Source organism: Adiantum capillus-veneris, chromosome 27, assembly GCF_014529385.1.
Source record: "Adiantum capillus-veneris isolate H3 chromosome 27, ASM1452938v2, whole genome shotgun sequence".
Classification (NCBI taxonomy): domain Eukaryota; kingdom Viridiplantae; phylum Streptophyta; class Polypodiopsida; order Polypodiales; family Pteridaceae; genus Adiantum; species Adiantum capillus-veneris.
This window is the reverse complement of record NC_140957.1, coordinates 96,080,354-96,152,442: the sequence shown is the minus strand read 5'-3', so window position 1 is coordinate 96,152,442 and position 72,089 is coordinate 96,080,354. Positions and strand designations below refer to the sequence as shown.

At 42.2% G+C, this 72,089-nt stretch overlaps 1 protein-coding gene and 2 pseudogenes across 2 annotated transcripts; all 3 read left to right on the top strand.

Moving 5' to 3' along the window:
* Positions 1 to 17,218: 17,218 nt before the first annotated feature.
* LOC147422429 (uncharacterized) lies at positions 17,219 to 22,307 on the top strand. Of its 2 annotated transcripts, XM_086502884.1 has the most exons (3): positions 17,219 to 19,997; positions 20,077 to 20,152; positions 20,260 to 22,307. In XM_086502884.1, the coding sequence occupies exons 1-3, from the start codon at positions 19,692 to 19,694 to the stop codon at positions 20,316 to 20,318; spliced, it is 441 nt and encodes a 146-aa protein (XP_086359010.1). In that variant the 5' UTR covers positions 17,219 to 19,691; the 3' UTR covers positions 20,319 to 22,307. The 2 variants fall into 2 exon arrangements, with proteins under 2 accessions (XP_086359010.1, XP_086359009.1); XM_086502883.1 differs by having other exon boundaries at positions 20,077 to 20,345.
* Positions 22,308 to 22,492: 185 nt separating this feature from the next.
* Positions 22,493 to 35,286, top strand: LOC147422428 (uncharacterized; annotated as a pseudogene).
* Positions 35,287 to 68,404: 33,118 nt separating this feature from the next.
* The window catches only part of LOC147422427 (uncharacterized), a 7,795-nt pseudogene continuing 4,110 nt past the window's right edge, over positions 68,405 to 72,089 (top strand).

Here is a 72,089-nt window from a genome sequence, read left to right as displayed (position 1 = left end):
GTTAAAAGTCCTTAGACCTTAGGCAAGCTAGGGTTATGCTTGAGGTGAGAACCCAGCCCAAGCTTGAGGTGCTTGTCATGCTTGGTGACTAAGGTGCTTGAGGTGCTTGTCATGCTTGCTGAGTAAGGTGCTTGAGGTGCTTGTCGTGCTTGCTGACTAAGGTGCTTGAGGTTCTTGTCATGCTTGATTAGGAAGGTTCTTGAGAAGCTTCCCATGCATGGGGGGTAAGGTTCTTGAGTAAAAAAGAGACCCTACAAAGGAGGTGGAAAGCCCCAAAGTTAGGGAAATATTTGACTTAACCTCCCACTCACCCAAAGGGCACCCCCTTTTTCAAGGGGCACATGGACACATGTCAAGATCTCCCTATGCTTAGCCACATGGTGTGCTTGAATCCTATTATAGCTGGGCTAAAGAGGGGTCCAATGAGCTTCTAGTTCAATTCAATAAATATCTAGATATTTTCAAGCTCTCTCTCTCAAAGAGGTAAGGAGGACACTTTAGACTACCCATGTTGCTTGAAATGCATTGTGCATGTGACTGGCTAGCCTTAGAGTCCAATGAGCTTCAAGCTCGAACAAAAGGGAGGGGTCGACCAAAGAAAGCAAGGGATGTGCTTGGGGGTATACACCCTCTGACACACTCATTTTTCAAGCATTCTCACTTGGTGAAAGTGGAGGAACTCTATCTCCTTCTCCAAGCTTGTTGAGAAGTTGAGAGCCTACACCAACACTCTTGGCTATGGAATACAAATCCAACCAAGAGCCATGCTCCAATGCTTAAGCTTGCCATATTCTCCATCTTCATTACTATGCTATTATGTATGCTAGCAATAAGAGTGATGATAAGTGAGGAACTATTTATTTCTCCTATTAATGAGAGCGAGAGAGAGAGAGAGAGAGAGAGAGAGAGAGAGAGAGAGATTCATTATCGTCCTCGGAGGTCAGATATGACCTATGGGACCAAGAAAACATACATGGTTGGACCTCTTACTAGAGGAGTACATGGAGAATCATGGCTAATGTGGATACAACAAAATTTGTGACATATGTCACTTAGGGGAGGGAGAAGGGGAAGATGGCTTGGGGGTCTTTGGACCCCAAAATTCTTTGATAATGGCTTTGCCGCCTCGATAGATAGCCCATTTACCGGCTTCTCCTACCCCTCGAACCATTTGGAGTTCTTGTTTTTTGACTTTAAGTTGGGCCGGCGTCAAGGCCTTGCTTATCCATAATGTGGTGCCCTTGAGGAGCCGTGCTTGTTGTAGAAGTGTTATGCATGCCTCTTTAGTTTTGAAGATCAAATGCCTTGGTTGGTGCGGTTGTCATGGTGAACCTTCTCAATTGTGTTGGGGTCAAACTTGGTTGGGTGGATGGCTTGGTTGAGGTTCACTAGGTTTGAAGTGTAATCATCATTCTCGCCCCACAATGTAGAGGGCACGCCACCGATACGAACAGATAGTGCTAGTCCTTCCCATCGGCGACGTTCTTGCATGCACTCTTCTCCTTTGGAGGAGACCGCAATGGTTGCTTCTTGGCCTTGGGTGGCAAGTTTGGTCGTGCTTGCGGTGAAGGTGTTTTCAACTTTCTTGGATTTGGCGAGACGATGCTCACTATCATCTTGCTTTTCAGACTCCAAGGAGGAGAAACGTGCCTCAAGGGCTACAAAACACGCCTTGAGCTCTGCGTTCTCATCCTTGAGCTCTCGAATTTGAGAGTGGAGGTGGTCCATCAGATCCACCCATGGGGTGGGCACGAAGAGCGAGGTTGTCTTGATTGAGGAGAGAGAGCCTCCTCGTTGCATCGTACGTAGATTCCCTTGCACTCGAAGCACTGTATTTTTCTTTGTGGGAAGGGTCACTTAGGTTAGGTTAGGGTAATGAAATAGGGTAATGAAAAGGTGTTTTTTTGCAAGGGATCGTGGACGGTGTTTTTTCAACGGCTGTGGACGACAACTGGGCTAGGCTGGATGAGCGCGCATGAGGGATGGCGGTGCTAGACTGGATGAGTGCGCAGAGGGTGAAGCAGCACAAAGGGCTGGACTGGTTGGTGTAGTGGGTGAAGCACGCAAATTGAGTAACTCAAAGAAAGAGAGGTGAAAATCTTTGGCCTGGCGAAGGGTGGCAGGGGCAGAGGCTAAGGTTGTTGTGTGTGACCTCCTGTAGGGCTGCCCTTGCCCCAGGGAGGCCAGCGACATCGACTGCGACTAGGGTTTCTCTTGCGCGCGCACGAGAGAGAGAGAGAGAGAGAGAGAGAGAGAGAGAGAGAGAGAGAGAGAGAGAGAGAGAGAGAGAGGATGCCAATGGAAGATTAAATTTAGGTCCAGGTGTTATAAGGTTTCTACATTGATTACAAGTAGTGACGACAATGTGGGACCGTCCAAACACCTATCTCTTAACAAGGATCTTATGTCCTTGTAATCAATGCGAACATGCTCTGCGATGGAAAAGACACATTTCTTTGCAGCCTGTTCACAAATTTAGCGAGTTTGACCCATCTATTATAGATCGAGTTGTTGCCAATTACAACCCGTCAGACTCTGACGCTGGCCAACAGGTAGTAATCTTGCAACCCAATAGACGTGTTCGAAGGTGCTTTGGTCAAGAAACATACGTGAGGCCACAAGATGCAGCCTCTAAGAGCTCGAAGGGTGATCATGCAGACCATTGTCCCAATGAGGCTATGTTTGAGCCCGAGATCGATGAAATGATCGAGACGATCATGGATTCAGAAAGTCTTATCTATGATGACATGAAAAGTGAAGCCGATACGCCATTGTATGGTGGAGCACATGTGTCTAGATTGAAGGTGCTCTTGGTTCTTCTTCAACATGCAGGCAAAGTTTGGATGGAGTGACACTAGTGTCACAGCACTTTTCAAGTGATCTATTACAATGTGTTTACTTCAATAATAAATTGTAGATGTATAATGATCCGATAGATTACTTACACAAGTGTCTTGTATTTCTTCTTCTGTGTAGATTGCTCAAAGAGCACATACTGCCAGCTGATAATGTGATGCCAGATTCCAGAGAGGAATCAAGAAAGGTTTTTCAAAACTTGGGGATGGATTACAATTCGATTCACGCTTGTCCTAACGACTGCATGCTTTGTAGAGGGGAATACATAGACATGGAAAAGTGCCCGAAATGTGATTTCGAGAGATATCGAGTAGATCTCCACGGAGAAAAAATTCCACAAAATATTTTGCAACACTTTCCTCTGCTACCTCGCATCAAGCATTTCTTTGAATGTAAGTCCATGGCCGCCCTAGCATCATGGCATGAGGAGAATAGACTTTAGATTGTGTGCTGCAGATTCCTGCAGATTGTGCAACCTAGAAACATATGAATGACACATGGTCGGATTTTGCCAGGGAAGCTCAAAATTTGTGCATCGACCTGGCCATGGATGGATTAAATCCATTTGGTCAGAGGTCAACATCTTACGTGTATGGTTAGTTGTCATCGTCACACTACAACAATCCCTCGTTGGTTGACTACCAAGAAGGGGCACCTGTTTCTAAGCTTGATTGTGTCAAGGTGGTATAAACTGAAGAATATGGATGTGTATCTTTGTCCACTATTAGAAGAGCTACCACAATTGTGGGATTGGCATAGACGTGGTGGATATGAGCAGACACACAGGTCGACGCAATGCTTTGATCAGAGGCATTCTAATGTGGACCATGCATGACTATCTCGGACTAACAGAATTCTCAGGTGATATATACTCAAACTTAATCACTAAAAATGTTGGTTTTTCTCAAGCTTATTTATTCTCATGTGTATATATGCAGGGCTTCAAACAAGTGGATACAGAGCATGTGTCACATGTGGATCTAGACTTAATGCACGTCCGGCACTCTCACTGAAGAAGCGAATCTACGAAGGTCATCAAGTGCATCTTCTAGAGAATTATGAGTTACGCGATGGTTTTTTGGGCAGAGAGCCACCGAGGATGTCTGATCGAGCGTGGTTAGAGAAAAAGGAGATGTGTGATGACAGTTTGCCCCCAGGAATGAAGAGACTCTCTCTATGAGACAAACTACCATATTGGCCCAGACTCATGATAAATCACTTGCTCAATCCAATGCACATATTCAAGAATGTGGGTAATTTGTTGTGGGACCATCTCATCGGCAAGAAGGATAGTTTGGGGGCCAAATTGACCTTAGAAATGTGGATCGTATGGAGCAATATTGGCCATAGACAGCACCCGATGGATCATTAAAAATTCGTAAAGCACCATGGATTTTGACAGCAGGCCGAGAACGCAACGTAAAAGAGATCATTTGATCTGTGCAGATGCCCACTGGCATAATGCACTCGCTCCGAACATGTTTCACTAAAGAAGGGAAGCTTATTGGTTTGAAGTCACACGACTGGCATAAAATGTGTCAGGTATGCTTGAAGTGGAATATATCATATTGAAAATTGTGTAGCATATCCGTGTGTGGACTTTAATATCATTGCTAGACGTGTTTTGCAGTTTATTTTTAATGATGGCCATTGAGGGATGTTTGTCTCCTGACATCTGTACCACAATCTACAAACTTGTAAAGTTGGTGCAATGGATCTCACAAAAGGATATTCATGTAGATTCCATAGCATCTGCCACACTAAACATTGTGGAGGTTGTATGCATGTTTGAGAAACATTTTCCTACTACCATGCTAACCATTCAAGTGCATCTTCTTGTTCACATAGTTGATGAGGTGGAAATAGCTGGCACAATGTTTTCCGAGTGGATGTTCTTTTTAGAACGTTTCATGAAAATGCTCAAGGGATATGTGCATCAAAAGACATGTCCAGAGGGTAGCATGGCAAAAGGTTGGCTGGTATCAAAGTCCCTAGTCTACATTGAAGAGTGGCTAGAAGGATTTGATAAAGCTTAAGACATGTTATGGTGAACAATACACGATGAGCGCATATCTGGGATGGTCATGTGCAATCTCGGTGTTGAGAAAAAAATGACGGAAGATCTAGAGACTAAAATCAATCGATTTTTCATGCTTCACAAATCGAGTGATGCAAAAGTGGATTTCACAATACGAGGATGCAAAGCAAGAGCAACAAAGGTCACGAATCGAGTGGAGACGGGGAAGACGACCACCGATGCATTATGTGGCGGGTCTTGAGAGCCTACCAATATTCATGAGCTTAAGATGGTGGCACCACCAATTGATCAACACTTAACAGTGCTGCAAACATGTAATGGAATTGGCCTATTCAATTTGAGAATAGCGGAATTTAATGAGAGTACTTTCAAGAAATGATTTTGTGAGCATAGCGGGTAGACATAATTGAAGATAGAACCATAATCATAGCAATTAGTTAACTTGGCATAGTACACAATGAGAGTGCTTTTGAGTGTGTGTGGGTGAGTATACCCCCTAAGCACCCCCCTAGCTTGCTTGGGTCGACCCCCCCTTGTAGCTCATGCTTGAAGCTCATTGGACCCCTCTAGGCCTAGCCAATCACAAGCAGAGCCTATTACAAGCAACAGGGATAGCCTTGGGACAAGTGTCCCCCTTTCCTCTTTGAGAGAGAGGACTTGATAAATGCAAAAACAATTAGATAATTCAAGTAATTTACCATTGGACCCCTTTGAAACCTAGCCAATAGGCTTCAAGCAACACATGAAGGTAACATGGGTAGGGACCTGACATGTGTCCTTGCTGCCTCTTCAAGCTGGGGCTTCCCTTGCGAGTGTGAGTGTGTGTTCTCTCTCTAATCCCTAGGAAAAGGGCTCGCCCCCCCTCTTGTAGGGATGCTTTTGACTTTAGGAGCTCAAGCACCTTAGTCATCAAGCATGACAAAGCACTTGGACTAAGGGGTATTCCCACAAGCATCTCAGGCAAGCATGTCAAGGCACCTCAAGCACCTTAATCAAGCGGCAAGTCAAGCACCTCAAGCATGGAGTAATTCAAGCACCTCAAACACGTCAAGCATGACAAGCACCTCAAGCACGACAAGCACCTCAAGCACGACAAGCATCTCGAGCTTGGGCCGGGTTCCCAACTCAAGCTCAGCCCTAGCTTACCTAAGGTCAAAGGACTTTTACACACATTATTGGAGGTCTTCAATGAATCTAACCCTAAGGTCTTATGCTCCATTGGTTAGCCTTGCTCTTGATAGACCATCTCCCATTTGGGCCCCTTTACTATTGGCCCCGTGTTGAGATAGATCTATAAGCACATATCTATATCTTAACACTTGTTCCCGTTTATTCTCCCACATTAAGTGATCAATTTAATATGAGAAAATCATTTGGGTTGGTTAGATATTAGATTTTATGACATTACCTCTCTCTTGAAATCATAGTCGTCCTCGACTATGAGGTAGAAGAGATAAAGGCTTAGTCATTAGTCAATCGTACTTAGCGGGTAGAGGATACCTTTTTTACCCTACGACATCTTTCCAAGATGGATGACTAATCCATTTGGTCCTTGGGAGACATAGCTGCTGCAAGCATGTCTGCTCTTTAGTCCATTTCATTCTCCCAAAGTAGAGTGACAAATTCTACTTGGTATTTGAGAGACGTCGTCATCACAAACAGGATTCTAACCATGCATACTAGTTAAATTTGTGCACAATTAAGAAGAGGATTAGTCTTATAAGACAAAAACATGAGTCATTTAAAAGAGAGTTGTACATTTGCTTACTCTAATGTAGCATTGTAAGCATTGACAAGGTTCATACTATCCTTAAGTTGTACTCCTTGCATCCATTTAGCATCTTTAAAAGGATAATTTTTGAACTTAATAAGATACCGTCGGATTATCTTACCATGTCCTAGTACCTTGTCTTCATGCCGAAGGACAGCTTCGGGTTGTAGCACCTCTTCTTGGTCTTCAACTTCGGGAGGGTCTTCAATAATTGGTTCAGTTGGTGGCTCTCCTTTGTAGGGCTTAAGTAGGCTTACATGAAAGGAATTGTGTATCAGCCAATGGTTGGGCAACTTGAGTTGATAAGCCGTCTCATTAATGGGCTTCAAGATTTGGAAAGGACCATAGTATCTTTTTGCTAGTTTAGCATAATACTTTTGACCCGTAGGATTTTTGCCCGTCGTTTGCCTTAATCGAGGCTTAGGAAACTTGAGTAAGACCCAATCATTTTCTTTGAACATTAAGGCTCTTTTGTGCTTATCAGCAGCAGCTTTTTGCCTTTGTTGAGAGATGGCTATAGCCTCCCTAATCTTTTGAAAAGATTCTTGTAGGTCACGGCTATACTCATCGGCGGCGAAGATCTTCCCATGTACTTTGAGTAGCAAGGGACTTTTAGGTCTTCCCTCTATGATCTCGAAAGGTGCTTTCCCCGTAGAAGTATGTACAGTATTATTGTAGGCATACTCTACTAGAGGTAAATACTTTTCCCATTGTGAGCGTTGATCTACTTCGGTAACATAAGTCTTGAGTAGATCGAGTATCGTAAGATTGGCTATCTCACTTTGGCCATCTGTTTGTGGGTGATAGGCCGAAGAGAAATTCAATCTTGTTCCTAGATTTTCAAAGAGACCTTTCCAGAAATTATTGGTCATTCTAGGATCTCTATCTGACACGATGGATGTGGGTAATCCATGGTGCTTGAAAATCTGAGATATGAAGAGAGTTGCCATTTGATGTGCCTTAATAGTCTTTTTGACAGGAATAAAATGTGCTTGCTTGCTAAACGTGTCGACTATTGTCCATATTTCTGTATTCCCATGGATAGACTTGGGTAATCCAAAGATGAAATCCATGGATATACTCTCCCATGGTGAATTTGGAATAGGCAATGGCTGGAGTAATCCAGGTTGCTTCCCTCTATCATACTTGGTCTTTTGGCATACTACACATTTTTAAACATACTCTTGTATGTCCACTTTCATGGTAGGCCAATAGAAATACGTCTCTACTCCTCGGAGAGTAGGTTGAATACCTCTATGCCCTGCATATGGAGGAGCATGGGATTCATACATAACCTTCTCACGAAGGGAATGGGTAGCACATAGCCTATTGCCGTGGAGAAGATAACCATCCTGAAAGGTGAATGGTTCCTCTTTCTTCCCCAAATCAAGGGCTGACATTATGTCTCTAAAGTCAGGGTCAGTAGCATACTCATCTATCATAGAGGATAGATCATTGTGAGTAGCTATAGACACCGCATTAACTTTTGGTCGTCGTGAAAGTGCATCGGCAACTTGATTGTGCTTACCAACTATGTGAGCAATATGGAAATTAAATTGCCAAAGAAAATTTGCCCACCTCATTTGTTTGTCGGAAAGTTTGGTTTGCGTCATGAAATACTTGAGACTTTGGTGATCGGTTCGTAGGATAAATGGAGTCCCCAATAGGTAGTGCTTCCATGTATCTAGGGCATGTAGAGCAGCTAAAAGCTCTTTCTCATAAATGCCCAAGACTCATTCATCACTATTGAGCCTTCGGCTCTCATATGCTATGGCATGCCCTTCTTGAAGCAAAACCGCTCCAAGGCAATCACCACACGCATCACATTGGACCTCAAATAGCTTTGAGAGATCCGGAAGCACGAGGACTGGTTGGGAAGTAAGCTTCTCTTTGAGTTTTTCAAAAGCATTTTGCTCCTTAGCAGTCCATACAAACTTAACGTTCTTCTTTGTTAAGTCGTGAAGTGGTCCTGCTACTTGAGAGAATTTTGCTATGAAGCGTCTATAGTATGCACACATACCAATAAAGCTTCTTAGCTCATGTAGATTCCTTGGGTTAGGCCATGATTTTATTACCTCTAACTTTGATGGATCCATACGAATACCATCGTGAGAGATAATATGACCGAGATATTGAATCTCTTGAAGGAAGAATTCACTTTTCTTTTGGTTGAGAAAAAGTTTGTCTTCACTCAAGGCTTGAAAAATCACTTGGAGATGTTGCTTATGTTCCTCCAAAGATTTGGAGTAGATGATGGTATCATCAAAGAACACTCTAGTGAATTTACGATATGGTCTAAAAATTTTCTCCATGAGACGATTGAAAGTAGCTGGTGCATTAGTCAAGCCAAAAGGCATGACTAGATATTCATAAAGACCAAATGTTGTGCGAAACGCGGTCTTTAGGATATCTTCATCCACTATCCTTATTTGATGATAGCCACTCTTAAGGTCAATCCTGCTGAAGTAGGTAGAGCCTTGTAGCTTATCAAACAGATCTTCTACCCGAGGCACGGGAAATCTGTTTTTGATAGTGATGTGATTTAGTGCTCGATAGTCCACACACATACGGTATGTACCATCTTTCTTTTGCACTAAAAGGACTGGAGAACAAAAGGGAGAGGAACTAGGCCTCACCATCCCTTTGTCTACCAATTCCTGTACTTGCCTCATAATCTCCTCTTGTTGAGCTTGTGAGACTCGATAAGGAGGTTTGTTAGGCAGTGAGCTTCCTGGAAGGAGCTCAATACGATGGTCATCATCCCCTCGTTTTGGAGGTAGGTCCATAGGGATATCATCGATGAACACATCTTGGAATCCTTTTAGAAAAGTAGACAAGTCTAACTCTTCTTGATTCCTATCATTTTCATTTGATGAAACATTATTAGCTTTTAGAGACTCTTTAATTTACATAAATCATGTACGCAGAAACTGAGCTCTTCATTGATTTATCAAAAGAAAGAGGATTTACAAGTGGAATAGTGCGACCACGCTCACTAGCATCTATATACATGTTCTTTCCCCTGTAGGTGAAGTAAATTCTCCTTTCAGGGAACTTCATGTTGGCAGCCATGAGATCAAACCATGGTGCCCCTAGGATAACATCTTGATGTTGGAGAGGAGAGATGAAGAAATCTTCTTTGTCAACATAGCTTTGGACATGAAGCCTCAACTTCCCAATCAAGGGAGTAACGGAGGCTTGTTGTCCCTTGAAAGTTGCATCGGTTGTTACTATATCTCCCATCTCAAAAGCTTGAATGCCCAACTTGGTGGCCAACTCTATTGATATGAAGTTGAGAGTAGAGCCAGGGTCAAACAAGATGAAGGCATCATGCTCTCTTACCTTTCCCCAAGCATAGGAGAGTGATGATCCTTTGCAATGAGCATCCTCTTTTGGAGCTTTGATGATGGAAGCCCTAGGAGTCTCATTGCGAGTATTCTTCTTGGGGCAAGAACGATAACCATGTACTTGCTCCCCACACTTGAAACATTTATGGTCCTTGCGAAAAGATTCAAGCTCTTCAGGAGAGAGTTTGTTTTTACCTTTGTAAACTCCCTTCTCCTTGGACCGGTTGTTGTTGTTGTTGTTGGAAGTGCCTTGGGAATTATTTTGAGCATTGGATTTCCCCTTCACATCATTTTTATCTTTGTTTTCCATGGGCTTGACATTACATCTAGCCCCTTGATGGAAATTGATGCGTGAAGCAACCATGGTGTGATGGATTACTTCGGTAATAATACCAGGCCGTTGAGAGTTGATGTATTCGGCCATCTCTTCAGGTAATCCCGCACAAAATTGTTGTCTTTGCTCGGCAAAGTCTATCTTTTGAAAGACATTAGCTTTGAGATGTAAATCCCAAAACTTGTCTACATACTTGTTGATAGACTCATGAGAGAGAAGCTTCAAGCCGCGCCATTCGGTAAGAACTTTATCTTTAGTATCGCTTGGAAGAAATTGCTTCATGATGGAAACTCGTAGAGTTTTCCATGTCTTTGGGGCTTCTCCATTGCCACGAAGTCTAGCCCACCATTGACGAGATGATTTTTGGAAATGCATAGCTACATGGCGTAGCTTGGAGGACTCTATGAAGCCCTCGTCCCCAAAGGCCGCATCAAATTGCTGGATGAAGGCCAACACTTTGTCGGTAGCACCAAAGGTGCCATTGTAGGTGAGAAAAGAGATAATCTTTCCTCCCTCCTTGAACTTCTTTAGCTTTTGTGACCTTCGCCATGCAGGAAATGATTTTCGATGTCCTCCCCTCTTGTATTCTCTAGGAGAATAGCCATAACTTTCATCGGAAGAGGAGGAAGGTGAAGAAGAAGGAGAAGAGGGTGACCTCTTCCTAGCCCTTTTCTTCCTTTGTTTCCTCTCTTGCCTTTCAGAGTGATGAGGAGAAGGACTATAGGTTGCTCTTTTCCTCTTGGGAGGAGTAGGCGATCGTCTAGACCGCCGTCTTCGTGGAGCCACATCTTCAGAAGAACTTAGACTGTCATTGCTTTCTTTCTCTTTGGATTCCTCCTCTCGAATGGGAGAGAGTCTTCTTTTGGGGGTCTCTTCAAGAGGCCTCCTAAGCTCTCTCTCCTCTGGGAGAGGAAGGGAAATTCCATAAGCACGAAGTTGTTGAGTAACTTCGGCTTGCAAAACAGGGTTGCCCATAGCTTGTTGCAACCTAGTGACGAGATAATTCACAAACATGGGAGCATCATCATTAGCACCTTCATGTGCAAAATCAAAGTTATCAATGTTCATTCTACTCTCTTGATTATTGTCAGCCATGTTAACAAAATTTATGTTTATACTTAGTGTATGCTTTGGCAATACAAAACCTTAGTTTCCACTCCTCTTAGCCTTTGAAAATCGGCTCTTAAGTATCTACACCCACGGCTCAAAGTGGTTAATTATAGAGAGTAGAGGAGTAGGTCTAACATAGCAGAGTTGCCAAGGGCTAGCTGCTTTCGGAATTCTTATGGCTCAATAATGGTAAAGCTATAGGCAAGTCTAAAAAGACTCCATTATTAAGTCCAAAGCTCCCGAGGTGTGCACTATCCCCCACATAGTGGGCTTAACAAAAACGATATTAGATCCCAGTTCCACTTACTCAATTATAATTAACAACATCAACCATTTATAGGCTACTTAAGGACCTCTCTTCTTAAGCAAGAAAAGAGAAACCAAATGCTCTGATACCAATGTAATGGAATTTGCCTATTCAATTTGAGAATAACGGAATTTAATGAGAGTACTTTCAAGAAATGATTTTGTGAGCATAGCGGGTAGACATAATTGAAGATAGCAACATAATCATAGCAATTAGTTAACTTGGCAAAGTACACAATGAGAGTGCTTGTGAGTGTGTGTGGGTGAGTATACTCCCTAAGCACCCCCCTAGCTTGCTTGGGTCGACCCCCCCTTGTAGCTCATGCTTGAAGCTCATTGAACCCCTCCAGGCCTATCCAATCACAAGCAGAGCCTATTACAAGCAACAGGGATAGCCTTGGGACAAGTGTCCCCCTTTCCCCTTTGAGAGAGAGGACTTGATAAATGCAAAAACAATTAGATAATTTAAGTAATTTATCATTGGACCCCTTTGAAGCCTAGCCAATAGGCTTCAAGCAACACATGAAGGTAACATGGGTAGGGACCTGACATGTGTCCTTGCTGCCTCTTCAAGCTGGGGCTTCCCTTGTGAGTGTGAGTGTGTGTTCTCTCTCTAATCCCTAGGAAAAGGGCTCGCCCCCCCTCTTGTAGGGATGCTTTTGACTTTAGGAGCTGAAGCACCTTAGTCATCAAGCATGACAAAGCACTTGGACTAGGGGGTATTCCCACAAGCATCTCAGGCAAGCATGTCAAGGCACCTCAAGCACCTTAATCAAGAGGCAAGTCAAGCACCTCAATCATGGAGTAAGTCAAGCACCTCAAGCACCTCAAGGATGACAAGCACCTCAAGCACGACAAGCATCTCGAGCTTGGGCCGGGTTCCCACCTCAAGCTCAGCCCTAGCTTACCTAAGGTCAAAGGACTTTTACACACATTATTGGAGGTCTTCAATGAAGCTAACCCTAAGGTCTTATGCTCCATTGGTTAGACTTGCTCTTGATAGACCATCTCCCATTTGGGCCCCTTTACTATTGGCCTCGTGTTGAGATAGATCTATAAGCACATATCTATATCTTAACACTTGTTCCCGTTTATTCTCTCTCATTAAGTGATCAATTTAATATGAGAAAATCATTTGGGTTGGTTAGATATTAGATTTTATGACAAAAAAGTGACTGAGGAGGAGTGGGAGTACTCTCGAGGTTGCGCAACCAAGGTAAGTTTGCAATGTATGACTCAGGTCTTCTAGATGTTTGGACGGCCACTCATAATCTTTGTTGATTGTAGTATAAGTCATACATGGTAGCATGGTGTAAACGTCAAATTTTAGGGTGGAACGGATCAACAAAAAGTGTTTCACACAAGATTGTGAAATCATGGCAAAATTTAAAGAGTCTAGTCAACGACGGTGCTTTGATGCAATTCCTGTGGTGGTAGAACTCACTTACTTCGGCACGCTACAAGAGATTCTGAGGATCGATTATAAAGGATTTTTTGTGGATTTGTTCGACTTACAATGGCTCAAGATAAACCATGGAGGGTCGCAATGCTACAGTGCGCAGAGGAGAGTCAGGTTTCCTTTAGGTGGATTCAACTAAGAGATGGACCGACCTAAGAGACACTTTCGTACTACCCAAGCATTGTGAACAAGTAAGTCTATGAACATCCAAATTTAGAGGGCTGATGGTCTAGAAGCACTCATGTAAGTTATAAGATCAACGAGGATATTGCTAAGTCAGAAGCCTGGCGCTGCTACTCTCTATGGGATGCATGCAGAGGATCTACAAAATGAAACGGATGACATCTGCCTAAACAGAGAGCTCTATATAGACATAGGGAGTTATGCTGAGTCATGCGAGGATGAGAGAGAGAGATCTTAAATCCATAAACATTGTATTTAAGAAATTTTTCTTCCTTTTATAATGTATTCACGTAGAGTTTTGTCCATTCTTGTCTATATGTTGTACTTAAGAAATTTAAATTGTATTTAATCAAATCATAACTTGATCAGATTTTCTTTTCCATTCATCATTAAGATTTAATGTTTGTGTGTTTAATGTAGGTATGGATGATGATGAGTTTCTTTCTTCCTTGTCATCCTAGTAGAGGAGGTGGTAGGAGGAACATCATTGCTCTGGAGTACCGTCGCGTCGTTTCGCTCCTTCAATGTCTCCTTCTATTTTGGAGCATTCACTACACTCCGAGAGTTTGGTGTCGAAGAGATGATCTATACACTCTTCTAGGCACCGACGTTCTAGTGGTGGCAGAGGTGGTTGCTGTGGAGATGTCACCACTGATGCTTCGACACCGCCTTGTAGTCGATGGGGCTTCTTACCTTCCCCTTCTTTGCCCGCCCTCACACCAGCCACGACATCGCCATCTACTCCAAGTTTTGCATGGCTATCGGCTGTTCCTGGCTACACACCACTCGCTACTCCTTTAGGGGTCACCCCAGTTGACACTCCTCGCTTTGGGGCCCGGACTGTAGTGGAGACACCTGTCATCCGTACCCCCATCAAGAGGCCACTTGAGATGCCACTCGAGACCCCTGTCAAGACACCCAGGTTCACACGTCACAGACGAGAGGGCTTACCATACTCAGTCAACATCAGCGGCGGTATCATCTTGGATGACAACGGCAAGAAGGTGATCTCCGCATGCACGGCCTTTTCTCTCAAGTGTTGCAACACTACATGCTAAACACCTGGAGTGATGTGCCAAATGTATTAAAAGAAAGAGTCATCAGCATGTTGTATGATGAGTTTCTCGTGTCTAGTCGGGATGAGTGCTTCAGTGAAGACTTGATGAAGGTGCAGATGCGCAAATACTACAAGCACAAGCGTTTTGAAGTGCAAAAAACAATAAATCATGGGTGGAACAGGCCAGATTGGTTGGCCAAATAATATTGGAAGAATGCAAAGCGAGCAGCGCGCGAGAATCGTGAAAAGTGGAAGCAACAAAAGGAGGCAGCCAAAGCGCGCGAGTAGAGGCAAGGAGCTCGCACCACTTGGGGAGCGGCAGGTGGGCATCATTTGAGGCTAATTCTGTAAGTGTTTTTGCATTGCCCTTTAGGTTTGGTAGTTATGAATAATTGTACTTTTAAATTCTAAGATAACATATTCTTTGTATGTTTTGAACAGTGGTCGATGATAGGACGTGACCCCACACCGTACAAGCGCAAGTATGGGAGCAGAAAGGGCTTACACGCCCTTATGGAAATTCTCCGTTCTTGCACCGGCATGGTTAGTATTTCACTTTACTCTCTTACATTTGTTGTATTTTAATGATAACCTAAGAAAATAGATTGTTTTGTAATTATGTGGTGATACTTACAAAAAGTTTTATTCTTTTTTTTTGCAGAATCTGATAGATTGGCCGCTTGGATGCAATGAAACATCTAATTAGACGACATCAATCTAGCCATAGCCAGATAGCACTAGTTTTCTTTTGTCATAGCATGTATGTATGATGACGTGTGCACGTGATTTTTGTAACTATTGATCAACGATGTATTTTCTCAATAATGACAATTGTGTTGTAGCTATTACATCAAATGATATTTCCTATGATGTGTATAATTTCTTCATTGTATTACTTTTGTCAATTCACTTTCGTCTTTGTCTATCAGCTTTGCATCTTTATTTTGGAAATAATTTTCAATATGGTTGATGGGTGGCAGGGCATTCAGTGCCCTGCCACCCAAATTTTTGTATTCTCGAGCGTGGCTATAAGCATCTCTAGATGAGGTTCTGCAGCATCGCTATAATTGTCCCTAGAATGAAGACTGCTTCGTCACTATAGGCGTCTCTACAGGCGTCGCTATATAGTGACGCCTACAGCAAACTTATAAAGACATTTATAGCTACACCTATAGTGACGTTTCCATTTCAATGCTATTAGCGATGCCGGGGATAAAAAAACCAATTGTAGTTTCATCGCTATAGTCGTCCCAAGTGCTCATAACCTCTTGTAGTGGAAGAAAAAACACTTGTGATTTTGCTTGAGCCTTTGTGTGATGTCAAAAAAGACAATCAGGTTTGGGATGTAGAGAAAGCAATAGAGGATGAAAATTTCAATGAGGGCGGCTCTATGGACTTGGGATTGAAGGCAAGAGACACCCAGTCTATGTGCTAATGGGTTGATGGTTATGCTTTTAAGGGTTGCTTTTCAGCAAGTTGTATGCCAGATACTATGCTCTTTGCAAGGAGTTTCTGATATGAAGGCCTCTTTAGTGGATATTTATGTGGTTTCCTGGGACTCTGTAGGAGTCTCTTATATAGATGGGTATGCTTATCATGTGCAGTAGACCATTGCTCAATACAGTTTGAAGTAGAGGACTGGTATGGAGAGCTTTTATCATGCTCTATGTGCAGGTTTACAGATGCATTACAAGCACAGATTGCATATGTTTTATAGATGCATGGCCTTGGTGAACGATTTTTTTTTAATCTAGGTGGAGTGACAATCACAGATGGGAGAGCTTAAAGATTTCCTTCTGACCCTGGAGGGTGATGCAACCACTGCTTTGTCTTTCTCTATCTCTATACTACCTATATAGTTGCTATATGCTACCTTTTCCTTTGAAATATCATTATACAATTCATATTTTCCATTTGCTCTTATGAAGTACTATTATAACTAATAATTCTTTGGTTGAGCATAAATGCTCAGCTAGGGGGTGGGCAATGATGGTGCATCCAAACATTGTCAACCCAGGGACATGCAAGAATCACATACATGAGGCTTAGTAGGTGGATGACATAATGTTTGAGCAACTTCTTGATGGAGGATTCAACAAGTCCTAATTTGATGTGTATGTCAGATGCGGCATTTAGCAGGGCAAGGATGGCTTTCCATCCTACTGGTTTGGATGCTCAAAGGTATTGGAGATTGGTGGATAACTCTAGCATATCGTGCCATAGTGTATGCAAAATGATGGCTTCATTTTAACAAAGCTCCAAGATCTTTGGGTACTTGAGGGTTGATGGCTAGCAAGTCTCCACCTTGAATCTATGTCAAGCAATGGCAGCTTAAATCGATCGATGATCGTAGCGGTCATCGTCTCTCCTGGCTAAAAATTCATGACATTCAAGGGCCACTTTTATGAGGTCCGCAATGTCCATAGGTAGCTGTGGTGCCTTGGCATAGGTGTAAGTAGGTCTTGATATCGCCATGACATGCATGATTGGTTGCAGGCAGTCAACAAGGTGATGCCTTTCAAGGAACTGGCTCTGAGATAAACAACACGACTATCATACAAGCATCAAATGGGGTTCTAATAGTTATTTTCTGGCAGTGAGGAAAGGAGGCTATCTTTTAAGTGCAGGAGCTCTAAAGTTGGAGGAAGAAAAACAAGATTTTTTAGCAAACATGAGGTCGGCAATCGGGAACCTGGGACAGGTTGCCAAGCGAGAGCTTTTTTTAAGTGAAGCTAGAAATAGCTTTGAACTAAAAAAACAAAAACGGACGCTCTGCAATATGGAGGGCAATGCCACTACAATGGGCTAGAAGGGAGAGGTGAGAGGGGCTTCAGTTCTGCATGAAAAGGATCGGCCATGCATGCGTTGGTGGATGGAGCGGAGAAGCAAGGACGGCCAGGGGAATAGCATGGACTTTGAAGGCTGAGAAGGGCTGCCAGGAGGAGGTGGCAGTGGCTTGGAGTATTGCAAAGGGATGGTCAACAATTGCATGAAAAGAGGAGAAGGAGGGTCTGCTTGGGGCTGCAGTTGACCGAGTGCTGCAAATAGACGAGCCGCCATATCAGGTAAGCATGCAGAAGGAGGTGACGAGCTAGGGAGCAACTAGGCACAGGAGTTAAAGGTACCACAGGGAAGAAAGGAGGATTTCATGGCAGCATAGACTGCACCAAGGGAGCAGACCACGAACAACATTGGATTGGGGAGCCGAAAGCTGCAATATGAAAAAATCATCATGCAATCGAAGGGCAAGGCAACTTTTAGGGATGTGGGGTGGGTTACTTGAAGAGGGAACGTACAAAAAAGACTTGCAAGCCGGCTACATAGGAGGAAAGGGAGCTAGCGCTATTGGGGGGTGAGAAATTGGCATGCCCTGAGCAGTGCAAGGAAAAAAACTATATTGCTACCCGATACCGCTACAAGGTAGGCTGCTTACATGGGAAGGAACCGTGATTTTGTGGACGCTGCAGGCTTTGGAAGGTGCTACAAAGAGGAGGGGCTTGCTGTATGTTGAGAAAGTTCGAGGGATGTCAAGCACAACGAGCATTGGGAACTGTGAACAAAGGTTGTCTGTGGCGCATGAAAGAGGTGCATTACACAAGTGAAGGCTGCAAGGTATCACGCCAAGCAAGAGAGGAGGTTCACCACCATTCCATCATTGTATATGCTCCTTTGAAGGACTTTATTATGGTTTTTTGGTAGCTCTACTCTTAAATCTGTATCAACCTTCTCTTCCACTTTCATGTCAAATGGCGTGTTGTGAATATGAATGGTAGATGTACGAGCATCAGGTGTGCAAGAAAATATATACTAGCTTGTAGACAAACTTATCATATATGTGACCAACCTCAAGGTGTTTGAGGGCATCGAGATGCTTCCCTTTTCATGAGGGTATTTGCATGTTGGGTGATGCAGTGTGGTAAGCCGGAGATGTTTGAGTCTGAGTTTGGGCAATAGTCATTGGTAGATTGGGAGTCTCAGTATTTGATTATTAGGGGATCGGGGTGTTGTGGAATCACTGGGCTATAAAGAGGCAATCATATTATGTACTGGGTGTTTTGCGACTTATTCCTTTCCATCTTGTGGTGCCCCCACTGAGGATCACAATGATTGCTCAAGTGATGGCACGGTTCAATAACATGGTGGCAGATTGTGAGTTAGTGTTGTCAGGTGAGCAACACGGTGAAGATTGTATTTCAAATGTGGAGCTCTCGATATTGTCAATGCGGATGGTGATGGGCGAAGCCAAGTTAAGGGCTACGCGTCTCGTGATGTGAGGGAAGGCCAAAGCCTCGTTCGAAGGGTCAGAAATCATGGCAGATCGTTCGAGCTCAATTTATCCAAGATTTCAAGCAGAGGATTTTGCCTGGAGAAGTGGACGCAAAATTTAAGGTCTTGAAGCAAGATGTAAGTGGTGAGTTTTCAACCTCTTTAAATCAATTTGAAGATATTTGGCAGCAATTAGGGTAAAATTGAAGGTCTTGAAGCAGCATGTAAGTGGTAAGTTTTCAACATTTTTAAATCTATTTGAAGATATTTGGCAGCAATTAGAAGCTGCTACCCACTCCCAAGGCAATGATTACTTCAAATTAGAGAGATATTTGAAGTGCTTACATCCCAAGATTTGAGAAAAGGTGGAGTTTGCTGGTGCAAAGGCATATGAGGATGCACTATACGTCGCCAAAGTGAAGAGTAGAAAGATGAAGAAGAAGTTGGGACATGGGTTTGTTTAAACCTAGTGATTATATTTTTGTTCCGACGACATCGCAACATGAAGCGCAGGTAATAGCCATTCACGATTTTCAACATGCAATGGGTGCGAGTTCTCCATGGGTAAGCTCTATTCCATATTGTGTTTCATTCGTGCCCCCCTATGTGCTAGATATCCATGCCTACAAAGGAGTATATCATCAACGAGGATGAAGGGTGCATAAACGAGGATATGCATGCTGAGAAGAGAGAGAAGATGCCGTTGGATTTTAGGTATCAATAGAGGGTAAATATCATCAGGTGGTAGAGGAGATTAAGCCAACCATGGAAACTCTAGAGGCTCAATTGTAGAAGCAAGTACGAATATGGAAGTTTGTCAATTAGTTGAGGCAAAAGCGAATGATGTCCAAGACCGGGGGTTGGGAAACCCTCTCTTATGCCTTGGGATGGTGAGTCCCTTCCGACTATAGAGGTAAGCTCTGAGGATGAGGTTGATTGGGGTGTTGATGAGCCAGTAGTATAGATGAAGTTACAGGTGCTTGTTGTTGCTAAATCTATGGCCATGATGCAGATTAAGCAAGGCCTGATACCACCTCAAGTGTCAGAAGAAGAAGCACATGTTATTTTGCTTGAGTCTTTGTGTGATGTCAAAGCAGACAATCAAGTTTGGGATGAAGAGAAAGCAATAGAGGATGACAATGTCAATGAGGGCGGCTCTATGGACTTGGGATTGAAGGCAAGAGACACCCAGTCTATGTGCAAGGAGGTTTGTGCTGATGGGTTGATGGTTATGCTTTTAAGGGTTGCTTTTCAACAAGTTGTATGCCAGGTACTATGCTCTTTGCAAGGAGTTTCTGATATGAAGGCCTCTTTAGTGGATATTTATGTGGTTTCCTGGGACTTTGTAGGAGTGTCTTATATGGATGGGGATGCTTATCATGTGCAGTCAGACCATTGCTCAATACATGTTGAAGTGGAGGAATGGTATGGAGAGCTTTTATCATGCTCTATGTGCAGGTTTACAGATGCATTACATATTGCATATGTTTTACAGAAGCATGGCTTTGGCAAATGGTTTCTTTTTTATCCAGGTGGAGTGCCAATCATAGATGAGAGAGCTTATGGATTTCCTTCTGACCCTCGAGGGTGATGCAACTGTTGCTTTCTCTCTCTCTATCTCTATACTACTCATATAGTTGCTATATGCTACCTTTTCCTTTGAAGTATCATTATACAATTCATATATACCATTTGCTCTTATGAAATACTATTATAACTAAATAATTCTTTGGTTGAGCATAAATGCTCAACTAGGGGGTGGGCAATGATGGTGTGGCCAAACACTGTCGACCCAGGGACATGCAAGAAGCACATACATGAGGCTTAGTAGGTAGATGACACAATGTTTGAGCAACTTCTTGATGGAGGATTGGACAAGTCCTAATTTGATGTGTATGTTAGATGTGGCATTTAGCAGGGCAAGGATGGCTTTCCACCCTACTAGTTCGGATTCTCAAAGGTATTGTAGATTGGTGGATAACTCTAGCCTATCATGCCATAGTGTATGCAAAATGATGGCTTCATTTTGACAAAGCTCCAAGATCTTTGGGTACTTGAGGGTTGATGGCTAGCAAATCTTCACCTTGAATCTATGTCAAGCAATGGCAGCTTAAATCGATCGATGATGGTAGCGTTCGTATACTCTCTTAACTAAAAATTCATGACATTCAAGGGCCACTTTTATGAGGTCCACGATGTCCATAGGTGGCTATGGTGCCTTGGCATAGGTGTAAGTAGGTCTTGATATCGCTATGACATGCATGATCGGTTGCAGGCAGTCACGAAGGTGATGCCTTTCAAGGAATTAGCTTCGAGATAACCAACACGACTATTATACAAGCATCAAATGGGGTTGCAATAGTCATTTTCTGGTAGTGAGGAAAGCAGACAGTCTTTTAATTGCAGGAGCTCTAAAGTTGGAGGAAGAAAAGCAAGACTTTTTACCAAACATGAGGTCGACAGTCGGGAACGTGGGACAGGTTGCCAAGCAACAGATTTTTTAAGTTAAGCTATAAATAGCTTTGAACTAAAAAAAGAAAAACGACACTCTGCATGGAGGGCGACGCCACTACGATGGGCTGGAAGGGGGAGGTGAGAGGGGCTTCAGTTCTGCATGAAAAGGATCGGCCATGCATGCGTTGGTGGATGGAGCATAGAAGCAAGGACGGCCGGGGGAATAGCAAGGCCTTTGAAGGTTGAGAAGGGCTGCCACGAGGAGGTGGCCCTGGCTTGGAGTATTGCAAAGCGATGGTCGACGGTTGCATGAAAAGAGGAGAAGGAGGGTCTGCAGTTGACCGAGTATTGCGAATGGAAGAGCCTCCATACCAGATGAGCATGGAGAAGGAGGTGATGAGCTAGGGAGCAACTAGGCGTAGGAGTTAAAGGGTACCACAGGGAAGAAACGAGGATTTGATGGTAGTGTAGACTGCACCAAGGGAGCGGACCATGAACAACATTGGATTGGGGAGCCGAAAGCTGCAATATGAAAAAATCATCATCAATTGAAGCGGAAGGCAACTTTTAGGGATCTAGGGTTGGTCAGTTGAAGAGGGCACACAAAAAAAAGACCTGCAAAGGGAGCTAGCGCTATTGGGGGGTGACCAATTGGCAGCCTCTAAGCAGTGCAAGGAGAAAAAACTATATTACCCAATACCGGTATAAGATAGGTCACAAAAGGGCTGCCTACATGAGAAAGAACCGTGATTTGGTGGGTGCTGCAGGGTTTGGAAGGTACTGCCGTATGTTGAGAAAGTCCAAGGGATATCAAGCACAGTGAGCATTGGGAACTGTGAACAAAGGTTGTCTGTGGTGCATGAAAGAGGTGCATTACACAAGCGAAGGCTCCGAGGTATCACGCCAAGAGAGAGAGGAGGTTCACCACCATTCCATCATTGTATATGCTCCTTTGAAGTACTTTATTATGGTTTTTTGGTAGCTCTACTCTTAAATCTGTATCAACCTTCTCTTCCACTTTCATGTCAAATGGCGTGTTGTGAATATGAATCGTAAATGTACGAGCATCAGGTGTGCAAGAAAATATGTGCTAGCTTGTAGACAAACTTATCATATATGTGACCAACCTCAAGGTGTTTGACGGCGTCGAGATGCTTCCCTTTTGATGACGGTGTTCGCATGTTGGGTGATTCGGTGTGGTGAGTCAGAGATGTTTGAGTCTAAGTTTGGGCAATGGTCGTTGGCAAGTTGGGAGTTTGAGTATGTCATTATTAGGGGATCGGGGTGTTGTGGAATCATTGGGCTATAGAGAGGCAATCATATTATGTGCTGGGTGTTTTGCGACTTATTTCTTTCCATCTTGTGGTTCCCCCATTGAGGATCACATTGATCGCTCAAGTGATGGCGTGGTTCAATAACATGGTGACAGATTGTGAGTTAGTGTTCTCAGGTGAGCAAGATGCTAAAGATTGTATGTCAGATGTGGAGTTCTGGATATTGTCAATGCAGATGGTGATGGGCGAAGCCATGTCAAGGGCTACGCCTCTCGTGATGTGAGGGAAGGCCAAAGCTTGGTTCGAAGGGTTAGACGCTTCTAATTGGAAATCATGGCAGATCGTTCGAGCTCAATTTATCCAAGTTTGCAAGCAGAGGATTTTGCTTGGAGAAGTGGACGCAAGATTGAAGGTCTTGAAGCAAGATGTAAGTGGTGAGTTTTCAACCTTTTTAAATCAATTTGAAGATATTTGGCAGCAATTAGGGTAAAATTGAAGGTCTTGAAGCAGCATGTAAGTGGTGAGTTTTCAAGCTTTTCAAATCAATTTGAAGATATTTGGCAGCAATTAGAAGCTGCTACATAGTCTTGAGGCAATGACTACTTCAAATTAGAGAGATTTTTGAAGTGCTTACATCCCAAGATTTGAGCAAAGGTGGAGTTTGCTGGTGCAAAGGCATATGAGGATGCAGTATACGTCGCCAAAGTGAAGAGTAGAAAGATGAAGAAGAAGTTGCAGATGGGTTTGCTTAAACCTAGTGATTATATTTTTGTTCCGACGACCTTGCAACATGAAGCGCAGGTAAAAGCCATTTAGGATTTCCAATGTCATAATAATCAATATCTAATTCTCCTAAATGATTTTCTCATATTAAACTGATCATTTAATGTGGGGAAGTGCCAAGGGAGAAAAAGCTAGAATATTGGTTAAGTTAGCAGACCGGCCACAGTAGGGATCCAAAGGAGGGAAATGAGGGATCCAAAGGGGGGGCCATCTGCAAAAGAGCCATGTGAAACAACGGGCTAAAAAGACCCTAAGGTTCAGCCCATTAAGACTTCCAAAATGCTAAGGTTCCAAAATTCAAAGGTTGTGTCCAAAGGTCAACCTTAGGGAAAATTGGATGCTTAGTGTGTGTGCCCAAAAAGTCTTTCTGCATCCCTACATGGGAGGGGGTGAGCCCCAAAACTAGGGGATGAGAGAGAAAACCACACACACACACACAGGCTCCCTTTACACAAAGGGAATGAGGGACACATGTCAGCTTCCTAGGCCAGATGCCCACAAGGTGTGCCCAATTCCTATTGGAAGACCCTTGAAGTGGACCAATGAGAATTAAGCTAGAGTAAATCTAGTTTAATTAATTTAAAAACATTTAATAAAAGAAACCAATAAGAATTAAGTGTCCTAGAAGACTATTGGGCAGTCTCCCAAGGGGTCCAATGAGCATTCAGAAGCCCCATGGCTTGCCTGATTCCTATTGGCCAGGAGGCAAAGGGGTCCAATGAGAGTTTAGTTTAATTATTTAATTATCTAAAGCTCTCACAAAAGGGGAAAGGGGGACACATGTCAGAAGGCTATCACTTATGCTGCTTAATTCCTATTGGCTTGACCTGGGGAGGTCCAATGAGGAAAAAGCCAGCCTAACTTAGCAGCTAGGGCTCGCCCAAGAGAGAGGGGGGGCTGATTTTTGCTGGGCATTCACTCTCACACTCTCACACTTGACCATGTGTGAAGGGAAAACACTCTATCTCCTCCCAAGCTTTAATGGAGAGCTCATCACCTACTCCAAGCTTGTGAGATAGAAGCCTACATCAACACTCTCTTGGCATGTGGATGCAAATCCAACCAAGAGCCAAGCTTCAATGCATGCTCATCTTCTCTACCAAGCTAATTACTAAGCTAAGCTATGCTAATATGAGTGATTATGTGAGGAGATGTACTTCTTTCTCGTAAGATACTTCTTTTTCCTCTCAATCTACTCTCATACCCTGCTAGCTCTCACCATCTTCGAAGATGTGTGAGTTCTTGGGTCTGAGAACGGGGATAATTCAAGTTGTGTTTGATTAAGTGTTTTGCTTGGTGTATGAAGCTTCCATCTTCATTGCACTAGCTAGTCTTGAAGGAACACAAAGAATTGTATTGTACAATGTCTCTCTTGATGGGAGAAACCATAATACAAAGCCTTTTGGAGGGGGGACCGGCTCCATGCAAATCCGGTCCTCAACTGTTGTCAATAGTTTAATTGCTCTCTCTTTTGAAAGTATTGTCGATGCTATCTAACTAGGTGTTATGCTTTTTGTTGCTCTCTCCACCCAAGCACTCTTGTAATTATCATTAGAATCTATTCTAATGAAATGCCCACTATGTTCATGCTAATTTCCGCTACAAATAAGATTCTAGGCCATTAAATGTTACATTGGTATCAGAGCTCAAGGTTTCTCTTTTCTTGCTCAAGAAGGGAGGTCCTCAAGCTAGCTACAAATGGTTGGTATTATTAATTGCCTGTGAGTAAGTAGAATAGGGATTTTTCAGCCTTGCAGTGCGCCTGCCTTTGTGCAGTTAACGGGGCATCACCGTCGAGAGCTATGGTCTTAATAGTGGAGTCCTACGGGGCTTGCCTACGGCTTAACCACTATTGAGCTATTAGAAGCTTGACAGGAGCCGGTGCTGTTTTGGTGTCGAAAGACCCTCTCTTCTATTCCTTGCAATTAATGGTATTCGAGCCGCGGGTACAGTAACTTGAGTGCTTTTTCTAAAGGGGTAAAGAGGAGTAGCAACTAGGGCTTGAAGTGCCAAAGTACACCTAAAAAGTTTACACCTAAAAATTGTTAGAATGGCTGACAATATTAAAGAGAGTGAAATTAATGTTGATAACTTTGATTTTGCTCATGAGCAAGCTACTAATGATGCTTCAATGCTTGTTAATTATCTTGTTTCTAGGCTTCAACAAGCCATGGGCAATCCATCTCTCCAAAGTGAAGTGCAACGGCAGCTCCGTGCTCACGGGATTCTCCAAGCTCATCACCATGACGAGAGAACACCTAGGAAGCCTCCTTGTGAGACTACCAAAAGAGGTCTCTCTCCGATTCGGGAAGAAGAAGAGAATCCATATGAAGGGCTCAAGAACTTACTTCTTGATGATGCATCTCCTTCCCAAAGGAGAACTCAAGAGCCTCCACCGAAGGAACGAGAAAGAAGCGAGTCTCCCGCCACCTCGGCGGAGATGGCTCCACGAAGACGGCGGGCTAAACGCTCTCCATCACCACCAAAGCGGAGAAGACCATCACACTCTTCTCCACGCCATAATTCAAAGAGGGATGATAAAAAGCAAGAGAAGAAAAAGGCGAGAAAGAGGACACCCTCTTCTCCATCTTCTTTATCCTCTTCCTCTTATGAAAGCTATGGTGAAGACGACAAAGATCAAGACAAGAAAAAGGCGAGAAAGAGGTCACCCTCTTCTCCACCTTCTTCAAATTCTTCATCTTCTGAAGAAAGTGATGGTGCAACTTTTGAACCATCAAAAAGAAGAGGCCATAGGAAATCCTATGCCGCATGGAAGAGGTCGTCCAAGCTGAAGAAATTCAAAGAGGGAGGGAAGAGCATCTCTTTCCTTACCTATGATGGTACCTTCGGTGCTACAGACAAAGTTTTGGCCTTTATCCAGCAATTCGATGCGGCGTTTGGAGATGAGGGCTTCACGGAGTCCTCTAAGCTACGCCATGTAGCTATGCACTTTCAAAAGTCCGCCAGACAATGGTGGTCTAGCCTACGAGCCAACGGTGAAGCTCCACGAACATGGAAGGCTTTAAGAGCTTCCATTATGAAGCAGTTTTTGGCCACCGATGCCAAAGACAAAGTACTCACCGAATGGCGAAGCTTAAAGCTCTCTCCCAATGAATCCATCCACAAATATGTAGACAAGTTTTGGGACCTACAACTCAAAGCCACTGTCTTCAAAAAGTTGGATTTTGGAGAGCAAAAGCAACAATTTTGTGCGGGCTTAACCGAAGAAATGGCGGAGTATGTCAACTCCCAAAGGCCACGTACCATATCGGCGGTAATACACCATACTATGGTGGCCTCGCGAATCAATTTCCAAACGGGGGTAAAAGAAATAATAAGCCCCCGGAAAACAAAGGTTCCAATGAGCCTAAGGGGAAGGACAATGTCCAAAAGTCTCCTAAGGGCAATTCCAACAAAGCTAAAGAGAAGGGAGTTTACAAAGGAAAGAATAAACTCTCTCCTGAAGAGCTTGAGCGTTATCGTAAAGATAACCGGTGTTTCAAGTGCGGCGAACAAGGGCATGCGTACCGCGCTTGTCCCCAAAAGAACAACCGCCAAGATCCTCCTAGAGCTTCTTTGGTTGAAATCCAAGAGGAGGAGATTCACCAAACTCACCACAAAGGATCTCCTCTATGCCATGCTTGGGGAAAGGTAAGAGAACATGATGCTTTTATTCTCTTTGACCCTGGTTCTACTCACAATTTCATATCTATGGAGTTAGCCACCAAGCTAGGCATACAATCCTACGAGATGGGAGATATCCTACCCGCAGACAGTGCCTTCAAGGGGCAAGAAGCTTCAGTCACTCCCTTAATCGGGAAATTGAGGCTTCATGTCCAAGGCTATGTGGACAAAGAGGATTTCTTTATCTCTCCTCTCAAGCATGAGGATGTAATCCTAGGGGCACCATGGTTTGACCGTTTGGCTGCCCATGTTAAATTTCCTGAAAGGAGAATCTCCTTTAAGTTCAGGGAAAAGGACATGTATATAGATGCTAGGGAGATGGGTAACACCATCCCCATTGTACATACACCAGCTTTCAACAAGTCAATAAAGAGCTCTATTTCCGTGTACATGATTTTTGTTAAAGATTCTCAAAATGAACCTAATGCTTTAGCAAAAGAAAATAAAAGCAACCAAAAGGAATTAGAGTTATCCAATTTTCTCAAGGGGTTTCAAGATGTCTTTATTGACGACATCCCCTGTGAGCTACCTCCTAAACGAGGTAATGACGACCATGCAATTGAACTTCTTCCAGGAAGTTCACCGCCTAACAAACCTCCTTATAGAGTTTCTCAAGCTCAACAAGAGGAGATTATGCGGCAAGTGCATGAGTTAATTGAGAAGGGCATGGTTAGGCCTAGCTCATCTCCATTTTGCTCACCTGTGCTATTAGTGCAAAAGAAAGACGGCACATATCGTATGTGTGTCGACTATAGAGCACTAAATAGGATCACTATCAAGAATAGGTTTCCCGTTCCACGGGTAGAAGACCTATTTGATAAGCTACAAGGATCGACCTACTTCAGTAGGATTGACCTAAAAAGTGGCTATCATCAAATAAGGATAGTTGATCAAGACATTGTAAAGACCGCATTTCGTACTACATTTGGTCTTTACGAATACATTGTCATGCCTTTTGGCTTGACTAATGCACCAGCCACATTTAACCGCTTGATGGAGAAGCTGTTCAGACCTCATCGAACCTTCACTGGAGTGTTCTTTGATGATATTATCATCTACTCTAATTCATTAGAGGAACATAAGCAACACCTCCAGGTAATATTTCAAGTTTTAAGAGAGAATAAACTTTATGTTAATCGAAAGAAAAGTGAATTTTTCTTGCAAGAGATTCAATATTTAGGTCACATTATCTCTCAAGATGGAATCCAAATGGATCCATCCAAGTTAGAGGTAATAAAAGGATGGCCTAAACCAAGGAATCTTCATGAACTAAGAAGCTTTATAGGTATGTGTGCATACTATAGACGCTTCATAGAAAAGTTCTCACAAATTGCGGGACCATTACATGACCTAACAAAGAAAAATGTTAGGTATACGTGGTCTGCTAAGGAGAACAATGCTTTCGAAAAGCTTAAAGAAAAGCTTATCTCTCAACCTGTGCTTACACTACCGGATCTCTCAAAACCATTTGAGGTCCAATGTGATGCTTGTGGTGATTGCCTTGGGGCTGTTTTGCTCCAAGAAGGGCACGCCATAGGCTATGAGAGTCGAAGGCTCGACCCTGTTGAGCAAGCTCTAGGCATATACGAAAAAGAACTCCTTGCAGTTCTACATGCCTTAGACTCATGGAAGCACTATTTATTGGGGACTCCTTTTATTCTGCGAACGGATCACCAAAGTCTTAAGTACTTCATGACGCAGACCAAGCTCTCCGACAAACAAATGAGGTGGGCAAATTTCCTTTCGCAATTTCATTTTCATATTGCTCACATTGCTGTCAAGCATAATCAAGTAGCCGATGCACTCTCAAGACGACCGAGAGTGAATGCGGTTTCCATAGCAACTCACAATGATCTATCTTTAATGATAGATGAGTATGCTATTGATCCCGATTTTAGAGATGTGATTTCAGCCCTTGCCTTAGGGAAGAAAGAAGAACCATTTACTTTACAAGATGGCTATCTTCTCTATGGCAATAGACTCTGCGTTACTAACTCACTACGTGAGAAAGTAATGTATGAATCTCATGCCCCCCATATGCGGGGCATAGAGGGATTCAGTCTACCCTAAAGGGAATTGAAACATATTTCTATTGGCCTACCATGAAAGTGAACATACATGAGTATGTTTCCAAATGTGTGGTATGTCAAAAGACAAAATTTGATAGAGGGAAGCAACTTGGATTGCTTCAACCCTTGCCAATTCCTAATTCACCGTGGGAGAGCATATCCATGGATTTTATCTTTGGATTGCCTAAGTCTATCCATGGGAATACGGGAATATGGACGATAGTAGACAGGTTCAGTAAACAAGCTCATTTTATACCTGTCAAAAAGACTATCAAAGCCCATCAAATGGCAACCCTCTTCATTTCACAAATTTTCAAGTACCATGGCTTGCCAATGTCCATAGTGTCGGATAGAGATCCTAGAATGACCAGTAATTTCTGGAAGGGTCTCTTTGAGAATTTAGGAACAAGGCTAAACTTCTCTTCGGCCTATCATCCACAAACTGATGGCCAAAGTGAAATAGCTAACCTAACTATTCTCGATCTACTAAAAGCCTATGTAACGGAAGTAGATCAAAGATCCCAATGGGAGAAGTACTTACCCTTAGTAGAGTATGCTTACAATAACACTGTACATACTTCTACAGGAAAAGCACCTTTCGAGGTAATTGAGGGAAGATCAAAAAGTCCCTTGCTACTTAAGGTACATGGGAAGATCTTCGCTGCAGATGAGTATAGCCGAGACCTACAAGAATCTTTCCAAAAGATTAAGGATGCTATCTCTATCTCACAGCAAAGGCAAAAGGCTGCTGCTGACAAGCACAGAAGAGCCCAAGCCTTTAAAGAAAACGATTGGGTCTTGTTAAAGTTTCCCAAGGCTCGCTTAAGGCACACGACGGGCAAGAATCCTACGGGCCACCAAAAGTACTATACTAAACTAGCAAAAAGGTACTATGGTCCCTTCCAAATTCTTAGGCCAATCAATGAGATGGCCTATCAACTTAAGTTGCCCAATCATTGGCTCATACACAATGCTTTTCATGTGAGCCTCTTAAAGCCTTACAAAGGAGAGCCACCTCAAGAACCAACTATTGAAGACCCACCGGAGATCGAGGACCACGAGGAGGTGCTGCAGCCCGAGTCCATTCTCCGACATGAAGACAAGGTATTAAGAGGCGGTAAGACTATCCGACGATATCTTATTAAGTTTAAGAATTATCCTTTTGAAGATGCTAGATGGATGCAAGGCATACAATTAAAGGATAACCTAAACCTTGTCAATGCTTACAATGCTTCCCAAGAGTAAGCAAATGTACAAAATGTTAAAAAAAAATGAACAAAAATTTTTGTCTTATAAGACTCTCTTTTTCTTTATTTGTGCACAAAAATAAAGTAGTATGCATGCTTAGATCAAGTTTGTGGAGACGACGTCTCCCAAACACCAAGTAGAGCTTGTCACTCTACTATGGAAGACTGATAGGACTAATGTGCAGACATGCTTGCGGCAGCCTCAGGCTCTCAAGCGCCAAATGGACTAGTCATCCATTATGGAATGATGTCGTAGGGTAACATAGGGATCCTCTACCCGCTAAGAAAAGGACTCATGCATATGCTTTATCTTCTCTACACCATAGTCGAGGACGACTATGATTTCAAGAGAGAGGTAATGTCATAATAATCAATATCTAATTCTCCTAAATGATTTTCTCATATTAAACTAATCATTTAATGTGGGGAAGTGCCAAGGGAGAAAAAGCTAGAATATTGGTTAAGTTAGCAGACCGGCCACAGTAGGGATCCAAAGGACGGAAATTAGGGATCCAAAGGGGGGGCCATCTGCAAAAGAGCCATGTGAAACAACGGGCTAAAAAGACCCTAAGGTTCAGCCCATTAAGACTTCCAAAATGCTAAGGTTCCAAAATTCAAAGGTTGTGTCCAAAGGTCAACCTTAGGGAAAATTGGATGCTTAGTGTGTGTGCCCAAAAAGTCTTTCTGCATCCCTACATGGGAGGGGGCGAGCCCCAAAACTAGGGGATGAGAGAGAAAACCACACACACACACACAGGCTCCCTTTACACAAAGGGAATGAGGGACACATGTCAGCTTCCTAGGCCAGATGCCCACAAGGCGTGCCCAATTCCTATTGGAAGACCCTTGAAGTGGACCAATGAGAATTAAGCTAGAGTAAATCTAGTTTAATTAATTTAAAAACATTTAATAAAAGAAACCAATAAGAATTAAGTGTCCTAGAAGACTATTGGGCAGTCTCCCAAGGGGTCCAATGAGCATTCAGAAGCCCCATGGCTTGCCTGATTCCTATTGGCCAGGAGGCAAAAAGGTCCAATGAGAGTTTAGTTTAATTATTTAATTATCTAAAGCTCTCACAAAAGGGGAAAGGGAGACACATGTCAGAAGGCTATCACTTATGCTGCTTAATTCCTATTGGCTTGACCTGGGGAGGTCCAATGAGGAAAAAGCCAGCCTAACTTAGCAGCTAGGGCTCGCCCAAGAGAGAGGGGGGGCTGATTTTTGCTGGGCATTCACTCTCACACTCTCACACTTGACCATGTGTGAAGGGAAAACACTCTATCTCCTCCCAAGCTTTAATGGAGAGCTCATCACCTACTCCAAGCTTGTGAGATAGAAGCCTACATCAACACTCTCTTGGCATGTGGATGCAAATCCAACCAAGAGACAAGCTTCAATGCATGCTCATCTTCTCTACCAAGCTAATTACTAAGCTAAGCTATGCTAATATGAGTGATTATGTGAGGAGATGTACTTCTTTCTCGTAAGATACTTCTTTTTCCTCTCAATCTACTCTCATACCCTGCTAGCTCTCACCATCTTCGAAGGTGTGTGAGGTCTTGGGTCTGAGAACGGGGATAATTCAAGTTGTGTTTGATTAAGTGTTTTGCTTGGTGTATGAAGCTTCCATCTTCATTGCACTAGCTAGTCTTGAAGGAACACAAAGAATTGTATTGTACAATGTCTCTCTTGATGGGAGAAACCATAATACAAAGCCTTTTGGAGGGGGGACCGGCTCCATGCAAATCCGGTCCTCAACTGTTGTCAATAGTTTAATTGCTCTCTCTTTTGAAAGTATTGTCGATGCTATCTAACTAGGTGTTATGCTTTTTGTTGCTCTCTCCACCCAAGCACTCTTGTAATTATCATTAGGAATCTATTCTAATGAAATGCCCACTATGTTCATGCTAATTTCCGCTACAAATAAGATTCTAGGCCATTAAATGTTACATCCAACATGCAGCGGGTGCACGTTCTCCATGGGTAAGCTCTATTCCATATTGTGTTTCATTGGTGCCCCCTATGTGCTAGATATCCATGCCTACGAAGGAGGATCTCATCGACGAGGATGAAGGGTGCATAAACGAGGATACGCATGAAGAGAGAGAAGATGCCGTTGGGTTTTAGGTATCAATAGAGGGTAAATATCATCAGGTGGTAGAGGAGATCAAGACAACCATGGAAACATTAGAGGCTCAATTGTAGAAGCAGGTATGAAACTTGAAGTTTTTTAATTAGTCGAGGCAAAAGCGAATATGTCCAAGACTAGGGGGGTGGGAAACCCTCTCTTATGGCTTGGGATGGTGAGGCCCTGCCAACTATAGAGGTAAGCTCTGATGATGAGGTTGATTGGGGTATTGATGAGCGAGTGGTTGGTATAGATGAAGTCACAGGTGCTTGTTTCTACTAAATCTATGGCCAGGATGCAGATTAAGCAAAGCCTGACACCTCCTCAAGTGTCAGAAGAAGAAGCACATGTGATTTCGCTTGAGTCTTTGTGTGATGTCAAAGCAGACAATCAGCTTTGGGATGCAAATAAAACAATAGCGGATGAAAATGTCAACGAGGGTGGCTCTATGGACTTGGGGTTGAAGGCAAGAGACACCCAGTCTATGTGCAAACTGGTTTGTGTTGATGGGTTGATGGTTATGCTTTTAAGGGTTGCTTTTCAATAAGTTGTATGCCAGATACTATGCTCTTTGCAAGGAGTTTCTCATATGAAGGCCTCTTTAGTGGATATTTATGTGGTTGCCTGGGACTCTGTAGGAGTCTCTTATATGGATGGGTATGCTTATCATGTGTAGTCAGACCATTGCTCAATACAGGTTCAAGTAGAGGACTGGTATGGAGAGCTTTTATCATGCTCTATGTGCAGGTTTACGGATGCATTACATGCACGTATTGCATATGTTTTATAGATGCATGGCTTTGGCCAACAATTTCTTTTGATCCAGGTGGAGTGGCAATCTCAGACGGGAGAGATTATGGATTTCCTTCTCACCCTGGAGGGTGATGCAACCACTGCTTTCTCTCTCTCTATCTCTATACTACTCATATAGTTGCTATATATTGCTACCTTTTCCTTTGAAGTATCATTATACAATTCATATGTTCCATTTGCTCTTATGAAATACTATTATAACTAAATAATTCTTTGGTTGAGCATAAATGTTCAACTAGGGGGTGGGCAATGATAGTGCGCATGCGGCCAAATACTGTCGACCCAGGGACATGCAAGAAGCACATACATGAGGCTTAGTAGGTGGATGACATAATGTTTGAGTAACTGCTTGATGGAGGATTGGACAAGTCCTAATTTGATGTGTATGTCAGATGTGGCATTTAGCACGAAGCACATACATGAGGCTTAGTAGGTGGATGACATAATGTTTGAGTAACTGCTTGATGGAGGATTGGACAAGTCCTAATTTGATGTGTATGTCAGATGTGGCATTTAGCAGGGCAAGGATGGCTTTCCACCCAACTGGTTCGGATGCTCAAAGGTATTGGAGATTGGTGGATAACTCTAGCATATCATGCCATAGTTTATTATGCAAAATGACGGCTTTATTTTGACAAAGCTCCAAGATCTTTGTGTACTTGAGGGTTGATGGCTAGCAAGTCTCCACCTTGAATCTATGTCAAGCAATGGTTGCTTAAATCGATCAATGATCGTAGCGGTCGTCGTCTCTCCTGGATAAAAATTCATGACATTCAAGGGCCAGTTTTATGAGGTCCGCGATGTCCATAGGTAGCTGTAGTGCCTTGGCACAGGTGTAAGTAGGTCTTGATATTGCTATGACATGCATGATCGGTTGCAGGCAGTCAACAAGGTGATGCCTTTCAAGAAATAAACAACACGACTATCATACAAGCATCAGATGGGGTTGCAATAGTCATTTTCTGACAGTGAGGAAAGCAGGCTGTGTTTTAATTGCAGGAGCTCTAAAGCTGGAGGAAGAAAAGAAATTATTATTTAGCAAACATGAGGTCGGCAGTCAGGAACGTGGGACAGGTTGCCAAGCAAGAGCTTTAAGTTAAGCTAGAAATAGCTTTAAACTGAAAAAAGAGATACGGACGCTCTGCATGGAGGGCGACGCCACTACAATGGGCTGGAAGGGAGAGGTGAGAGGGGCTTCAGTTCTGCATGAAAAGGGGCGGCCATGCATCCGTTGGTGGATGGAGCGGAGAAGCAAGGACAGCCGGGGGAATAGTAAGGACTTTGAAGGTTGAGAAGCGTTGCCAGGAGGAGGTGGCAGTGGCTTGGAGTATTGCAAAGCGATGGTCGATGGTTGCATGAAAAGAGAAGGAGGGTTTGCTTGGGGCTGCAGTTGACCGATTGTTGCGAATAAAAGAGCCGCCATATCAGGTGAGCATGGAGAAGAAGGTGATGAGCTAGGGAGCAAGTGGGCATAGGAGTTAAAGGGTACCACAGGGAAGAAAGGAGGATTTCATGGCAGCGTAGATTGCACCAACGGACCAGACCACGAACAACATTGGATTGGGGAGCCAAAAGCTGCAATATGAAAAAATCATCAAGCAATTGAAGGGGAAGGCGACTTTTAGGGATCTGGGGTGGGTCAGTTGAAGAGAGCACGCAAAAAAAAGACCTGCAAGCCGGCTACATAGGAGGAAAGGGAGCTAGCACTATTGGGGGGTGAGCAATTGGCAGCCCCTAAGCAGTGCAAGGAAAAGAAACTATATTGCTACCTGATACCGCTACAAGGTAGGTCACAAAAGCTAGGGCTGCTTACATGGGAAAGAACTGTGATTTGGTGGGCACTGCAGGGTTTGGAAGGTGTTGCCAAAGATGAGGGGCTTGCCGTATGCTGAGAAAGTCCGAGGGATGGCAAGCACAACTAGCATTGGCAATTGTGAACAAAGGTTGTCTGTGGTGCATGAAAGAGGCGCATTACACAAGTGAAGGCGTCCAGGTATCACGCCAAGCGGGAGAGAACGTTCACCACCATTCCATCATTGTATACGTTCCTTTGAAGGACTTTATTATGGTTTTCTGGTAGCTCTACTGTAAAATCTGTATCAACCTTCGCTTCCACTTTTATGTCAAATGGCGTGTTGTGAATATGAATGGTAGATGTACGAGCATCATGTATGAAAGAAAATATGTGCTAGCCTATAGACAAACTTATCCTATAGCCTATAGCCTAAATTCGTGGGTTCAAGCATGGGACGCCAGCAACCTCAAGGTGTTTGAGGGCATCGAGATGCTTCCCTTTTGATGAGGGTGTTTGCATTTTGGGTGGTTGGGTGCGGTAAGTCGGAGATGTTCGAGTCTGAGTTCGGACAATAGTCGTTGGCAAATTGGGAGTCTGAGTATGTGATTATTAGGGGATCATGGTGTTGTGGAATCACTGGGCTATAGAGAGGCAATCATATTATGTGCTGGGTGTTTTGCGACTTCCCTAGCTCTTTCCATCTTGTGGTGTCCCCACTCAGGTAGCTTGTCTTGAGGCTCATGTCATACAGACCAAAACGCCATGGATCAACATTCTCACCATCATGAGATATATCACTCACTTCAAACTAAGACAAAACATCCATGATATCCATGTCATCATGGTTGTCCCAAATTTCCAAGTTACAATCCTTTTCAACATCCACACATGCATGTGAGGTTCTCATAAGCTTTTTCACCCTCGACAATGCATGACACACCGTGACATGCATCTCCTCATACATCTTAACTTGTGGATTGTGAAAGCCCTAATCAAAACTACCGTCACAATCCACATCACTTAAATCAACCTCTTTCTCACAATAAAAATCATAACTAGCAAGAAACTCGTGCCACCAATAGCATCATCAACATCACAAACATCAATCTCAACATCCTAAATGAGTCCACATGACCACAACTCAGCTGGATACCATATCAACTCATAAGATGGAGGAGAAAAAACATCACCCAAAATGTCAACATGCATGTCAATTGCACCACAAGCAAAAGAATTGATAAGCATGTGATCTAAATAATAGAAGTATGCAATACCTCATCTTCACAAGCATTTGTATAGGAAACCAAATCAATCAGGGCATGGCTCTCTTTGTCATACATGCACTCTAATGTCTTTTCTTTACAATGTTGCTTCCATGTAACTCCTCATCAATATCTACATCATCAAGAGAGAGAACCTCATCTTCTACATCTAACTCAACCTCATCATCATTGCTACAATCATCACTAGTGATCGAGGAGCTCTTGTGTGAAATGCATGAAGAAGTAGAAGACTAATTGACATCTTCCAACAATCTTTTTTTCTTCAAAAAATCAACAATTCTCTTCACACCCAACAAGTCAATGCAAGAAACCTGAATGCCAAAACATCCTGGAAGGGTACCAATGAACAAGAACTTCTGTTCCTTTTCATCCAAAATCATGACCTCAAGAATCTCTGGCTCCTGCTTTAGAGACCAAAACCTCATGTAGTGCATGTCTAAATCTACTATGGTGGTTAGCTTCAACTTACTGATCATATCATTCATCCTCAACAACACATTACTAAACTTGACCATGGATGTACTTTTATGTATGAACCACCAACATTGAAGGTAACTTGAAGAAACTCCTCGGTGGCGGGCACCAAAACACTGTTGGGAAACAACCAAACTGGAACACCTCTATAGTGATGGCACCCAAAAGTGTTGAAAGCGCACTACAAGAACACCAAAATATTTGGGAAACCCCTTTGAAACACCACAAATCTAGCAAGAGTAGTCCCCTTGGAAATTTATTGGTTGTTGCTCACCCAAGAAACTATGTCACAAAGAAGAAAGAAATATATTTAGACACAAAATTACGGACGTAGCCTACCAATTCTCTTGAAAACAAATCTTTACCCTTCATCAAAAACCACTTTAAAACTCCCCTTTCAAAGCATACATCACCCACAAGATGTATGGTTTTCCACAATTCAACCTACATAGTTTTGCCCCAAAGTTTCCATACACTGTAGGCTGCAAAATATACCATAACTCCAAAACCCCAACTCCAAAAGACATGGTTTCAAGCTTCAAATCATTTCTGCAAACTCTACAACAAAACTGTTGGAATCATTCAAATCAAACCCATGCAAAACTATGTGCAACATCAACGCGAACGGGATGCTGTAATAGAAAGATTAGGTGTAGAGAGAGCTAGTCGAGGGCAAAAAACAAAACAGAGAGAGCATGAGGGAGTTCTAACAACCAAAAACCAGCAAAAAGCTCACATTTTCCTCAACTTTTTTCACTTTGTACAAGTATATAAGTTATGTACAAGCCTCCTTTTATAAAAACAGAAGAACAAACACTTAAAGTAGCCCGACAATTGTCACTAGACAAGTGACTTGCAGTGCATGTACATGTGCTTACTAAATCAAGCTAGGAAACCCACAAAAAGAAATCCCACACACACTTTTGACATTGAGCGTCATATAATGTACAAATTACAAAAACTGGGGTTCTCAAAATGCGCGCAACAACGTTTCCAAAGGGAAACAAAAAGTTGAAACCTAAAGAAAATCATAATGGCATTTAAATTCTAGCTGAGCATAAACAAAACATAAACTACAGAAAATTCAACTCATTGTCAAACCTCCACTTCATTTATTTTTTAGAAACAATTAAATTTCAATGTTTTATAAATCTTAGATCCGTTGAGACGTTTTGGTAAGCATAGTGCACCTCTTCCTCATATTAGGAATGGGAATGGATACAAGCTCCAACCTAAACTATGCTATGTTTAAGCATCGATCACTGCAATTGCCCCTTCCAAGTCATGGGGATATTTGACGGCTTGCTTTGCTCACTCTAGACATCTATAGGGGCGATCTTGGGATCTTTATGATTTGGCAACACCCCACCCATTCCCAGATGCGAGATCTCCATCTCCTCTAGGGAGGGCTCCTCATTGACAAGTATAGAGTGTAAATGTTGGCCAACAAAGACTGCTCAATTTTGTGCTTCTTGAAGGAGTTTGTAACTTCCTTTGTCACTTGGCAGAAGTGGTTCACCTCTTTTGCATTCACCTCAAAGCGGGCTAGTCTCTTTGAAAATACAGAGTCCCCCTTCTGGATGTAGCAAAGCAAATCACATGGAAACCACAACATGGTGTTGTCTTCAAAGTTCACATCATACTTGAGTATATGCACATGCATATACTCTATCATGTCGTGAAAAGTGTCATTGTGGAGTTGCATGGTTTTCTATAAATCGACTGTGTAGGTGAAGAAGCTATGAAGATAATTGCATCCAATATATTTGAAGTCCTCTAGGAAAATAAGGAACCACGAAAGGGGTGTGTGTGGCTATTTCGATGATGAGCTGCTGCATGGGAGGAGTATGTGCTATGATGTGCTACCATGGAGATCTCTCTCTCTCTCTCTCTCTCTCGCTCTCTCTCTCTCTCTATGTGTGTGTGTGTGTGTGTGTGTATTTCTCTCTATCTCTCGATCTAGCATTGATAGACAAATAAGAAGATCCCACCACTTTATATTACTCCCCCCCCCCCCCCCCCCCCCCCCCCTCCACCGCAAAAAAAGATACCAGCCCAAAAGCTCTTTGAGATACACACAAAAACACACATGGGTGCGCATGCAAACACCCAAACAAAATTAAAAAAACTTAATCAATGATGGTGGTACTATAACAACAAGAAAAAAATTAATTTTCATCAAACAAAATGCTTTATAACATGGAATTAGAGTTGGTTACATTGATCTATCAAATCAACTTAAAGGCCATGCACTGTCAACCCTCCACTCCTCTTGCACTTTCATGGGCTACATCCATCTGCCTACCAATCTGAAACAACAAAAAAGCTTCTAATAAGACTAACATCAGGCACATGTAGACAACACAAAAATTGAATTGACCTTTTGCCGATTGAGACGAAAGTAAGCATCTTTGATATCTTCGTAGCCCAAGATAATCAAGTGTTCTCGTATGTTGGAGGGAGGCTAATGGTCACTGACTTGCAGAATCTCAAAAACACCATTTGAAAAAGTAATGGGCATGTCAAATGTCACAAAATCAGAAATAATGGATTGTAGGATATCCACTTTCCACTCTTACACATCCAATGCTCATACCGGAAGCGTAGGTACAAAGTAGTGTACACTTTCATATACTGTATCCCGTTACCTAAAGCACCCATCTTACACTTGTATTTATCTCCTTGTTCCACTCCCTCAACCATTCCCCAATTATCTCAAAAAACAAGTTTTTGTGCTTCATACATAACATTCTTGCTACAAAACATAGTAGGTGTGACACTGAATGGCAATGTCTTGAACAAGTGTACAAAACAATACATGGGGTAGCACCACACTATAAGAGGAAAATTACAAAAAGATAGCATTGGTGCAGGCTAACAAAGGAAAATAGAAAGAGAAAAGATTACGTGTACGGCAATAACAACGGCAACTGACACAATTTAACAGTAATATATGCATTAATAGATGCAAGAATATACCCACAACTATTACCATGTGCATTGTTGCAACTAATACCGCTATATGCCTATTCAAAAATAAAGGTGCTCATTTTGGTGGACACAGCGGAATGACTCATAACCAGGCAGATGTACACCAAATCCTGTAATACTCGCTCAATTTTTCAAACAAAGCGGTGTAATTCAGCTAATGAAGATTTGTAATTGTAATGTATTTTGGCATACCCTATCAACTTCTTTGAGTCTACACCTCTTGTAAGTGGCCAAATGGCCGTGGGAAAGTCCCTTAGCCTTTAAGTCAAAACCCTTAGTTTTAGACTAAAGGATATCATTAGCTTGAAAGAGTTTTGAATGTTCACTGTGAGAAGCCTCTTGCTGCTACAAGTTGTAATCCACTTTTCTCTTGGACTGGTAATCAGAATTCATTCAAATAGCACATTGTGTTCCTTGTCTCTTACTCTACAAATTAAGTATAGCCATTCTCAATTCTACTGTGGTTTGTGATGCATCATTTGTGAGCTAAATGCATTGATTTGAAGGTTTAAATGGTTGTTTTTTGATGTTTTGACCATGGATAAGTGTTTCTATGCTTAAGGGGGACCTTTCCGTTTAGTTCTGTTTTAGTTTCTGTACATTTTTTGTGATGGATCGTGATTTATGTACCTTCCCAGATGGTTGAAAAACTTGGTAGGATTGTGCCCCTAGGTGTTGCAGTCCTCTACTTAAGTTTCGTTGCATTCCCAATTCGTTTGGATGCCAAAAAGGCGTGATGACCTAGAGCGGTGAGATTGGACGCATATTGATTCTCTGACTAGGAAGTGGTTGATTTGCTTTTTTTGTAGTATGAGTAGCCCTTTGAGGTCACTTTGGTGACATTGACACTCTCATTAAGTCTCTGTGCCCCATCCCAAGTCGCTTACTTGCATATGGACATTATGTTAGTACAAAAAATATATATTGCTGATGTCCATCACGGCAGCCCGCTAACATTAGCGCCGATGTGGGGAAACCGATCCTTAGGTGGTGAGTGACTCAGTGTACAAAAAAATCCCTTCCAAAGCTTTTGACACGCATTTCGCTTACACATAGACAGTAAAGCAACTAGACGTAGGTTTAGTTCTTCGTAAAGAATGGAGTCCGAGACTAGCTAGTGCTACTCCTTATGAGTGAAATACAAGAGAATATTTAGTTCTTTGATTTTCCATGCTTGAAAAGGACTGTTCCACCACACACTTCCTTGTCAATTTTATACTATTAGATTCACTTATGTTTTTGGATTTATTTCAATTTATAGAAGTAGGTTAAGTAGCAATTTGCACCATCATTGGGGCCAAAAGGATCGAGGAAAAAGCTGTCCAAAACCTTATTTTGGTGTCGAAGACCATAACTCTGAAAAGTTGAAAAATTGATGGTGAGAGCTTCAAAAGTGAACCAAACCTTCAAAAAGGGGATGGACAAGATTGCTAGAAATAGACTGTGCACAAAATTTCCAATTTGCTTGTCCAACATAGATCGTGATCCATGTACCTTTCTGGCGAAATGTGCTAAAACTATTTCCTTTAATTTTCTTAGAACAGGCTCTCAAGGTAAACTTGAGTTTGGTAAAAAATAGAGTGCTAAAAGATCATTTAAATCAAGAAATTGGGTTGAGCAAATCAAAACCTTGTCAGTTGAGGAAAGTTGGAGAAAAGTGAACTTTTACTTGTCCAAATTCAAAAAGGGAAGAGGAATTGGGATCAACTAGAAGCACGAACCAGTAGAACCAAAAATCATGACCAGATGCTTCGCAACATGGATCGCGATCCATGTTTCAGGTAGACATCTGACAATGAAATTAGACCATTGCACTCCTGATTACTAAGGAAACAACTTTTCCAAAAGGAGCCATAGCAAAAATGTGGAAAAACCTGATCAAAATACCAAAAAAGGAGTTGTTTGCAAAAAACTGCAAAGCAGACACAAAATCTTGCTTTTGACTTGGAAAAAGTTGATCAAATCCGTAAAGATTTGGAGAATAGCATCACCAAACCTTTTGTCACAAACTCACAAAGTATCAGTCCAAAATCTTGCCAAACATGGATCGCAATCTATGTACCTTTTTGGAATTTTGAGCTGATATTGAGCATTTTGAAGTACTTTCTTCCAAGAAACTCTTATTAGAAAAGTTCAAAAAGAGGGCCAAAGGGGCAAAAACGAGATCAAGGGGAAAACCATTGGAATAGACCCTAAAACTGACTTTTAGTTGATCTAAAAAATTCCAAAACATTCAAAAACCATATAGCCAGCATCAGTAGGCCAAGGACTAGCTGTGAGTCAAGTTTTAGTACATTCTGGCACTAAGGTACATGGATCACGATCCATGTTCCTCTGACACATTTTGATATAAAAGTTGCACCATAGCTAGAGGACATCACAAAGAGTCTAGTGATCCTTTCAAAATTAAAGCTGGATACAAAGGTCCATTTCAAAAAACTTTGATACCATAAGGCCTACTAATCATGCTGAACTTGATGGTATCAAGAAAAGTCCATTTGGCTTCCAAACATGGATTGCGATCCATGTTCCTCCTGTAAGTCAGAATAGAAGCAGAATTTCACTACACCAAGAGGTAGTCCACAGGACCTTGGTGGCTCTTTCAAGATTGAAATTGGATCGTGTGTGGAATTGTGTGCTATTGAAAAACCTAGTTAAATTCTATCAATTAAAAGCCAGAACTAATAAGAATGGATGTAATCTCACAGCTTTAAGCATTTTTGGACAGATTGCAGGTACTAGAGGATACTACCTAGCAAGTAAGATCTAACAGGGAATTTAAACTAGCTAATGAGGTAACCTAGTTTGAATTCTGAAATACCAATTCTTCATGAATTTGCAATCACAAAGATTGTACCAGAATAGGAATCCCAACGTCTTGGACCAAGGGAGCAATCACTCAACTAAAAAAAGCATGAATCAAAGACCACTGTAGCTTTTAGAACCCATTTTAGAGGAGAGCTTCTCTAACACTTCGTTAGAAAGCTCATATAGCCTCATGACTGAGGATTCTAACAAGTTGATCCCTAAGGGAACAGATTCCATGGGGCAGGTCCTCCTCAACCTGCATCTGATGTAAAACTGTTGTATTTGAAGTTTCAATTTGAAAATGTGCTTAAGGCCAAAATCTATGAGGATGGAATGAACGGCTACTGTGTTAAGTTGGAAAATAAGCCGAGCGAGTTGAGAGACCTTGTAGATGTTGATTATGTACCTAGTGGTTCATAACCCTTTTATTGTGGATAAATGGGGGATGACTGGCATCAAAGACAAAGTAGATCAAGAGCTAACAGATGAGCCACCAAAGGGGATAGGCAAAACACAGTCCTCAGACGCACCAATGAGACATAGCGTCTGAATACAGAAAACATGTATGTGGGGCTATATAGGTTTAATAATGGAGAACAAACACTCTATTATAGATGTGACAAACCTCGCATCAAGGAACTGACTGACCCTAAAAAACTATATGTTTTTACGTACACATAAGGGAGAAGTATTCAGGTGGTCATAATAGAAAAGTATGGCCAAAAGTACTATCCTATGGATCGTAAGGAGTTAGAGAGATATACATATTTTGGGGTACCACTCCACCAATACTATGTAAATCTGGAAGAGGTGAAAACCACGACTACTCACACGAGATTTGAGACTGCACATGTGAGTTCATTGAGAAGCAAAGTGGAAGATTCTTTTGGACAAGAACAAGCTCAACGGAGTCTAGGGCTTCCATGAACACACATAGGGGAAGTACTGCGCCTGATGTGACTTACACCACTGGAACCCTCCGACTGTTACACGTGATCGACTTAATGAACGTATAGTGGATAGGATACCACTTGTAGTGCCAAGAGGAGATTATGAACCTAGAGAAACCACACCAGGAGGACCTAGGGTTGTAAGAATGGTTGCGGAGGCCAAACATATGCGACCATCTAAAGTGGAAAAAAGCGTACCCAAAAAGTATAGTGGATCCATATGCTCGTGTTGCGATCTTCAAACAAGTGTTGAGAGCGGAATAGGTAACTGATTTCCATACTCAATATGAAGGTTTTGGGTTGACGTTAGAAGGGACTGCTTTGACCTGGTTCCAACCTTTAAATAGCTTGGAGTTCCCAAGTATTGAGCAGCTTCTCCGACAGTTCACTGAGCAATTCTCAAAGCGAGGAATCAAGCATAACATTGTCTCCCAAATCTATGCAGTTAGACAAAAGGAGAAGGAAACATCAGTTCATTTCAAGCAATACATAGAAAGATTCCTTTCTCGAGAACTACCTTTGGATGACAGACATCAGTCCTTTTCATAGAAGGATTGCAAAATGACACTCTCAAAAAGGACTTGCACTTAAAGACATGTTTAACTTTTGAGCAAGTCATGAAAGAGGTGTTGTATCTGGTAGATAATTGAAAGGCATATGGAGAGGTGACTAAAGACACAGATCAAGGAACTATTAGTACCTCTTCAACCACTAGTGAGTCCATAATGAAATTGGGCGGGCAATACCCAACTGTGTTGGACGTTGATCAAATGATCGAGGAAGTGATCAGAAGGATAAACCAAGGAAACAGGACGAACCCAAACACATGACAACCGCCCACCCAAAAATGTGACACTTGTGGAGGAGATCATCCAACTTAGTGGTGCAACCTTCAACAAAGTCCAGGAGTAAATGTACCGCGAGTACTAAAGTGGTGTGCTACTGAACAAAAATGGACAAACCATGAAACCCATGAATGTTTCTATAATCGGAACTATGTTAGAGAGAGACAATACGGACCACATGGAGGGCAAAAATTTCCACCCCCTCCAAGATACCAAGTAGGGCCAAATAACGCAATCCAAGGGCAGGACCTCAACCCGTGTTGGGGCATCAGCCTTCTTTACCCCAGGAAAATAGGGCCATGGGAGTCTTACCGTAACCCGAGCAAGATTCGTCGAGCAATGAGAAACCCGAGCGAGTAGCAAAGTTGTTATACAAGTATGAAAACCATGTCATGATCCACAAAAAAAAATCAACACTACAATTTTAACACAAGATTTGTCGAGCATTAATGAGAAACCCATAATAGCTTGCTCAAAACAGGAGCATCATGCATAGCAATCAAGTTCAGTTTCTCAAGCGTAGCGCAACTATCAGGACCCAACTTGAGTGAAAGGACTCGAACCATTCAATCCGGTCCAAGGTTTGGATCAACAATATTTAACAACAACAATTTGTTAGTGATGAACAAAGAAACCAGGCTTCAATAAATATTATCGCTATGCGTAAAACACATAAAAAAATACAAAGCAATCACCTTTCCAACACTCTCCATATTCGAGTGCTAAATAATTTTGAATCTTCTCCTCCTCCTTTTAAGTCCTTCATTTGTCATTGTCTGCCTAGCATGATCTATTCTCTCGCTCAATTCCTTAGACGTTTGTAATTGCCTACCTAGCATGCTCTATTCTCTGGCTCAATTCCCTAGACATTTGCACCTTTTCCACATACTCACAAATATATAATATGTACAAAAGGTCTTTTAGAAAGCTCTATCTTAAAGTCTTTGTGTATATCAACCCATATTGGGTCCCATGATAGAAGAAGCTCCTCTATAAAATACATAAGCACATACAAAAAAGGAACACTTAGCAACTATTTATGACAACAACAAAGAACAATTAGAAACCAAAGAAGGACCAAAGTAGGAAAATGAAATGCATGTCACATAAGCTTCCTCCTTCTTAGAATTCCAAATTGAAACAATGAAAGCTCCTTTTTCTTGCATATAGCCCTCCTTTGCAAAAGCATCTTTCAATCCACTATAATCATCAATCACTTAAACCTCTCCCCCTTGCATAGGTATTCAATCGACATAAAGTAATTGGTGGACAATCAAAACAACTAAAAATGCAAGAAGTAAATTGAATAATATCCCGCCCTCAATGCATATAGATCATGTGCTCATCCCCGAACTTTGTGTCTACTGTTACTTCATCTCTTACAACATAGGGCACTATTTGTAAGCATGCCTCTTGTGGAGCAGGAGACTCATCAACTTCATCTATGGAGCCAAGCCCCCAGTCTTGACTTTGCATCTCCTCCTCTTGTGTCTCCAAGCCTCCTGTCATATCAATGATAGAGACCACGCTTATTTCATCACTACTTTCTAAAATACTTGAAGATTGATTTAAAGAAGGTCGTCTTTCTCTCCAACCTTGTCCACGAGTAGAAGGACTAGCATAACACAACAAAAACCAATTTTCTTACTTTACTGCAATACCAAATCAATTTCACTACAATAATAATAATAAAAAACTAACTCAGAAGCTCCTTCTAGCCTACCATGTCGGCAATATCTATGCTACATTGGATGGCTTGAAGGAGCTAACAAATTGTAGCAAGTGATGACCAAATTTAAAAACAATCGTGTGTGTTATCATAGTGGTACATTTTGATTTACAACAATGATTCAATAACTTTTGAGAATTATGACACACCAGTAGTTTTAATTTCATTGATTATATAGTACTTAAAAACTTAGGAGAAAAAAACCTCATGTAGCCATCCACGCCGGCGTGGATGGGTATAGAGAGTTTGCAAAGGTAACTTGATGATATGACAAGAATATTGCTCTCACAATAATGGTGCCTCTTCTCATGTTCAGCCAAGAAACCAGCTCTGTATTATCATACTCATATTGATATGGAAGCAACAACACTAGCTTGGCCACCCTTGATCAGTCACAACCGACCATGTAATATTGCAAAACTATCATGAGATTGACCCCCATTTGTAGCAGCTGCATGAGCTAGAACACTATTAGCAGCAAAGATTAGCACCATTATCACCATGTTATTCAGGCATCAAGTTGCAACAAGCTATCAAGGTAAGTGTCGCTCAAGTTTAGCACTTCAAATTCTTGTAAACATGTGAAAGGAAGCCACTAAAGCTGTTTTCAGCTTGACTTGCAAAGGGTTCAAAATATTCAAAAGAATACCTGAAAGAGTTTTTCTGACTCATCCAGAGTCCCAGCTTGCTTGGCGTTTTGCAAACGGGATGTTTGGTCTAGTTCTTTCCTTTGGACTTTTCCTCATAGGATTAAGGAGCAGGCAGGCTCTCGTGTGGCGCTATGGAGCAAGCATGCATAGGTGATGTCTGTGTTTTGGCTTGATTCATGTAAATTGAAAGCTGGCTATTTGTCATGACAAATACAAGCTTATACTAAGGGGCAAAGGGATCTTGTAATGATAAGCTTGGTTGTCTAAGAGCACTATATAATGGCAAACTATGGTTTGCCAATTATGGTACTTGTCTGAACTGGAAAATTCTATGCACCCACAAAGCATGTTCCTACGGGCATCCCTAGATGCCTTTTCAGGCCAAAACCATGGTCCCTTGGTGCAGCCCAAAACTCGAAGGTAATCCAGGTAGGCGTCCAAATGAGTATATATGGAGGCGCCTAGTGATATCTCTATAGGGTCAAGCATAGTAATGGTGACAATATGTCATCTTGTTGTGGCATGAAGAAGCCAGTGCATGCGATCATAGAACTGCAGTAGCTGGCCGACGTTATGAGGAGGCATGCACGCTTACGAAAAATAACTTTTTGTAGCCATCCACGCCGGCGTGTATTGCTATAGGTAGTTTGCAAAGCTATCAATAGCACACCGTGTTCAGTGCCCAAGACCAGTTGACCTCAGCCACCCTGCAAGTCCAGTTGATGGAGCCCAACCACCAAGAGGCCTACCATACGTCTCATATTGTAGCCATTCAATTAAAGCAGCTGGCTCTCGCTCGCCACCTCTCTGCACTAGATCAGGTTCGAAGCATGCATAAAACCTGTGTCAGGTGGGCAAATGAAATGAAGGGATGAGAGCTTTAACGAGCTTCCATCGCAATCGCTATCTTTGCTGGCATCACCACGAAGATATTTTAGGCCATAAACTCCTCATAATCGGCCCTGCAACAACCTGCAACAGCTTTTGAATGACCTACTACTACTACTACAACACACTTCAATTAAACCCACCTTATCAAATATATGAATCTGCAATAGGAACACATCCATGCACAATAACCTTATGCTATGTAAAACAAACTGCCTGTAGCCATCCACGCCGGTGTGGATGACTACAGGTAGTTTTTAGAGGTACCTAAGAGGAGGTCTCCACGCAAATGATGACTCTCACCTTTCGATGAAGAAGCTTAAACGATACGGTTGCCCACCTGGAACAGGTTTTATGAATGTTTCAAACCTTATCTAGTGGAGAGAGGTGGCGAGCAAGAGCTAGCTGCTTCAATAGCATGGCTACATGAGCCGTGCGGCAGACCTCTTGGTGGATGTAGCAGGGCTCCATTAAAGCTGTGTGTGTATGTGAGATGGCGCGCATGCCTTGACCATAGGAAAACAACGCTAGCTACTAGTAGTAGGTCGTTCAGAAGCTGCTGAAGGCTCTTGCGGTGCTAGCAACGATAGCAATGGTGATGGCATCTCCTTAAAGCTTTCCACCCTTCATTTCATTTTCCCGCCCGATGTGGAGCCGCCCCTCAAACTTAGAGAAGCATGGGGAGCAATGAGGGAGGGAGGCTTCTGCGAAGGGGAGGACTCTTGAGGCCACGCGGGGTTGGAGAGAGGGGAGGACTGTAGAGAAGGCAAAAAAATCCTGCAGGAGCTTGCAAAACAAAGGTGCAGCAAGGGGGCACCAACAAGTGATAAGGCTGGATTGCGCTATCTGAGAGAGGGACCTCATAGCGTTGTAGGAGTGGGAGGAGCCTCATTTAAGGTGCCTTCCAGAAGAGAGGAGGTGTGCAGGTACCCAGCTCAAAGAGGGGGCTACAGGGTGGCCTTAGCACCACAGAGAACAGGGCTGCAAATGGGCTATAGAAGAGGTCAAGGGCACAGGTTTGAAGGGGGGCCAAAGAAGGTCGCTCAGAGACGAGTCAGAGAAGGGGTGGCCGAGCACCAAGTCCTTGTGCCATCCTGGCATCTTCTCCAAGCTGGCGACGTCAATTTTCCATAATGTCACAGTCCTCCTCCATAACCTATGAAAAGCTACCAAGCTAATCAAGTCACAATCGTCCTCCAGAACTACTGTGTGTGTGTGTGTGTGTGTGTGTGTGTGTGTGTGTGTGTGTGTGTGTGTGTGTGAGAGAGAGAGAGAGAGAGAGAGAGAGCCAAGGTAGTGTTAAAAAAAAATCTTTTTCCAAATAGACAAAATTCCTTTCCTTGAGTTTGCCAAGATGAAATTTAAGAAGATTAGATTATTTTTTTGGGTTTTTACACTAGTTTTTTATACTTTGGGGCAGAGTTTCTCCTTTTCCCTTTGACCTCGATCGGTAATCTCGAAATTGAAAAATGGCACGATATTAAGCCGAGACACATTTTCCCCAAACATTGCTCCAAGGCTCAAGACTTGAAAACTCTTTATTAAAAAGAAATTGAAGGTAGATTGACAATAATTGTAGATTTTTACATTTCTTGTAGATTTTCTTAATTAAATTTTAGAGGAAAATTTAAAAATGTGTAGGTGGGATTTTACTAAAACTAGGTTTTTTAAAGAGAGATTTCCTATAGATAAAAATTATTAGCAGGAGGTGGAGGTTTTTGAACCTAGGAGGATACAAAAAGAAGGTGATACAAAAGTGCAACAAAGCGGCATTCTAACGAGAGACTATGAGGTATTTCAAATGCTCCATTGCCCCCTGGTCACCATGGCTCTTCAAGTTAGGAGAAGGAACCTTCAACTTTTTATGGAGAGAAATTGCTAGAAAGGCAGATAACCAAGGGGTTAGTAAGTTGGCACAACTATTTTTCTATAAAAATGATATTTTGAGCCCTAACGATCTTTTAAAGGAGAAAATTTTACTTTGATCAATTTTTGCTAATTCAAATGGCTCTTTATATTTTTCCTCTTATCATACAAAGTATGAAGAGTTTCAAGAATTGATTAAATGCCAAATGGGACAAGGGCAATGTAAAGTATATTTTAGACAATTTTTTGCTGATCCAAATGAACTTTTATCCTCAACAAAATTTCCAGCTCGTTCAGCACTTGCATTAGAAGATGTGCGTTTTTGCATGTAACAAAATAGGTTACAATTGAGAAGACTATCAAGGGGGTAAATAGAGACGTTGCAACCAATGAGGCTTGAACCCAACATCCAACGGTCATGATCGTCCCCCTGCTTCTCTAAGCAATATCCAAGAAAATGGGTGAGCTTGTCCTAGAACTCGCACACACATAGCTAGATAATAAGGGGTCGACGGGTCCTGAAGAGAGACCCGTCTTTTATTTATGACCTTTACCCTATTTTAACCGACTGAAATGGTAAAATCTCGATTAAATTTTGAGCTTGCCTTTAAGGAAACCCGTGAATTTACAAAAGTGTTAGTGTAATTACTTGCAAAAGATTCAATTTTTGAATGCCGGGAGAATTTCAAGTTTGCCCTTGTTAGGAAATTCATTCTCTCTCTCTCTCTCTCTCTCTCTCTCTCTCTCTCTCTCTCTCTCTCTCTCTCTCTCTCTCTCTCTCTCTCTCTCTCAATAAAGATAGTGAGTGCTAAATAAGCTCTAACAATCCATGAAAACTGCCTTCTGGACTTTTCAAAGTCGTACGGGGTAGGAGAAAGAGTTTGAGCACTCCACTGTGTATCTTTTGAGAGAAATATCTTGCGCTCACGCCACGATGGCAAGCCTACTGAGGTGGAAACGAACCCCCTCCTCCCAAGCTCGAGGGAGCGTTCGAAATCTATCCTCAGCCAAACGATAGCGTTAGAGACAGGCGAGCTCTTTAGAGCTAGGAAGGATGCATGAGAAGAAGAATTAATTTGCATGAGAAGCAAGATGTTCCATGAATTGGGGAAATCAAAAGTTTCTTTTGGAGATTTGCATAGGAGAAATGCAGGGCATACGGTTGGGCTTTGATTTCAGGAGGGTGATGAAAATTGCCATTCTATTACATTAGTTGACGGGGGCAAGTTTTTTTTAAACAATTTGGGAGAACTGTTTTAAATATTTGATCTCACTCTGAAAAAATTCATACAGTGATAATCATTCTTTCATAATATATTAAAGAAAGCCATGATTGGAAAGTATAGGTACATGAACGTGCAGACTAGCTCCTCAGACGGCTTGTAGTTATGACTAAAATTTCAATTAAAAAATTCGAAAGAAATCTAAAACTTTGATTCAACCTTTTGTAGCAATCTATACACTACCACTGCTTCCTTTTTGTTTGTATCAATATTTCTAAAATTATGCTTGTCACACTATTAACCCATGGGGAGATGTATTACAATTTTTGGGCCATGACGTGGACATAAGGTAGTACTATTGTTTTATTCACTAGTAGTTACTTCTGTGCAAGAACATTTTGAGCTTTGTAATTCCAATTTCTATCTTTGATCGCTAACATTATCTGGACTGCAAGTAAAGTTGGAGGCTACAATATCAAATGATGATGAGCAAAATTTTATGCTCGATCATGAGATGCACTTGTTCTACAAGGTAGATGTTAGAAGTGAGGATCAAATTGGTGCAAGCATCGACAAAGTTTCTCAAGACAAGAAAGACAACAATGGAGATCATTTAAATGATGATCTACACAACTTAGATCACTCAAAGATCAATGCAAGTGTGATTGGCATGATTAAGTGTGTGCCACCACAAAGAAACTTATATATTGCACTCCATCAATCCAAGAAGGTGGTCCAAACTTATGAGCTCTCAACTAAATATGATGGCTACATTACGTATGAGTGGTATGGAGCGAAGACATGTTAATCACACGTGGATGGATTATGTCACTTGTAGTAGCGATAGTTTTATTGGTGTTTTTAGATTTAGCAGATGCTATGGGCATTTGCGTTGCATTAACATTGAGAAAGATGACTTGTTTTGGTTTGGTGTCAAAAGATGGAGATTGTTGTGGGAGGTTTATTAATAATTGTTCTATGGTTTCCAAAAATGGGGTACCAATTCCTTGCTTTTGGGGTCTCAGGAAATATCCTAAATTTGGTTCAAACCCAAGAGGTCTTGTAGAAGGATTCATTTGGTTTTCTAACTCCAATAACATGCACACTTGGAAGGTTCACAACATAGTTGAAGGGCCACCAGGTCCATCTCCCAATGTTTGGGTGGTCGCAAATTAGGGCATAAACTTGCAAACTCAAGAGGTAGCTCATTTGCAAGACAATGGATTTTTTTTTCAAGGAGGAGTGATGTTAGCAACAAGAATTCATGAAACAGTTCCATTGAACCAAAAAGTTTCTAGCGGCATCCATCCCAACTTTAGAGATAGAAAGATTGTGAAGTGAAGATCACGAGTAACAAAGGAATTTCATGGGAACTAGATAGAACCATGGCACAAAAGTTGGTACAAGAGGCCATTGTGGTTTGCAAGGAAGCACATGTTTGCTATGTTAAGACTGCAGGGTCAAGTGCAAAGGGAGTGACATACTTTGTGACAATGTCGTATTTTCCTATATGTACTTGCGAGGATTTTAAAAATATAAAAGCAAATGCCTTGTATATATGCCATGTAAGCACATTTACTTCATATTTTTGCAAGTCCTTGGCCTTGACCCTCATGCTCATAAGTTCATGCATCAGATTGCTCTAACATAAATAGAGTTAGTTCAAGCACTTGGAGGTGTACGCGTGAAGATGCAACGATGAAGGCTTGTGTACCTTGCAATGTTTTGGAGAAGTGATTTTTTGGTGATATATGGTTATGGGCGTTAAATTTTGTGTCAAATATTCTTGATCAAAAGTATTGTTGTACATTGTACATTTTTTTGAATTATAGGTGCAAATACAACTTTTTTGTCGATTTCATTGTTGATGTGAGTGAATGAACAATTGAAAAAAAACTTTCTAAGGTAAAGAAACTATGAAGGGTTTCTTACCAGTAAAACTCAAATATGTATATAACAAATATATTGCACAAGGGTGTCACAAAACATTGCAGGTTTTGCTCGGTTCATGGTTTGCTCGATTTTATTTGCTCGGATTTTGGGATTCCTCGGCCATGGTAAGGATTTCTCAACCCATAGAAACTCCTTGTAATCAAAGTATGGTCCAGGTAGTTTCATACCAAGAAGATCTAGACAATACCTATGAGAGGAGGTTTGACAGGAATGCATATGCTTCGGAGGGACAAATTCCATGGATAATTCCTGAAGAGATGCACGAGCGCTCATACATAGCACAACCAAGAAAAAAACCATTACTTAGTCGATTAAAATATGCTTATGTTCATGGAAAACCAGAACTACAAACCTAGAGGGTATCGTCCTAGAGTAGGACAATCGATGGGGACTCCACAAGCTTCTTCACCACCTGAAAGAGCATGTCATGAATGCGGCAGTGATCATTGGGCAAGGATTTGTCCAAACAAAAGAGAACGGATTAAAAATTTTGGGTTTTGTGAAGGGTGTACAACTGACCACCTCATTCCACAATGTCCAAAAAACACTAATAACAAAGGAAAAGCAACCATGAACAAAATTGGAATTATGCCAAGCTCAAATGGATTAGAAAAAAAACCAACCATTCCGATAAATGCAGTAATGAGAGCCCAAGCACATGAGGTTGCAAGGAACGCCCGTGCCAATCAAATAGAGATAGAAAATTTGTCTTTCTGAACCCCTAGGAAATCCTGGAAGGCAAAACAAGACAAGATAAAAGCCAAAAGAGAGAAAGAAAAAATGGCTTTGGAATCCAAATTACTACAAATAGAGGAACAATTGAGAAGGGAAAGAGACCTTAAGAAAAAGAACAATGTAAAAGAACCATTGGCTATACCATCGGGAGGATCTGTCTTGGTGGACAAGGTTTTTGAACCCTTGGATGTGGTTTTAAAAGCTTACAATGCAAGGCTAAAGCCTAACCAACACCAAGAGGATAGGTGGATTACATACCCTCATGCGGGCTATGAAAAAGAGAGTCGAAAAATGTGCAAGGAGCTCATCCAAGCGGCTCAAGCGCTTATGGAACCACCAATTCCGACTTCTCCAAAAACGGAGCTACTAATGCGTGAAAAAATTCAAGAGTTAAAGGAGCGGGGAATTGGAAAGGAAGACCAACTAGATTTTGTAAACGAAACACCATTGGATACAAGGGTGGTAGCCAATACGACATATAGGATGTACTTGCAAGCACCTTTGCCGATTCTGGAAGTGGAAGAACAATGACCTCAAGAGCTATGGGAGTAGATCAAGAATAGAAAAGATGGAAGTGCTACACTTCTATAAGCCTGTATCAAATAGATCCACTTAGAAGATGAGCTCTACCCAAATGACATCGGATCACTATATGGTGATGCAAGTACGACGTTATTGGAAGACAGTAAATCGTAGTCATTGAAAACTTTACCTTCATTTATTGGTAACCATGAGACCCGATCGGAGGTGAAGAAAATAACATCTCAATAGAAGGCCAATCCTAAGATGATGGATACCAAAACTCTTCATGAGTTGATGTCATCCCCTATCTGTTGTACGCTAACTCTATCAGAGTTACTGCAGATAAGACCTCATCTTTGGGAGGAGGTCGGGAAAAATTTGGACAAAATAAGGCTGGTAATTCCGCCACCCAATGTTTCTCCAAAAATACTGAATACCCAAACCTCGAAACAAGCTAACATGAACCAGTATCAGTGAACAAGGTAGGAGATTATTATGAAGGTGAAGAAGTAAATACTACCTTGCTGGTGGAGTACAAAGAGGTCAAGTCGGTAACAATATTGGATAGTGGTGCCAGAATATCCATAGCCACCAAAGTGTGGGAAAAATGGGGGAAACCTGGTCTTTGAAAGACTAGAATGAAACTTCAATTAGCAGATGGGTATCTGAAGACACCAATTGGCATCGTGGAGCAGATTATAGTAACCTCTTGCGGAATTGCATATGAACACATGTTTGCAATTATGAATTTCAATGAGAGCACTGATTTCGATATCATATTGGGCAGACCATACATGCATCAGCTCAAAATGGTACAAGATTGGGGATACGACTATATCTATATAAGGAACAAGGATGTCACTACGAAAATTAGTGTCACAGATCATAGTTATAGAGATGTAGAACAAACCCCAGGAGAAGAACTAAACTCCACAACTGACCAAGAAGGGGCAATACCGGCTTGGCTCCAGAACAAAGCTCACCATTGAACAGGAGAAGTTTTCCAAAGTGGTAGATAAAAAAAGGAAGAATGAATTCTTGATAGGTCAGCACAAGACGAGGCATATGTACGAGAGCCTTTTCCAAAGGAGATGCTCGAACCTTTTGGATGGCAACAGATACTGGCCACTCTTGATGTGTAAGTAAAGGAGGTGACCCTCACCAAATTCTGGGATGAGGAAGGATATGATATCATTCCATTCCAGATGTTGGGTGTTAGTGTAGATCCAAAATTAGAATTGGAAGTCTCTGATGAGGAAGGGGTTTCCGATTACCGACACATAGTGGATGAGATCTCAATAAGCGACTTGACCAAACAAACGAAGAAGCTTTCCAAGACTCAATAGATAAGTTGCTAGAGGACTCGGGCGGTGCACTATGTAATCATGTTAATGTATAACGTGAGTTCGAAAGGAGGGGTTTTAAAATGCAAAAAAAAAAGTCAATTTAACAAAGATACATTAAAATAAGGGGTTTATATATTCAATTTTGGAAAATTTTCCTAAAATAAGGGGTCATTTTATTCATTTAGACATGTTAAAAGAGGGATTTTTTTAATACCTTGTGAATGCATGTTATATAGGGGGGTACTAAATGGTGAACCCCCTGAGCTAGAGGAGAACGCAGACGACAAGCTTTATAGTAGCTTAAGTCAGAACATCAAACGGAAGGATCGACGGGTGATCATCTATGATTTTTCAAACCAACATCCCCAAAGAGAGTGTTGATATCGCGATAAACACATTAACAAATGAGACAAGACAAAAGAAGACTTGGTACCTCTGTTAGCCGACAAAATGCAATACTTAAGATTAGTAGAAGCAACTGATTGCCTCAAAGACGGGATATCAAAGAGGTACATAAAACTTGACTCAACCAAAACGAAAATGAAAAAGAAGAACACACAAAAACCACAAACGGAGAGAATTACTGAGAAAGCAACGAAGTTGTTCAAAATGGAGCGTAGAAACAAATACAATGAGCTAAAATGAGCTTTGAAGGAATTTTGGGCAACAAAAATGAAACTGATGAAGAATCAAATGATGATAAATTCGATGCACCTTCCCACTATAAGAATTATACTATTCAAGATAGGAAAATTGTGGTGCAGAAACCCAAACGAGATCCCAAAGATCCAAGAATTCATATGATGGGCCTGAAAAATCCAAATGCATCAACTTAGCAAAACCAGACGAGGAACCTAAACCGGCATACATTGCCATAGACCTCACTGACAAAGAAGAGCGACTTCTGATAGATATGCTCAGACAATACAAAGATATCTTTACATGGTCATACAAAGATCTAAAGGGGATAGATCTTGAAATTTGTTAGCACACGATACCCCTTAAAAGTGATGCCAGACCACGCAGACAACGTCCTTACACATACAATGAGACTTTTACCAAGAAAATTAAGGAAGAGATAGACAAATTGAAAGATGCAGAGTTCATCTACGAGATTGAACACACCAATTGGGTGTCCCCTATTGTGGTAGTACCCAAAAAGAATGGCAAATTACGTGTCTGTGTAAACCTCAAATAGGTAAATACGTCCACCATTAGAGACAACTATACACTACCAATAACGGAACATGTTATTGAGAGGGTAGCAGGGAAAGAGGCCTATAGTTTTTTGGATGGGTTCTCAGGATACAACCAATTGACAATGAAAGCATAAGATTAGCATAAGACAGCTTTTTCAATAGAGTGGGGTATATTTGCACAGAGGGTAATTCCTTTTGGCCTGACCAATGTCCCTACTACTTTCCAAAGATTAATGAGTCACGCATTCAAGGAATATCTCAGACAATTTCTAGAGATATACATGGATGATCTTTGTGTTAATTCTCATATGAGAAGTGACCACATAACGCATCTAGGGAAAGTCCTCAAAAATTGCAAAACGTATTGTATTTGCTTAAACCCTGAAAAAATGCATCTTCATGGTAAGACAAAGTAAAGTTTTGGGCCACATTGTATCCAAAAAAACGGAATTTCCACTGATAAAGAAAAGGTACAAATAATTGCCGCACTACCAAGACCAACAAAAATGAAAGAAGTGAAGGCATTCATGGGGCATTGTGGTACTACATGCAGTTCATATATGTATATATATATATATATATATATATATATATATGTATGTTGTAATAGCTAAGCCGTTGTATGCCCTCATTGCTAAGTTTGAATGGACAGAAGAATGCGGGGAGGATTTTCACAAATTGAAGCAGCAACTAATTTTGCTCCGATTTTGCAAGCCCCTGATTGGAGTAAAATATTTCATGTTCATGTTGATGCATCAGCCTATGCCATAGGATGCATATTAGCTCATCCAAGAGAGAAGAAAATGGATTTTCCCATTTGCTACTCTAGTCAACAACTAAACAACTAAACAACGTAGAGAAAAATTATACCACTATGGAAAGAGAAGGTCTGAGAATGATATATGCTGTCAAAAAATTTAGACACTACCTTCTTGCAAACAAGTTTGTTTTCTTCAAAGATTAAAAAGCATTGTTATATCTAGTAAACAAACCTTGCAACACTTGAAGAATTGTTTGTTGGTTTATACTATTGCTTGAGTTTGACTTCATGGTGGTTGTAAAAAAGGGGACTACACACACACATACGAGCAGATTATCTTTCAAGACTATTCCATGGGAAAGCACCTGAGGGTATCAATGATGACCTTCCAAATTTGTATCTATTCAACATTGAAATGGTTCCATGGTGGAGTGAAGAGGTAATTCCTCTACTCACAATCGAGTCATTACATGTAGAAAGACAACCACATCAATTATACATCGAACACAAAATGTCCAGCTTTTAGTAGGATGACTGTACAAGCATGATAAGAATGGGATTTTGAGACTATTTGTACAGCCCAAAGAATCAGTCTATTGACTCAAACAGGTGCATATACAAAATTTGCGGTTTCACAATGGAAAAATGCAAACATGCCAACGGTTAAAGAGACTGGGAGTCAAAACATGGAACACAGTGTCCATACTTATGTAAAATCATGTGATATCTGAACAAAACAACCTCTAGTGGAGCATGCCACCCTGTTTCGAGTAGTACAAGTACCCAAATGGAGTACTCACATAACTGAGCCCTTAACAAACAAGACCTTCCTTGAAGGATGGGGCAAGGCAAGAATTAAAACTATAGATGAAGAGGCCAAAAACTATGTGCTAATTGCCAACAGACTGTATAGGTGGAGAAAAGACGAACAACTACGATTGTGTGCTACAAAAAGCAAATATTATGTTATCCTAGAACAAGCATATTCAGGTCAACCAAGGGGACATTTCTTTGCTGATAAAACGGCAAAGCTAGTGGTACACTCAAGCTTACGGTGGCCAACCTTGTTTAGGGATGCAAACTCCTATGTCAAACAATGTGATGAATGTCAATGCATAAAACCATCCCTATGGAGAGATGAAATGCCATTAAGGCCAATGATGGGTGTACGTGCTTTTGCCAAATGGTCATTGACTTTATTGGTCCCATCATACCTCCCGGATACAAGTCGCATGCACAATACATCATAGTAGCAACAGACTACATGACGAAATGGACGGAAGCAAAGGCAACATAGAAAAATGATGCACGAACTACAGCTCAGTTCCTTTTTGAACATATCTTTACAAGATATGGTCTACCCATTCAAATAGTGATCAATAGGGAAACACACTTTCTAAACAACCTCATTGAAAGCCTCCTTGATGACTTCATGGTGGTCCATCGCAAATTAGTACCCTATCACCCACAAGCTAACGGGAAATCAGAGAGCACCAACAAAATGTTATGCACGGTTCTCACCAAAATAGTCAGTGACTCAAGAAATGATTGGGGATCAAAAGCTACACACAACATTATGGGCTTACAGAGTAGCTTTTAAAACTTCCATCGGGACGGCTCCCTTTAACCTCGTGTTTGGGATGAATGGGATTCTACCCATGGAATTCTTAATCAAAACCCTATAAGTTGCAACACAATTAGGGTGAGCGGGCCACGAGCTATTGGAAAGACTAGACACCCTGGAGCAATTAGATGAAACGAGAATGAGAGCAATAATAGCTAGGATATATGCTAAAAAACAACAAATGAAGGCTTTCCATGACCAACATGTGATTAGCAAGGAGTTCTGTGTTTTAATGTATATCCTCAAACAACAGAAAAGCGAGGGATGGGGCCTTTTGTAATACATGATATATCACAAAGTGATGCCATCAAGCTTGCAACATTAGTAGGTGAGGAGATGCCTAATTGGACGAGTGGCTGCAAATTAAAGAAATATCTTCTTCCATTGATGCCAGAAGAACTCGAAACAATGCATGCAGCAAATCGGCGCAGAAGTCAAGCACATGACATTTGGAAACAGGCATAGTAGGAAGCCTAAATCAGAATTCTATAGTGCAACGAGCAAGCAAGCTTTCAGAGAAATGCACAACAGAATGATTGTATTCATACTATTCCGATACCATCCATAAAAACAGAGGCTACATGGTTAGGTGGCATGGATCTACGCATTAGGTTACAACTTGCTGATGGCACCACGGAGCGAGCATTAGTGGACATTGGGGCAAGAGCTAATGTTGTTAACTACTCAACTTTCATAAAACTCACAAGGGAACCTCTAATGCCAAACACAATGGGATTCAAAGTGGCAAAAAAAGGCATAATAAACAGTCTAGGACACGTAAATTTACAACACTATTGATGGAACGGTTTATGCGCATCGATTTCATGTGGTCGAGGATCAGGATCTTAACGAAGCAGTTATTTTGGGAGTGCCATGGATGCGCACTTACCAAGACACACCAAACTGGCAGGATAATATCTTGCAGCTCATACTAGAGGACCAATCTTTCACCACGCCCTTTGAGCAATCATATCATGTTTGGGAACCTCTACAATCACCACCTGCTCCAATTCAGCGATATTCTCTAGCGGTGGTCAAGAAAATCTGGGTTAAAAATTCCATCATGCAAACCAATCCTAAGAAATTGTGGCTACCTAAACAACAAATCAATGCAAGCCAGCCTACATTGCATCAACAAAAATCCGACCTCGACAAACCGCCGAAGGCTTTTATCAGGCAACCTAGGCCAATCCAACATCACCATCGAAAACCAAAAGACGTCAAGTGGGTATGGAAACCAAATCAAACTCACTCACCAGATACCTCTTCAAGGAAATCTACACCAAAGCAATTTCAGTGGTGACCAACAAAAGCTCTCAATCAAAACATCAAGCAGGATCACAACTTCTGCAAGTCACCGTCAAACATAGAGCGCGTCTTCTACAATTGCTACTGTTTGGACCACGCAGCCTCAACATTACCTCGCCATCAGCAGCCACTAAACATATTGTTCATCACCCCTATATTTCATAGCACTTTGTTTCCCCATGCATATCTTCCATTCGCATCATAGAGCCACACTATACAACTATGAATAGACACATACTTTGTTCCCATGCACTCTAACACATGTTCGTCTGGGACAACTCACTCTAGGAAGGGGGAAAAATGTAGCAGGATTATCATTTTGTTTATATTATTATCATAGCATTTCTTTTCTTTTCTTTTCCTTTAAAACAAGCCTTTCAAAGCCTTATAAACTCTTACTCGGAAAAAATCATGAGCCATACCGACACCATCTAAAGAATACGTATGTATGAGAGATTACACTAATTTTTGCTATTTTTTGCCAAGTAATAATAGTTGAATAATTTTCTTTTACTAAAAAGCTAAAAATGACAGATAATCAACAAAAATTGATAAGTCGAGCCAGGGAAGTCGGAATTGACTTTTGAAAGCAAACGCCGAAACTTCAAAGCAAGGGTTTCTAACATAGAAAATCTGAAAAGATTTGACACACAATGGATTTTTAGCCAACTTTTAAAGGATCAAACTACAAATTGAACGTCATTTATTGACTGAATATCAGAATGGAGAATGGTTTGATTTGCAGGTGACATGAACAATAAGATATGATCAATGAAGGTAAGTTTTAATAGGGCATTCCGGGTAGAGTAGGAACATAGAGTCAAATGGGGCAACATAAGCTCATTTGCATTGAGAGAGAGAGAGAGAGAGCGACATAAGCATAGGGTTTTCGACTTTGTTTTTTCCCGCTACGGCTACCTTGATAGCTCTTACTACACCAGATATGGCAGGTATGATCATTAACCCTACAAGAACATGTATGTATGCCCCATACTGCATCAACATTGCCAATACAATAGATTGGAGCAAACCAAATTCACAAAATTTGCAAACTATCATGGCCATTGGGGGACTTCAAAACTCACCCAAAACCAAAAACCTTTCATCTCAGTAGACCCCTAGTAGCTGGTAGAATCAGGAAGGGAAAAAACAGCTGCAAAAGGTGGTGGAACATGGAACGCGAAAACATCTGCAAAAGGTGGTGGAACATCGATCGCGATCCATGTTCCTCAAACCCTAAATTCAAAAACAATTATACAGAAGCACCCACAAGTGGATAGGAATAACCTCCCCTAGCTGGAATTGCAAAATGCTTCCCAACATGGATCGTGATCTATGTACCTTTTCGCCAAAATCAGGCCAGGAGTGGTTTAGTAGTAGCTGGGGGATGCAAAAATATGACTGGTGCTCGAGAAGTCACAAAAATTTCTCTTAAAATCATCAAATCCTCATGGTTTGCTACCTTCGGTCTGCAAATGGTCTTTTGGCCATTTTCAAAGGAAAAATGGTATGATTCCAACAAAAACCCATGGAAAAGGGCTAGGAGCTAAGTTTTTAAGGAGTTTCCATTTGCTACTTTAATTAGCTAATTGGGAAGCTTCACACTCTCCTCAAAGCCTATCATCAAGGAGATGTAACTTAAAGGTGTTTTAGGATCAAAACCAAGTAGAATGTCACCTACAAAGTGGTGCAATTTGCATGGATCAATTTTTTCCCTCAGATGGATTTAGATTCTGGTGGAATGTGACAGGGAGCTAGGCAAAGCTGTGAATTACAGGCACAAATCATCGGGAATTGAGGCAATAACAGATATCAGGCAAATGATGTGCCCAAAAGTGTTTCCAAAAAACAGATATGGTCAAGAGGAGAAAAACATGGCCATAAACTGGGAAATGGGGTAAACTAAGCAAAAACATGTCCAAATTTGAAAATAATTCACCAGTGTACTAGGAAGACCTATGGGAATATATGTGCAAAGAAACTGCATCAAAATTCCTCCCAACATGGATCACAATACATGTACCTTTCTGCACAACCAAAGAAAACTCCATACCATCTGGCCCAGTATGTTCAAAAAAGCCAAGCCATGAAGTTTCAAGCCATTTGAATTCCAAAATCCACTTCAAAGTGCCAAATTTCTCTAAGTCTGAAGAAGGTTTCCAAAAACTAGAAGTACCAAACCAATGATTCAAATCCCAAATTTTTTGGACCAAGGCATCATCTTGATGATCCCTACTAGATGGTATCATCAAATTTTCAAAATGTTGTCCAACATGGATTGCGATCCATGTACCTCAAACCCTAAATTGAAGAAATTTGCATAGTATCATCACCATATGCCCAGGAACAACCTCCCCTAGCTGGATTTTCAAAATGCTTTTCAACATGGATCGCAATCCATGTACGTTTTCACTAGAATTCATATGTTTACACTATGCCCTTGTACCTATAGTAATTCTAGATGCACTGGTGAAATTTGGTCAAATCTGGGGTAGTTTTGACAAAGTTATGCTCATTTTTTATTTTATGGTCAAAGTTTGCGTTTTCTTCAACTTTCCAATAGTTTTGATCAATTGCTAAACCCTGTTTCCAATGCTAAACTGAGGGAGTGGGAAGATGCACCTTATGAGATAACAGATATCTCCTTAAATGAGAAGTCTCATATCACTGAACAGGTACTCAAAGCAATACCAGCTAGCATATTCATTGGAAGATTTCAAGCCACGGATGGAGAGATAGTGAAGACCACCTTCTTCCCAAGGGAAATGTGGACATTACACCAAAATCCAGAAGTACAAGTAGGGGGCATGTGCCTACAATTGGACAGATTTCTACGATTACCGCCCTCGAGAGCGGACTTCAGACAAGCTCATGAACTCATAAGCTCAATTCAGTACGATGGGGAAGCCACCCTGACTAACAAAGGTGGGGCAATAGTCAAGGTTAAGATCACAGCAGATATAATCAATGAAGCTCTCCATCTGTAGCAAGTGACACACAATCTACTGCAAAAGATAAAAGCAACAGACAATGACAAAGCTTTCCTAAAGCAAAGAGGACACAAGCTAGCATATCAGGATTTGATCTACTCAAAAACCAAATTGCCGTTGCGCCTCATATTGCAACACTTCAAAGTACAGAAGCCACCAAGATACGCGGAACCGCTATTACATATGGCAGTAGTAATGGCAATAGGCTTATCAAAGAGAAGAGTAGTCAGCTGCAACTTCGGAAATTACCTCCTTGACAACATCGTCAAAACAAATCTTAAGGAGATCCCAAAGAGCAAGACCTACATGAACGCAAGACCAATGCTAACGCGAATTGCCTGTCAAGCATTAGGGATGATTGGTGATCTACCACCTGCAGAAGTGCAGATAGATTTGATTCACAAATCTAAAAGAGCAGTAAGACATGTAGCCCGGACTATCCACAAGGCCGAAACCAGAGGCTAAACAAACAAGGAAAAGCACAACCCGAAAGGACACTGACACCAAAAAGACAGAGTCGGACGCTCCGAGTATCCAGGAAGCTGGGTCTCAACAAAGAGATATCCCGTCGGAGAACAGAATCAGCCCAGGTGGCACAGGCCATCCTAATTACTCAAGCCAGGACAACAATGGAGGAAGCGTAGGCGTTGAGGCAAATGATCCGCCAACAAAAGTAAAATACAAAAGAAGTCAAGGAGCAAAAGTTGATGATGAGAAAGAAGAAGAAGAAGAAGAAGAAGAAAACATTACGTTGTTTCTACGCAAGCAGAGGACATCTCTGGAATGGAGTATCAAAAAAGACAAGAAGCCGAGGAGAATCGAGATATTGCCAGTGCCATGCGGCAACGGATCCATAATGAGCTCAAACAAAAGATGGAGTTGAGAGACAAAGAAGAGGCAAAGATACCATGCGTCGATGATCTCAAATCATCTGACGAATCCACTAGGACCAAGGAAGAGGAAGATAACTCACAGGGGAAGGTAGAGCAAGAGACACTTGACCAGAAGGGTCGGGAATTTGATTCTCCCAAGGACAAGGAGATACCTTCAGAAACTGCAACAGAAAAGAGAGAAAAAGTTGTAGACCTCCCAGAGCAAGGAGCGGAGAAGGTGCAATTGAGAGAAAAGACAGATTAGAAAATGGACGCAACACAACCAAAGCCTACCACAATTTTAGCGGCTATAGAAGTACTAAAACTAAAGGAAAAAACGACTGAAGAGCTGGGACATCAGATCAGGGTCAAAGAAGCCATCAAAAACCAAGATCGTCTTGTTTGCAAGTTGTAGTAGAGGAGGGAGCAAAAATGATCAAGTCATTTGACATTGATTATTATTTACATCAGATCAAGATCCAATTCCAATGCCAAAGGGCTCTCTACAACTTGCGCGAGCTAGAGCTGGAAGATACCAAAAGAGACACATCTAAGGCCGTTGAAACTACCTTGCAGCTAAAACAAAGAATAGAGGAATTGGAGAAAGCACAGCTGCAAGTCCAATTTGAGTTGCAAAGAGAACAAGAAAATGCAGCCTACTATTATAAGGAGGTGCAACAATTTAATGAGGCAAACACTACCCTGCAAGCCGAGCAGCAACGCCTCGAGGAGGAACTAACCAAAGAAAGGGAACAAAACAAAAAGTTGCAAGAGTCATACGTGGTGGTCAATAGGATTCGGACCCAGCTTTTAGCCATACAAGAGACTCCGACCTCCTCAACCATGACTGCTAGATCAACCAGCTCCCTAAACTAGGAGGTTCAAGATCTAAAAGAGGGCCTTGCTTAGGAAAAGTATGATAGACAAATCATGGCAGCAGGACATAGGGCACTACAAAAAGCCAAAGACGAGGAGATTAAAGAATTGAGAAAGTAGCTGGTAGAGGCATGGGGGGACTTGGAGACTCTAGGGGCAATTCAAACAAAGCCTCAACAAACAACCCCAATGGACTTTAAGCAAGAAGGCGGATTTGAGCAATCCACATTCAAAGCTCACCAAATAGATATGCCAACTACAAGCACTAGAAAATCAACACAAGAATCTGTAGATCCAGCCACGATATCCATCTCGGATTTGACCAAGAAAGAAATTCAACGCTGGATCAGAAGTCAAAGACCCCTCACACAAAGAATATCTACAGTATGAATTGAAAGTGCTGGAATTGGCTACCCTACTCATGATCAATCCAGATGAGGTGGTAGAAAACCTAGGACATGAGATGATCACCCTGACACTGATGGGACAGGAGGCTAGACTATGGAAGCAAAGAATGCTACTTGACCCTGAACCAAACAGTCGAGGTGTAGGACGCATGTCTAACCTCGACACCATCCTATCTTATTGCAGTATTAGCGAGAACCACGATTAATTTGTCAAACCATGGGATGAAGCTGACTCGACTAGTGCATGGACGCTACAAGAGGTTGTCAATCTCTTCAAAAACAACTAACAACTCGCATCTAACTCAAGCTACACTCAAGTGACTGAAATCACCAAAAGCCAATCGCTCATCGGCAAGCAAATCACATCCGTTACAGCATCAAATGACATCCAAATGTAGCAAAACTTCTAGGACAAGTTTATAAGACCTAAGCACACATGCTTACGGTCTCAAACCCCACTTTACGTCAAGTTTCAAAATCGTGATTATTAACAACAGTGGATTTTTGACGACCCAGAATGCATCTAAATGCTTAGCAATGAGACCCCAATACACCGCCTATGCTTAAGTTTTTATTTAAAAGTATAAACTCCTAGTTATGATGAAATTAGGCCGCAGGTCGACGATGCCAAAAGCTACAAAATATTGTGAATGGCTTACATCAATGCGTAGAGATCTTACCTGCGGTTGTTATGCAACAAAGGCAATCGCAATGTGACAACTAGAGAGGGAGTAGGAAGCGTGAGAAGGAGAGAAGTGAACGTCATTAGCTCACGCTGTGTATTTCTTATCCAAAAACTTACAAAAATTGGCTTTTATACCTTAGTCAAAGTTTTTGGGTGGTCAAATCTAATAATCTAGAGTTCTACCAAAGCTGGAATGATTGGCTGATACAATCTCGAAGCTTGTAGCCCTGTCTCATTAATTACAGAGTTTATCTGAGAAAATAGGAGTTACAATATTCTCTATTTATCAAAATAATAAATATTTTACAAAGAGAACTCCAAAAAATGATGTTCGTGCTAGCTTGCTACTAACATGCCCCCCTTCCTCGCCTGTGTCTCTAAAGTGCCTGCCTCTTCCTATGTGTCTGGTTTCCCATATCTGAGGAGTTGAGCGAGTTTTTCTATCTCCTTTATAAGCTCCTCTTCTCTCTGAACCCGCATCAGTGCCAGGTCCCTGTGCTGTGATTGTTCTAGCTTTAATTCCAATTCAAGGTCTTTGTTTTTCTTCTCTAGTGCCTTGTACACTTCATCAGTTCCTTTGATCGAGGCCACGACTGGATTTTCTCCGATTTTCCGTAAGAAAACTGCATGATCATTGATCCTCTATTCAGAGTATTGTAACGAGGCATTGACAACATCTAATTGCACCTGAATGTTTTGAGCTGACAGAGAGGTCGTAAGAAGTTCATTCGTAACTTCTGTCAGCTGCTCGTCTTTTGCTTTGCAGGCATCATATAATTTGGTGAGTAGATCACCTAACTCCTCCATTTCTTTTTGTTGCCTATCACTGGCTAACTAATTTTGTTCCGCTTCTGCCTTCATCTCTTGCACTTGCCTTTGAAGATCGGTGATGATAGTCATCGTGTCTTCTAACTCTCCTTGGAGAGCGTCGATCACCATCTCAAGTTCCTTGGCCTTTGTGCTGTGGTTTAATGCTGTTGAACAGAGTCTCTCGATCCTTTCTTGCATCTTTCGTGCATATTCATTGACTTGGACTATTACCTCGTCGTTTTTTTCCAACTCCTCCTGTCTTGCCAGCTGAGATGTGCCTACAGCCTCATGTGTGGTTTCCTGCTGCGTCATAACTGCTGGTGGTTCTTTTGTGGAGGTAGATGGTTGGTCTTCTTCTTGGGTATCCTGAGGCTTTGATGCCTCGACAGTTTTTGGCTTAGTAGAAGTAGAGGGTGTTGGCTAAGCCTTGCTGTCTCTTCAGGTGCCGGCCTTTCTTCCTTCTCTGGCTCGGTTTCTTTGCCATCTACAGTGGTAGACTCTTTCTTCGCATCTGTCTCTTTATCAGACGCTTGTGTAGATTCACTTGCCTTTTTCTCTTGTAGCTTTTGAGTATCTTCTGCAGCCTTCTCGTGGTTCACGGCTTGGCTTCTTTTTCTTTTTGTTTGTCAGGATGGTCAGCTTCTTGTGCAGATTCCGTTTGTTTAGTGGACTTAAAATATTTCTCTTTTTCAAGCTTCGCTTCTTCATTGGTGTCTTTGCCCGTCGATGATGGTGGTCGGATAGGCATGGGATGGTCTTGTTGTTCTGTAGGCGGTGAGGTGGGTCGGGGAGATCCATAACTTTGTTCTTGTCTAGCCGTTTCCTCGGCTTGCCTTTGGTCTTCCACCTCCTTGGCTTTCTTAGCAGATTCTTCTGCCTCCTTCAGCTTTAGAGCTTCAGCCTCTTGGTACATTCTTTCTAAATGCTCTGTTGGATCATCCACCTCTTTTCTTATACGATCCTTCATTCGAGGGCCTTTAAGTCCAGCAGGTACCCATTTCTCTGCGTCCTTCCCTTGTGCTTGCTACTGCGCTAGTACGCGTGTTTCTCTCTTTCAAAGCGTTGGTGCACCCAGTTTTGGTCGGGCCAGGGTGAGCTCAAAAGCTTGTACATGGCTATTTGCAGGCATATTGCAAAGTACTTCAGAGTCTGCTTGATGCAAGTTATGGAAAGCATTGCCTAGATATGTATGCCCAATGTGTTTTTTCGAAGGTCAGGGCAAGTTTTAGCACTACTGATCGGGGAAGTTGAGAAGGCTTGAAGTGTCGGGTTTTTTGGTGTTGCGTACAGCTTCAAGCTTGGGTCTATTCGGCAAGGCTATACCATGGAGGACCCGTCTGTTGTAGATGGGCAGTCTTGTCTTTGCTCACTTTTATGTGGCTTGCTTTGGAGTTGGGCATCAGAACTTGGAGCATGCGGGCGTTTGAAGGCGGCATTCGAAGGTCGGCATTTTATTGCGTGTGCAAGGGGGCCAAGCCCAAAAGCTTTTAAGGCTCTTAATATAAAAATTTAAAAAAACGGATTACAGGAATAGAGAGATACGCCATCTGTGGCATCGATTGCATGCTGGAAAGCCGCCATGCGCTGCATGAGGAGGGGATGATGCCAGTTGCATCGGGGTGGCAGAGAAGGAGAAGCTAGGGGCGGCCATGGGATGCTAGAGAGAGATGGGCGGGCTGCATGGGGTGAAGAAAAGATCAGAGGAAGCGAGTGGAGGAGGGGGTTGGCCTTGTGAAAAGCCGCAAGGGCTGCAGGCAGAGGGGTCGTCACCTACACAGAACGAGGCCAGGAGCGATTAGGTGAACAAGACCATGAACTTGGAGTGCTGGTATAGCACTTCTGGCTATGAGGAGATAGGGATGGTCAGTATTCAGAGGCTATCGTGAGCGAAGTAGAGGAAGAGGGAGCGCTGCAAAGGAGTTGGCCAAGGTCGGGGCATGAGGGTGGCGGCCAGTTGAAGACGGGAGGAAAGCGCAGTACAAGAGGAGAAGGCCGTCAGCAAGGCGAGGGCTGCGGGCAGGAGGGTCGTCACCACAGCGGGGTGAGGTGCGCCAAAGGGGGCTACAGGGCCACCATGGGAGAGGATGGAGGTCGGTGGGCTGCATGGTAAGGGCCGTATATGGCCAGTTGAAGACGATAGGGATCAGGCTGTTTTGTATGGCAATGAGGGGCCGCCAACAAGGAGGGTGGTCGGCTGAGATGAGCGTGAGGGAGGCCTTCGAGGGCCTGGACTTGACCAAAGCGGAGGAGGGAGCCACGTGCTAGCCGAGAGCAGGACAAGAGCTTCGAGAAGCGGAATAAGTCGGGGGAAGCGGCTTTCAAAGGGGGGACCGATACCGACTATGCATGGCTACCGATGAGGGTGTGGCCTCGGGAATTTTTTTTGACAAGAATCTGTGAAGCAGAGAGTAAGGCCGCCAGTGCAGGCTGCCTTTAGCCGAGGAAGGGTGCCGGATTGCATCGACTCGGCCGACGCCATCATTGTAGTTGAATTCTTGTTGTCTTTGCTATTCATAAGTGACTTTATGGTATGATTGGGTTAGTATTTGTGTTTTTTGCCAAGTTCGCTATCAATCTCGTTTGTGCCTCGTCTCTTGCTGTATGCCCGTGTTAGCTGTGTTTCCAAGTCTTTTGTGTGTGTGTGTAGAGAGAGAGCGAGAGAGAGATTGATTGTGGTTGCAAATTGAATGTGGTTTTGTATGCGGTCGAGGCTTGCGAGGTCTCCCGGTGTGAGTGTGCTTACAGATTTGTGTGCATTGATGTGTGCATCGGTCAAGGTGATTGTGTGTAGCTGAAGTTGCTCGTAGGCGAATCCTTGGAGTGATGGTTGGCGGATAGTGTGCGTGTCTACGTATTTTTGTGTGGCTTGGGGTGCTGGATATCTGTTGGGCTATAGAGAGCATCGTGTTTGTGTCCTACGTGTTGTTTCATTATCCCCATTCCATCAGTGGTGTCCCCACTGAGGACATACTGATTGCTCCTTGGTGAGGTCGAAGACGGTGTTGCGGTGTTTCCAGGCTCAAAGAACAAGTGCTACTAAGAAAGAAGTGGTCGAGTTTCCCTACTTTTACAGGTGGTGAAGATGTTGAGGTTTGGCTGCAAGACTACGGCCTTTTCCTACTGGAAAGCGGCTTGTCGAGAGAAGAGGGAGTAGCCCAAGCTTTCCCGCTCTTGGTTCGTGGAAAAGCAAAGGTATGGTACGATGGCTTGTAGGATGAAGAAAAATAGGATTGGATCACATTGGAAGTGGCATTCCGAAGCCTGGCCAACCCGTAGTGGAGTGAAGTGACGCAGATGATGGACAAACTAAAGCAAAGCCTTGACGGTGATTTTTGAGCATTCGTGTGGGAGTTCGAGGCCACATGGAGCAAGTTGGTTAAGGTAGCTGCTGTAGAGAATGCAAATTTTTTGAAGATGACCAAGTTTGTGGACTGCTTGCATGTAAAAGTGCGAGATAAAGTCAAGATCGATGGACCGTGCACGTACGAGGAGGCAGTAGCTTATGCACAGAGCAAGACAAAGAAGCTTTTAAAGAAGCAACAGGCAAAGCAGGTTTTGGCGAGTCCATTGGTGCCAAGGCCAATTGCTAGGGAAGAGCTTCAGGTATTCCGACCCTTTGTATCATGATGCACATGTGGTAGAAGCGGATAGGTGTGATGACAGAGTAGAGACGATACCATGTGGGCCCATAAGGCTTCAACGGCTGTACAGAAGAGTCTACCAGGGATTTCAAAATGACGTGATCACACTATAATTTCAGGTTAATAACAATAGAAATGCAAAATAACAAATATTATGTTAATTGACATTCATCTTTTTTGACCTGCAAGGAGACTTGGAGACCGGCTAAAGGCCCGCCGGGCTAAGTAGTTAACCCGCCGGGCCCGCCGGGTAAAGCCACTTCCCCGTCGGGCCCGCCGTGGCTATATAAAGACGACGCCGGTGCTTGTCTTTTTCACAAGAGAGGTACATTGAAAAGCCTTCTTCACCAAACTTTCTGGCAGCTTTCCACATTCTCAAAGCAGTGTAGCGGTAATTTTTTAATCCCTTCCTTATTTTATTGATGTTTTTTTGAGTTTTTTGCGTTAAAACTCAAAGGTATAAAATTTCTTTTATCAAATCATCGTACGTGGATGCACTGGCATATGGTTGCAATTGCGGCTAGGTGTGTCATTGCAAAAGCGTAGGATGATTATGTTTTATATTGCTCCTAGTCATTCATGCTTCGGCACATGGTTGCAATTACAACTAGGTGTGTTGCTGCTAGATTGACAGTAGCGTCTGTTTGAAAGAAGTCACCGTGCGTGGATGCACTGGCACATGGTTGCAATTGTGGCTAGGTGTGTCATTGCAAAAGCGTAGGGTGATTATGTTTTATGTTGCTCCCAGTCATTCATGCTTCGGCACATGGTTGCAAATGCGACTAGGTGTGTAGCTGCTAGAATGACAGGAGCATCTGTTAGAAAGAACTCACCGTGCGTGGATGCACTGGCACATGGTTGCAATTGCGGCTAGGTGTGTCATTGCAAAAACGTAAGATGACTATGTTTTATGTTGCTTCCCGTCATTCATGCTTCGGCACATGGTTGCAATTGCGACTAGGTGTGTTGCTGCTAGAATGACGGTAGCATCTAATGCATGAATGTGTGCTCAAATAATTTCATAATGTTTCATATGCTTGAATCTTGAAAGAAGACAGCGTGCGTGGATGCACTTGCACATGGTTGCAATTGTGACTAGGTGTATCATTGCAAAAGCGTAGGATGACTATGTTTTATGTTGCTCCTAGTCATTCATGCTTCGGCACATGGTTGCAATTGCGACTAGGTGTGTTGCTGCTAGATTGACGGTAGCTTCTGTTTGAAATAAGTCACCGCGCGTCGATGCACTGGCACATGGTTTCCATTGCGGCTAGGTGTGTCATTGCAAAAGCGTAGGGTGACTATGTTTTATGTTGCTCCCAGTCATTCATGCTTCGGCATATGGTTGCAGTTGTGACTAGGTGTGTTGCTGCTAGAATGACAGGAGCATCTGTTTGAAAGAACTCACCGTGCGTGGATGCACTGGCACATGGTTGCAATTGCGGCTAGGTGTGTCATTGCAAAAGCGTAGGGTGACTATGTTTTATGTTGCTCCCAGTCATTCATGCTTCGGCACATGGTTGCAATTGCGACTAGGTGTGTTGCTGCTAGAATGACAGGAGCATCTGTTTGTAAGTTGTTGTACGGTGAGGCATACTGCACTTTTGTTTTCACGTAGAAAAGATCCAAATGGAGTGACACATAGTTATATTTCACAATGTGTTGTTTGCAATAATACCA

Coding starts and splice junctions, on each gene's coding strand:
- LOC147422429 (XM_086502883.1), top strand. CDS start 19,692: ATGAAGTTACAGGTGCTTGTTGTTGCTAAATCTATGGCCATGATGCAG. Junction 19,998..20,076: donor TTCAACAAGTTGTATGCCAG/GTACTATGCTCT, acceptor GGGACTTTGTAG/GAGTGTCTTATATGGATGGG.